Source organism: Mastigoproctus giganteus, chromosome 14 (genome assembly GCF_048544385.1).
Source record: "Mastigoproctus giganteus isolate SK-2022 chromosome 14, ASM4854438v1, whole genome shotgun sequence".
Classification (NCBI taxonomy): Eukaryota; Metazoa; Arthropoda; class Arachnida; order Uropygi; family Thelyphonidae; genus Mastigoproctus; species Mastigoproctus giganteus.
Window position 1 is genome coordinate 104,367,787 of NC_143588.1, and position 72,089 is coordinate 104,439,875.

At 36.5% G+C, this 72,089-nt stretch overlaps 4 protein-coding genes across 4 annotated transcripts; all 4 read right to left on the reverse strand.

Annotated features, from left to right (window-relative positions):
- Positions 1–23,711: 23,711 nt before the first annotated feature.
- On the reverse strand, positions 23,712–24,161 carry LOC150075474 (uncharacterized). The gene has a single exon (XM_090388498.1). The coding sequence runs from the start codon at positions 24,159–24,161 to the stop codon at positions 23,712–23,714; it is 450 nt and encodes a 149-aa protein (XP_090244624.1).
- Positions 24,162–26,189: 2,028 nt separating this feature from the next.
- On the reverse strand, positions 26,190–27,341 carry LOC150075475 (uncharacterized). Its single transcript, XM_090388499.1, has one exon. The coding sequence runs from the start codon at positions 27,339–27,341 to the stop codon at positions 26,190–26,192; it is 1,152 nt and encodes a 383-aa protein (XP_090244625.1).
- A 22,540-nt stretch (positions 27,342–49,881) lies between these two features.
- On the reverse strand, positions 49,882–51,155 carry LOC150075476 (uncharacterized). The gene has a single exon (XM_090388784.1). The coding sequence runs from the start codon at positions 50,944–50,946 to the stop codon at positions 50,155–50,157; it is 792 nt and encodes a 263-aa protein (XP_090244910.1). The 5' UTR covers positions 50,947–51,155; the 3' UTR covers positions 49,882–50,154.
- An 18,709-nt stretch (positions 51,156–69,864) lies between these two features.
- LOC150075477 (uncharacterized) lies at positions 69,865–71,221 on the reverse strand. The gene has a single exon (XM_090388798.1). It carries the CDS (start codon positions 71,091–71,093, stop codon positions 69,945–69,947), a length of 1,149 nt encoding a protein of 382 aa, XP_090244924.1. The 5' UTR covers positions 71,094–71,221; the 3' UTR covers positions 69,865–69,944.
- Positions 71,222–72,089: the final 868 nt, after the last annotated feature.

The window sequence follows — 72,089 nt, forward strand, 5'->3', positions numbered from 1 at the left end:
TTTAGTCTAGACAATGCGGTGTTTTAGTTAGGAAATGACTTCTTGGATTGCATAGCAACGTGGCACAATCACACTGTACCAGAGAATATTACCTAATGACGATATTTTTTATTAATACAGGATGATTGTAAAGTCTTCCTCTCTTTTAGCTGTTATCGTCCAACACTAACACAAAATAGCGATACATTATTATTATTATTATTATTGAGCTTGCTCAAACCAGTCATGACTTTACACACCTCAAATTACTTCGCAGGTGCCTAGTCTCCAGATGCTGCAATTTGCATCATTTAAGCCTTCCTTGCTAAGAGCGACCTTTGTTCCCGTCACCATTCTCTGTACTCATTCCAGCAGCTCTACATGAAATGACCCATTTCATGATGTCCCACGTATATTCAGTTTGGCTGAGAATGGGCTAGTTTGGTGGCTATTTGTGAAAGGTCCCTAGAATGTTTGTAGAACCAGTCTGGCTGTGTTGTTGCCATATTGCTCCTTGTAAAATATGTATTTTACGGTTGGTTTTCATTTTTCTGGAGATGAAAAACTACTGTTTCTGGGTGAGAAAAAAGAGCTGAGACCGACTCACTCAGCCACCTTGTGAAAAATGCCCATTAAATTTCTTCACTTCATTGACGGGACTCGAACTCAGGTCCTTTTTACTGGTGTGGGTAGAACGGCGGTTCTACCAACTACTGTTTAAAATTGCCTTGGTAGTCTGGGAAGAGGAGTCTGCATGGGTAGCGCAGTGGGATCGTCACCGTCCTTCCCACACTGGCTGGAAAAGGCCCGGGTTCGATCCCGTTGATGATGTGAGGAACTTTAATGGGCTTTTTTTGCTCTGTGGCTGAGTTAGTCGGTCTCAGCAGTAGATAGCAAGGGTTTTCCCCCAGAAACGGGTTTTTCGTCCAGCAAAACAGACAAATCAACCATAGAACACGCAATTAACACATAAGACACAGCATGGCAGATTAATTTAATTATTTGGGTGGCCTAAATATAATTGTTTTTTTTTTTTAGTCTGGGAAGAGGCACTAGAAGAGAATTGCAGGCAGTAGGTTACTTCCTGCTCATATGTGAGAATAATTTAGAAACTTTAATGAGGCAATTTATTTGTGAACTGTGTAAATGCAATTTATTTTTGTCTCTATTTATATTATACCAAATTAAAAGACTAGATTGAATTCTTATATACTTGATAAGAATCGCTGCAATATAATAAAGGGATTAGAGTTAAGAATAACTCATACCCATGGACCTTTGCAACACAGCTCAATGTATAAGCTTAGAGGTAAATGGGGACAAAATCGTTTCCTGGGTTGGAACAAGAACCAAAGGGAAGGAAGAAACTCATTTCCCAATAAACGGTTTGGTTCTCCCCCCTTACCATTGGTTTTAATCCTGGAAACAAAATTGCACAAAGAGAATACAATCACTGTGAAGCATTAGGAAGGACTAAGCTTATCTATTACTCCGTGTCGCACAGATCCATGGGTAAGGGCAGGGCCCGTGCTATCAGTAGGGTAACTAGGCAGTCGACTATGTTGCAGACCTCAGGGGCACAGTACTGACCTCAACCTATAGTTCCCTTGGAGTTTGGGGGGCACTGACTTCATGATTTTCCTAGGGCACCAGTCGCTGGCATCTAATCTATTGCTGGCATGGTAAGGTTCTATCATTCTGAAGTTTTTAAAGATAATATATACGGAGCGATATGGTCGAAAGAAGCTGGTCCACCTACAACAAAAAAGCATTGATGTTTGCCAATATTTTGATTAGCTCCAAAAAAGGTTCTGTTGAAAAGGACACTAGTAATTGGTCATAATGCTGCGAAGTACATTTGGGGGAATCTGACTGGCTATGAGGTACATTTGGGGGAATCTGACTGGCTATGAGGAGTTGAACAGAATTACCACTAAAGCCAGCCTTTGTTATTATCGGAGTACCGAAATTACTCATTCTCAATACTTTCTAGTACAGTATAATACAGTGCACCAAAAAAAAAAAAAAAAAAATCTGAAATGCTTTCCTTTATTTTGTGTAAACGTGTTTATTTAAATTTATACATGTTGGACGATTTTATTTCCGTTTCTTCTTTGGAAAGTGTTTCTAAAGCTTTCTGTGCATTGTAGGTCATGTGCTTTTACTTCTGATATGTCTGTATATTTTAAATTGAAGTCTACATTGTGATATTACCCCTCCATCCAGCCCCATTTCTCCTCCTGATTACCCCTCCATCCAGCCCCGTTTCTCCACCTGCCTTCAATTCTCAAGAAACATGGTTGGCTCAAGAAACCAGGAAAGATGGTTGGTTCCATGAGGCAACCTTGATTCCAGAAAACTGAAGAACATTCAACCCCTCCACCAGCCCACAATTCCAGCAGCCAGCTTAATGCCAACTGCCGATCTCTCAATTGATCAAAAGATCAACTGGCTGGACTGGGCTGGCATCTCTTTATATAGAACAGTCAACAGTTGAATATCAACAATACTACAGTTCATCATCCACACAACACAATCACTGCAGTAGCAAAAATATATAATAGTCCTTTACTCTTGATATTATGTAGTTAAAATGCACACAATGAAGAAAATAGAAATGAGTTATTATTGTTTATGCAATTGAAAAGAGTTGTTCTTTAGTATAATAGGACATCAGTCATGGCGTGTAGCACAATTGGTAGAATCGCCTTCTTCCTCACACCGTGTTTAAAAGACCTGAGTTCCAGTCACGTCGACGAGGGCAGGATTATTTACAGCCTTTTTCACAACGTGGCTGAGTTAGAACGTCTCTACGTATGCTACGACAACTATAGTAGAACCTCAAAAATTCGTCATTCGTAATCCGTAATTTTCAAAAACCCAGAAAAGTTTTGAATGGTTAACTTCCGGCAGTGGACTCAGAGAGATTCTGTTGAATGGGAAAAGTGCCAATGTGTCTCCAATACATAAGGGCGGTTCTAAGGGTGTAATGGGAAATTACTAACCGGTCAATCTAACTTCAGTAGTAGGGGAAATCATGGAGGCAATGATCAAGGGTGAAATTCACAATCATTTGGATAGATATGGAATTCTGAAGGATACGCAGCATCGTTTTGTAATGGGAAAATCATGTTTAACAAAACTGGTTAGCTATTTTGACAGGCTCACTCGAGAGGTGGATTTATCGAATAATTTCGACCTTGTTTATTTGTATTTCAGAGAAGCATTTTTTTTTTTTTTATGTAAACCCCAAACACGAGAGGTATTAGAACCTATAGTACTTAGTACCGTTCTTGAGTTGGAGGTTGAGAAGATGAAAGATGATATTTGTTGACATTGGACTTGAACTTCTGTAGATTGTAATTTTCAGGAAATACGTATGAAGGAAGGTTGTTCCAGAAAACGGCAGTTGAATGAATAAATGAGGAAGATGAAAAGTTGGTTCTGTGGGTTTGAAGTTGGACAGTAAATGGATGTTGGCTGGTGGCGGCACGTGTTCGGACTGTTTTGAAAGAGAGCACGGGAATTATAGAAGCTATTTCGGAAGAACAGTGCCCATGGAAGTATCTGTAAAAAAGGCATGCAGCAGAAACAGTACGTCTATGAGACAGTGAGTGGAGAGACTCTGTTAGAGATGAATCATTAATTAACCTAACTGCCCTCTTCTGAATGGAATCAAGAAGCCTGAGAGAGGTTTTGGGGGCACCACCCCAGATGTGGGAACAATATTCCATGGAAGGGCGGATTTGCGATTTATACAGAGTGAGCAGCTGTTTGGAAGAAAAGTAACGCCGGGAGCGAAAGAGAAAACCAAGTTTTTTAGATGCAGAGGAAGCAATATTTGTAATGTGCTTGTGCCAAGAGAGATTAGAAGTCAGGGTAATCCCCAAAAGAGATATATCATTTTGCCTAGAAATCGGAGTGTCACCAAAGATAAGCAGAAGAATCCTTTTTGCGAGATATAAGACAAGACTGAGTTTTAGAAGGGTTGAAATCAACTAAGTTGTCTTTGCCCCACTGGAGAATTACCTGAAGATCGGCGTTTAAGGAATTGGTAGCAGATTTTCGAGAAGTTGAAGCTGATTGAACAGGGCAAGGTTTCTCAAAATGGAAAGTGCAATGCAGTGTGCTATCATCAGCAAAACTATGGATAGGATTTTCAGTCAATGGAAGGAGGTCATTAATATACAAGAGGAAAAGAGTGTGGAAAGGCAGAGGCGGATTTAACGGCGGGCGCACCGGGCGGGCGCACCGGGCGCGCGCCCTGGGCCCCGACTTCTGAAGGGCCCACGCAAAACCCCAACAAATTAGTTGAACATATTAGTTCAAAACTTTGTGATTATTATTATGCTATTATTAATTATATTATACATATATTATATTCAAATTTTATTGGAAATAAAACATTAATAGTACATAATATTTTTTATTTATTTAAAAAAATGGTTAACATGTATTTTTATTTTCCCTGTCTCTCTCTTTTTTTTAAGGGGCCCAATATTTTCTTCTGCGCCCGGGGCCTCAATCGACCTTAATCCGCTCCTGTGGAAAGGAACTGTACCTTGGGGGACACCGGCATTAGTGTAGAAGTGAGAAGACAGAGAGCCATCTACCATCACCCTCAGCGAGCGATCAGAGAGAAAACTGGATAACCAATTACTAAAAACAGTTGGCAAACCATAAGATGGAAGCTTGTTTAGAAGACCTTTATGCCAAACACGATCGAGAGCAACTACTTGTGTTTCATCGAACCTTTCCATTGAATTAGTCCATAAATGGGTAACACAAGCCAGAATATCACCAGTGGATCGACACTGACGGAATCCATACTGGCGATCGTCGATCAGACGGAAGGTTTCTAGGTAGTTTAAAAGTTGGCGGTTAATTGATTTCTCCATTACTTTAGAAAGAGTAGAAGTAATTGCAATGGGACGATAATTGGATGGGAGGGATTTGTCACCCTTTTTAGGAACTGGCTGGATATGAGCAAATTTCCAAGCAGAAGGAAAAGTAACTGCTAATGTGGGACTGAGTCCCACATGAGCAGTTACTTCATAATCTGGAACAGGTTGGAATCACGGGGAAAATCCTTAGATGGATAGAAGGATGGCTTCAGAGCAGGAGGCAGAGGGTTGTCATAAATGGTTATTCCTCAGGTTGGGTTAATGTAAGAAGTGAGATCCCCCTGGGATCAATATTGAGACCACTCTTGTTTTTGATTTTCTTAAATGTCATCGATGATGGAGTGATGTATAAATATGCATATGATGTAAAGATTGGTAGAGTAGGTAATGGTCACCACCAAGGAGAACTTCCTTAGAGTGACCTAGATAGACTTCAGGAATGAGCAGAAAAATGGCAGCTATACTATCCAGCGAAGTGTATGGTATTGCAAATAGGGAACAGTAGCCCCAAAATAACTTATACACTTGGTGGAGTTGAACTAAAATCAGTAGGAGAAGGAAGGGACTTCGGACTTACGAAGTCCCTTCATCTCTGAATTTCTACTTCGTATTGTCTGAATTTCTAAATTGTCTGAATTTCTACGAGCATTGTAGACAGGAAGACCCATGGTGTCTTATCGACGATTTATCGAACGTTTGCTAATAGAGATAAGGTCTTCATAATCCCATTATATAAGGCTATTGTTAGAATACTCTGTACAGCTATTTGGAATACTGTGCTGAAGTAGATGTGCGAAAGTTTGCCTTTAGCCACCTGGTAGTTGATTGCTGTAACAGACTTCCATCTGTTGTTGTGGAAGTTGATAACTTAAATAAATTTAAGGCTGAACTAGACAAACATTTGGAGTGACCGGATGGGTGAAATGGGAATTTTTTTTTTGGCTGATGCTGTATAAGCTTGCTTTCTTGCATCATTTGCCTCAACTAATGCTAATGCTAAGTGTGAAGACTGCAACTAAAAGAAGACATCGAGCTTCTTGAAAGGGCCCAGAGACGAGTAACTCACCTGGTGAGATCGGCAAAACTTGTGAAGTGAGGATACACTTCGAATATGTGGGTTGGTAACTAAGCACCTCGGGCAACTCGATTGAGCCGTTTAAGGCTATGAGATGCAATAGTATAATGAATGAGGAGGAAATTTGCATGGTTATAAATCATTTTCCAACTAGGTGCCATAAATTTAAGTTACAGGGAAAGATATTTAGACTGGATTGCAGGAAATTTTATTTTAGCCAGTGAGTTATAAATTACTTGAAAAAGTTACCTACATGGGTGGTAGAGGCTGACAGTTTGGGGAAATTCAAAGGTCAGCTGGATAGTTACGAACGGAAAGAGGAAAATACATAGGTTGTCTATTTCCTTTTCCCTTATTATTTATGTTATTTTATTATTGTTTTTATTTTTATTTATTTTCTGGCCGGTGCAGCATTTTCTGGCTGAGGCTTATGCTGCACCAGCATAAGATGCAGCGATGATGCAGCACCTTGTGCTGCATCATCGCAAACTGCACAATTGACTCCACGTTTCCTACATGTTCTGTTAGTTTTATCGAGCAGTGTAGTATTGTCATTACAGTGCTTTGTTTTTAAGACCATTCGATTGCTGAAAGCATATCGCTGTATTTATAGTGCATATGTCAAGAAATATTTAACAATCACACCATACTGGAAGAAGTATTAGAGAAAGTGTCGTTTTTTGTTTTTTTTTTCAGTCAGTGACTAAAGTATTATTGCTCCTTGTATACTTTATGTATGTTCTCAGAGCCGAACCAAGGTATTTCGGCGCCCTCTTACTAAGGATTATACATTATATATTTCTTGCCTTATTGCGCTTCTGTTTTTGGCACCCCTTAAAGAATGGTGCCCAGGGCAAGGATCCTACTAGCCTGTGCCTTAATCCAGCATTGTGTGTTCTGAGGTCCATTTTCTGTTTTGCTGGACGAAAAACCTGAGTTTCCGGAAGGAAAAACCATCCTACTCTCACCTTAGACCATCTAACTCGACCACGTTGTGGAAAAAGGCCATCAAAATCCTTTCCTTCACGACGGGATCTTTACCATTCGGTGTGGGGTGGACGGTGATCCTTCCAACTGTGCTACTCACAAGGACATGTTCCATCTGACAGTTAATATTTCTGCTTGTCCCTGGCGATTATCGTTCTCTGAAGATTATAGTGATCAGAGCAACTGTATTATTAAATCAAAATAAAGACTGTCCCTGAATATTTAAGCTGTGCACTTAACTTTCAATAAAACCGCCATTTTAAAAAATGCAGTGCGTGTACACCGACGACTACATTTTTGATATACTACTGTAGTTTTAATTAATTATAACAAAATGAAACTGATAAACCATATAAGAATTACTGAGCTAACCCAAACATGTACTGCTAGAATCAACTGCTTCCTGCACATAACTACAAAAAAATATAATACTTAACATGCACTATGGTTTCCAGCAATGGTCAGACATGACCACTGATCGAAACCATAGTGCATGTTAAGTATTAAACATCATCGAAATGACGATGATGTTTAAGAGTGGCTGTTGAATCGGTTACCACTCTTCTGCAAGTTTCCAGCTGATTAAATGTCGACTGACAGTCCAAACGAGCTACAGTACCCCTTCCTAGAAGACTCAGATATCCATAGATAGCTTCAGGTATAACAATCCACACGGCCGATATTCTCGTGTTCCTTCCCAATATTGACTAGCTGTGCCCTAAGTGTTTGAAGGTTGTGATTCATTGAGACGAACTCTACTCCTCCAGCCTCAGCATAGGAAATCATCATGAAACGCACAATCTTATATATCACCCGTTTTACGCCAAGGATCCAGTCTTGAAGACCTGAAGGTCTGTATAAGCACAGAGGTTAATGCCACCATCCCACCTGCAATCCACTTACCAACATAGGCTGTGTTCCTGAACAAGGCTACTTTGGTAGATTTGGTAATCTGTGAAGAATTCATGACAGCGTTTCTCGTTGTTCCAATCGCGATGTTCGAGTACCAGCAATGATCTGGTCATATGATGTCGGGCAGTGTATGAAGGATACAACCATAGGACATTTTGCATAAAATCCATGTTTTTTTTTTTATTAAGCACTGACATATTTACAGAAAAAAACATTGAATAGTTTTAATATTTTTAATTATAGTTTTAATAACATTGAACTACTGATTTTTCCTCAAAATATCCTCCACGATATTTTATCACTACCTTACACAGACGTGGCATTCTGGATATTAATTTTATAACACAAAAGTGATCCACAAAAGCTCTATTGGGTTTAAGTCATTACAAAAACTTTGCCAGCAGGGAAAAACAGGTGACCTAACTATTTCTAATGTGGTGTAACCATTCTTATAGGAAATGGGTAAACCATATCAGGAAAAGGTACTGTATACACAGTTGGAAACTATTTTAGGAAGGACATTTATCTGTTGGAAAGTGTGTGAAAAAAGAGCAACTATATTAGTTGAGGGCAAAAGGATATTCTTACGAAGAAAGACTATTCTTTTATGTTCTGTAAATTTTTTCACCTCTGCAAACTAGGTATCCGCATGGCAACCTGATTCAAATGTATGACTTTAAAACAGCTAACTAAACTAAATGTTGATGACATCTTTACTCTTTCTCAGATGACACATATGAAGACGGATTTAAATTTAGAGGATAGTTGCATAATATGTATAGAAGTACACATGGAAATTTACATTCAGCCAGAGAAAGAGAGAGAGATGATTTTGGCAATAGATATTCACCTAGTGTTGGGGAAGTTGGTAGTTTGATTCAAAGGTTTGCGCAAGTTATATTGGCAGGAATGGGCAAATGAAAATGACGTGGATAACTTTTTTCTTTTGTTTTGGCTGGTGCTGTATAAGCTTTTCTTCCTTGCATAGTTGCCAATTACTATTACTATTACTAAAAGTCTGTGCGACTGGAGTCGTCACACCATAATCTGCAATACTCCCCCACCACCGGTTTTTAATTCGTGCAGTTCCTGCACAACTCTGGACATTGCATTATGTTCAAGATTATTTTTATAGCCTTTTCTTTAAAATTCCTTTAATTCTGACGATGTTACCTAGGAAACAGAAGCAACCCCAGATCATGATGGAACCACAATCATCCTTGACAGTACTAAACAACGTGGCACCGATTTTTTTTTTTGTTGATCGCCTCATTTAAACTCTACCTTTGGATCCAAAAATTTCAAAATTGGATTATCTATCCGCAATTCGTTTCTCCATTCTTTATTTATTCAATGCCCAAGTTCATGGTTTCTTTCCATTTTCGGGTTTTAATAAAGGTTTTCGGACCTCTACATGACAAAGTTCTGCTTGTTTAACACAACGTTTTACTTTACAATGAATCAATAAAGGCATCAAACGTTTTATACTTAAGAGTAACTTTCCATAGCCCTTGTGGTTAGCATAGTTGGTAGAATGACCGTCTTCCCACCCGGTAGAACAGACCTGAGTTCGAGTCCCGTCAATGACGTGAGGAATTTTTATGGGCCTTGTTCACGTGGCTGAGTTAGTCGGTTTCAGGTGAACATAGCATAGTTTTTTCTCCCCGAAACTCGGATTTTTCTTTCAGCAAACAAGAAATTCAACCTCAGAACACACGCAATTTACGGAAAATATATACGAACGATATGGCCTTAGTTGCGCTGCTCCTATTACAACTTTCCACAGAATTCACTTTTATTTCGGGTATAAACGAATAAATACAGGGATTCACATCTAATATGGGCTTGGCACATCCAAGGTTCTGAGCTGGTATCATCAATCTTCTTTCTTGGTGATTCCCTTCTACTTCTCTCTCTCAGGGCAACTCAGAATTTTTTTTTTTGGCTGGTGCAGCATAAGCCTCTGACTTTCTTGCACCATATGGCTAATAATAATCTACGTGGAATTTTCTTTTTTTTTGAAGTTTGAATAACATGGTTTTTAATACTAATCAATTGTCAAACTACATGGATTTCCCAACATGCCTCATTAATGTGAGCCAGTAAATGCTTTTTTGAGATTACACAACCACAAAAACTGCTTGCTGCATTTTTCAAAACAGAAAGGCTTCTATTGAGTGTGCAGTGGCAGGTGATCTCTGAGGCGTTTTGAAAAAGCCTTGCCAAAAATTTCACAAGAAAATGATTTTGCTCGAGTGTTGTTGTAGGGTTTTAGGAGCATCAGCGACTACACCCATATTGCTTCATGTATTAATTGCATGTTCTGTGGTGGATTTTCTGGATGGAAAACCCGAGTTTCTGGGAGAAAAAACCATACAACATGGCTGTTAGTTGATCTCGTCCGAGATCAACTAACTCAGCCATGTTGCAAAAAATTCCTCACGTTATTAATGGGATTCGAATGCAATTCTTTTCAACCTGGTGAGGTGAGGACAGACATTCAACCTTGGGTATGAACTGGTTATAATATTAGATGACATGATCATGAAAACACCTTGCATGTACTTCACATTAAAATGATCTCTCTCCATTATGAACTCATGAATGTCTTTGTGAGGCAACTGTGAAAATTCCTTGCCACATACAAGGCATGGCAACAAAATTTCCAGACTGGTGCAATGAAAATAAAACAAAGTTCAAAAATGGTTTTATTTTTATTCAAAGTAATCACCACCTGATTGAATGCACTTATTACACTCTTCAAGTTTCTGAAGTCAGCAAAGGTGTGGTTGTTTTTCTTCAGCATCCTCAAATCTTTCCTTTGAAGACATTTTCACCTTGTGAAAGAGGAAGAATCCTAGATCAGAATAGGGTGGATGAGAATAGGTGCTGAATTTGCAGGGCATTTTTCTGCAAAAAGAACCAGCTGCCTCTCTTGAAATTATGGCCTCACCTGGTAAATGTGCTTAATAGTCTTTGAAGCACCCGTACATAGAATACAGTATTCTCTCTCTCTCCTTTCAGGTATAAATTTGCTGTAAATTGCACCATTTGTCAAAAACCATGACCAGCATATTCTTCATTCTGGACCTCTGTAAAACAAAACGTTGAAATCTGCATGTACTGATGCTTCATTTCTGGATCTTAATGAAATGCCGAATCCATAGCCAATGACAGTCAAGGAAATTAGGATCGGCTTGAAAAGTCTGAATTGTCTTTGCATGACGACACTCTTCATTGATTCTGCTCATCCACGAAGCTGTGCAGCACAAATTTTGCAGACTTCCTTTCCCCAAAATCTTCATGCAAAATTTGACAAATTATTAATACCCATTTCAGGCTGATGAAATCGTTTGACCCTCATTTCTGAGGGTCAAACGATTTTTTCTGCCATAATTTCTAAAACTTTGCAGGGGAGCAAAATTTGATTTTGCTCCCTTGCAACATCATGACAAAGAATGTTAATGCTACTAACAAATCTGGCTGTTACTTGCAATCTGTCAGCATACTGAAGTCCCTACCACCATCTATTGGAGGAAGTTTGAACAAAATACTTCAGTTAATTTGACACTAATCAATTATGACTGCAACAGTGCCAGTGCAGGGAATTTTATTGCCGCACCTTGTATTTCACATGAAAAGTCTTGACATATATTTCCTTCATAAAGATGCTAAATATAGCTTACATACGTTTAACTGGAGGAATTCTTAAACGTGAATGCAGTTTTTGTGAAATGAGTTCTTTATGAAATATCTGAATGAATGAATTTCCTTACAGTATATAGAACCATTACAAAATGCCTCTAAAAGTCCCATAATTAGCTTTAAAGTTAAAATTTCTGCTAGTTTAATTGTGATATTTTACTGTTACTGCTATTTCACGAGGATTTTTTTCTGTCATACAGAAATGTCTTTTACATATATTGACTAAATGCAACACTAATATTGCTTCCATTATCTTCACCTACTTTTGCATTATATTTTAAATTGAAATAACATTTGGTCTTCCTCCTTTTTCTGAAAAAAATCTATCGAGGGATTAAATGGATGCTGAAGAGAGGAAAAAAATATTCACACATTAATCACACAAAGTTTATTTTATTATCAGATGAATGTATAGTGCATTATTTAAAATAATGTATAAATAGTTTGAGGGATATTTTTGACACTTTTTCCTTAAAAAGTGTCAAAAAATGTGTTATCAGTATTAAAAAAATAATTTCTTTTGACTTTGAATGTAAGAATGGATTAATTTTTAATTAATTACATTTTGTGAAAACCTTATCACTATTATAAAATCTATAAAGTTTAGTTTGTATAAGTACCAATCTGCAGAGAACTGAACCTCATTTTTCGACACAATTTGCCACCATCAGATACAAGGGTATTACATACTGCCACTTTTTTATAAATAATAGGAAGAAGCATTCCTGAATTTCTCTTAGTAATTATAAATCCCGTTTTTCTTTAATTAAACATCACAAGTCCCAAAAATCCAACCTTAGTTTTTTGTTTGGAAAGCAGACTCTTCTATCAATATGATCACACCTCTTGAGTTGAATGCAGATCTCAAAGGTAATTTACTTATATCACAGACATTCTGGTAGTAGTTGGTTGTTGTTTGCCAATACTGATCAGTTCAATAAGCTTTTTTTTTTGTTTTAGTTAGTTATTGGCGCATCAGCTTCTGTGGCCATAATGCACCTCCCAAGGTTTTTGCAGTACTCTGATCCAAGCCCGAGGCGGGATTCGAACCCGCGACCTTTGGGTTGCCAGGCAGGCACTTTACCCACCCGGCTAGCCCGGTCGGCGTTCAATAAGCAGTTCTTACTGCTATTCCTGTACTCCAGAAAAAAATAAAAATAAAAATAAATTGGTAGCCAATTATTATTATTATTATTATTATTAGCTATATGGTGCAAGAAAACCTGAGGCTTATGCTGCACCAGCCAGAGAGAGAGAGAGTGAGATGTGAGCCACTCATCTCAGGATCCAAACTGACAGGAGGATCAACAGTAAAAAATACATCCCCAACCATTTGTACCACTGGTTTTGTATAGTATACTATACCATAATTTTTTCTCCTGATGAGACCATACTTTTCAACCACTCAAACTCGTTAACCGCAATGCTCCATATGTTTATCGACAAGTCAATATTCCTGTTTTTTTTTGTAATGGATGCCCTACCATAAATTGATTGCTGATAATGTGATACCAAGCAATAGTGCTTCATTTACTGCATGATCTTGGCTTTGTAGAGTATACTAATACCTTTTGTTTGGTGTCAAAATTGGGGAAAAAAAGTAGCCGTAAAATTATGAATGTTATGAAAAGCAGAGAGTATACCGAGCATATCAGGCTTATTAATCGAATTTGCTTTGGTCGCATAAAACTATAAGTATTGCCTAAGAATCAAATTCTAATAAATTTATTTTTTAATTTTCAGTAAATATTTTAATATTTGTTTTTTCAAGTTTTTCAAAAACCAGAAGTAGTGTTCTTCCCAGGATCTATCGAACGGGCACACCACCCGGTGAATTTAACTGACCGCCCGGCTAAAATTTAAGCAATTCTTGTGGTACCGTATGGTACTGCTCGCTGATCATGATCAATATTAATTCGAACATACTATCCATTCGAGATCAATGCGACAGGAGTATATAATATTAAATTACGCAATTAACTTTTGCTCTGGATCGCTTAAGTCACATTTATAAATAACAGAAAATTTTATAATATTGCAAAGTATTACACTTCCCCACCCAGCTACTTCATAATGCCACCTGGCTGGCAAAATTTTCTGGGGAGAACACTACAGAAGGTATAACCTATTCACTTAAAATAATCCAGGGGGTATATGGTGTATACCCTCCATTACAGCCCTGACAATGGATTATTATAGAATTATTATACAACACTGAAAGATGCTAAAAAAGTTATACACATTTTAAAATACATATCAGGAAGTTCAATGTTATTAAATTAAAAATAAATAAATAATCAATGCCATCCAACCATCCTTAAATTTATAACAACTTCCAACTTGTGAAAGTTGGAAGTTGGTGAGTTTATTCCAACAGTCAACCAGCCTTTGACTTAAAAGAAAAATTTCAGAAATCCAATCCAATTATCCTCTCTCAATCTAAATTTATGCCACCTTATGTGTGTCATGTGACTAAGCATAAAAATTCCCTCAGAATTTAGTTTATGTAAATCGTTCAAGGCCTCAACATGTTCACTAATTCTGATGGACCTAAGCATTAAAGGGCACTACAAGTGATGTGACATTATGGATATAAGCATTCAAAGAGCACTCAAGTGCTGTTCCATAATGCATACAGAAGGTCATCCTTAAGTGGCCAATAAACAAGTGCTGTAAAAGTGAAGACACGTGAAATTAGCAACTGCTCTGCTCAGCACGGTGATTTAATTTTGGCAGCAATGCTTTGCATTTGTTTATATCTTGATATAAGTTTTGTAGCTTGGTACGAGTTTCATTTTGTTTTATTGAAGGTTAGTTGATGTACAATGAATAACGTTTGATTAAATTTTGAGGTTTTGTTTTTTCTGATTTACAGCTCAGACCAAAAGTAGACTTTTACTTTTCAACCACTATTTAAGAATTTTTGGAAAGTTGAGGATTTTGGAATGTTGTGTTTCTTAATGTTCTGAAAATTATGGCACATTGAATGTACTCTGTGAAATACAGGTGGATGTGAATGGGTTAAACACCTCAACCAGGTCACTTTGCAGATACCTGGGTTCCAAACACTGTAATCTAATCTGAAGAATGAACTATGTTTTTTCAAGAAAAAGGCAAGAAATGAATAAATAAATTACATCTTAATATAAAAATAATAATAAAAATATTGTAACTTACCTGAAATTGCTACATTCCGTAGTTCTTACTAATGAAGACAAGAAGGTTGGAAAAAATCTGCTTTGAAAACGATTCTAAACATGAGCCCATGTATATATGAACAAAATAAATCCCTGCTGGTTCCAAATAGCTTTTTTGGTTTATGCTTTCCACACATTCACATACTTTCTGCATTTTTAATGTGATTATCAGAATTCTATAGATTAAAGTTTGTTTCACAAACTATTATAGAGTGCTGGTGTATACTGTTCATTATCTAATCAATATTCATGTATGCAGCCCATCCATCAGAAATGATGCAACTTCCTCATAGAATGTTAGTGCTTTCGGTGCAGATCTCTACCAGGAAACATCCTAATTACATGCCCAATGCTGCCAAAGATTCAATGACTCTCTCATCATTGGATCTTTATGATATTTTCTATGAAAAACTTTGTCTTGTCAATTTCAATGACACTAGCCTCTCCATTCTCTCCTGAATTGTGCTCTAAATACAGTTAGCATTCTTCTTGATAAATATTTCACCTGTTATTTAGAAATGCATGAAAAAAAAAAAAAAATTGTTTCTGAAGCAAAGATGAGACATGGCTAAAAGTTAAAAGTTATGATCATATTTTTCTTTGACATTAAAATGTATCTTCATGTTGTGCCGCTCCATACAACATTTACTGGACAGTATTATTTTTCTGTATTTATAATAGTGTGAAAAGATATCCACTTGAAACAATCTCTATAGTGGTGGCTGGATGCTCCATCATGATACTGCATGTCCCTCACACCTCTTTCCTTATTATGGAGGTCTCCCATCAATCTCAAATAATAACTTGCACAAAAAGAGTGGTCTTTAATTTAATATTTTAACCACACCTCCAAGATGTGGTTAGCAAATAAACGACAAATTGCACAAGCTTTTTCTAGACCTGCATACTTCAACAAACACAGTGAAGTAATTTTATAATTTCTTTCAGTTTTAATGAAGTAATACTAGTATAATAATAGGCTTTTAGTAGATGATCCAAATATTTACAGAAATTGTTTGAATTTCCTGTCCATGTATTCTGATAGATTTGTGGCCTGAGGAAAATGTCTGTTATTGATTTTGAAACTGTTTAATGTTTAAAATCTAAATTTAAAAAAAAAATTACTGCAGTTGAAATTGGAAGAGGAGCTAGTATCAGTTTATATATATACACAAGCACACAAAACCATAAAAATTATATGAAAAGGAAAGGGAAGAGTGGGAAAAAATTTTTATGGACAAGGGCTACTGATAGCACCCAATGACCACAATTGTATAATGTATAGATCAATAATAGCTGTTGAGGAAAGAAAAAAAAAAAAAAAAAAAAGATGAGAGTTGGTAGTATACCTATTAAAAAAAAAAATACACATTTTAAACACTATACAGAAATAAATACTTGAAAATATAAGTATTTATTTATTTCTATATAGTGTTTAAATTGTGTGTGTTTTTTTTTAAATGTGCATTTTTTATACTACCTCTTCTCATCTTCCCTCCCCCCCTTTTCTTTTCTCAGCAGCTGTTATATATATATATATATATATATTGCCTTTATTGCCTAATGAAAATAAAACATACAACATACAATATTGTACTTCTAACACAACAAAACTAAGAGAGTTAGAAGGAGATCTGGCAAGTTTGTGCGGAATTCTCCAGGCGCCTCCGTAGCCAGGTGGGAAGGAGCAACAGTGCGTAGCACGCGCTTCTTGATTAGACCAGGGTTTGAGCCCGTCACCACCAAATACGGAGGATGCGGAAAGGTCAGGGAATGACCACTGCATATTCCCAGAACAATATGGCCTTAGTTGCTAATGCTCCTAAAAACCAAACAACAAGCGGAATTCTCCAAAAGACATAGTTCTGAATGACAGAAATACATACAGCCACATACTTGAGAACAATAATTTGATTTGTGACTGATTGTAGCTAAGTAACATTTGATATTCCAGGCAGTTCACAGAATAAAAAGTCTTAATTTAGACCACTTCTCATGATACTGAAGTTGTGTCAAGGTATATTAATTTAATCAGATTCATAGGACTCAGCTCAATAGGATGAACAGCAGCTAAAAGAGTAGAAAGGTACATTGATAAAGAGAATATAAACTGAATTTATGGGATTCACAGAGAGGCCAAAGGAAAGCAACATAATAAAGAAAAGGCTGATTAAATTATCAAATGTAAAAGAAGATTGATATATTTCTTCCAGAGCAAGGCAAAAGAAACAAATAAAGAAAAGAAACAAAAAGAAAAAGTTATAAACAAAGCAAAACATGTGATCGACATAAAACTAAAACTGAGGGTAGGTGCTGAAAAATGGAAATAGAATTATTTCCATTTTTCAGCACCCATCGTCAGTTTTAAGAAGAGCAAAGCTACCTTGTGAAAGATCCACCTTGTATAGATATTAATCTCATTCAGATATGTGAACTTCAAAAATCTTTTTGAAAATAAAGTGGAAAGTAGCTGAAAAAGAAATCCAGAAATAAAATTATAAAATTCAAAAAGAGACTCAAGAGGGAGATATTACCACAGAATCAAATGCAACTGTAATATCAAAAGAGAAATATTTATCATTGCAATTCTCTTGCCAAGTCTGATAAACCAAAAGGGAGCTGAAAAATTTATGGCCTGCAAACCATTGGTAAGGTACTGAAATTATGTTGTAAACAAGGATAAAAATAACAGATATTTATTTAAAGTATACCCAGTATAAAATAAAATAAAATAAAATATTTCCAGAAGCTTTCGGAACTCGTGTCCCTTTCTCAACTGACAGAATTTTTGAATACATTACAAGCAAAGTGTGGCACGTTACTCATTCGTCATTGTTGTAGCACGGACGTGTGCTGCCTTGCGCCAGTGATCATCCATCAATAAAACGGTTGTCTCCAGGATTGGATGTATACGCATGCCTTTCTGGCGATTTAATGCCTTAGGGTTGTTCATTATGTTTAGTGACTCTAGCCATAGGCGGTGGCGAAAGTGTCGCGCGTGGTCCACTATCTCAAAGTCGCGCTTGGGGTCAAGATCGTGGTTGGTAGCCCAAAAATGTTCTGCAAGCGCGGACTGGTCAGTTTCGGCAAGCCGGATTGCTCTGTCGTGTTCCGTGAGGCGATCCTGGAGACGTCTCGATGTCTCACCTACGTAGCAACTGTTACAGGCCCTACAGGTGATACGGTACACTACATTGCTGCGTAAGACAGGTGTGACAGGGGTCTTCACACTGGAGACAAGTGAACGTAGGTTCCTACCTGGTAATTGTACACATTTTATGTTGTAACTTCTCAGGATCTTCGAGATACGTCCTGACACTCCTGGATAGTACGGAATGTAGGCGGATGATATGCCGACTTGCTTCGGAGGTCTTGGGTTGGAAGTAAGTTCTTGTGCCTGTAACAAGCATCTGTTTAGTACATGGGATGGATAACCGCATCTGGTTAAGTCCGCCTTCACACGGGAGATCTCGTTACGTCTAATTGTGTCGGTGCTGGAATGGCTCCAGGCCCTGGAGAACAGGGTGCGGGCAGTGCTATTGAGATGGCTTGGAGCGTGGCCGGACCCGTAGTTGGTGAATTGACCGCACCACATGGGTTTGCGGTATACTGAGGTCTCTAGATGTGGGCCTACGCGATGCACCAGCACGTCCAGAAACGGGAGCGAACCGTCCACCTCTGATTCTACGGTAAACTTGATGAAATTGGATAGAGAGTTGAGGTATTCTAGTAGTACCGTTTCAGAACCACGTGGTATTATGGTAAAAATATCGTCGACATATCTACACCACGTTGTAATAGGTGTAGGTGGGTTCTGGTGTATCTGCTTCTCCAGATCTTCCATGGCGATGTTAGCTACTACGGAACTGACAGGGGCACCCATAGCAGTGCCATGTACTTGTTTGTAGAGTGAGTCTTCAAAGGTGAAGATGCTGCTAGAGAGGCATAGGTTGAGGGCAGTACAGATGTCACAGATGATGACATCTGTGACATTTGTGAAAAAGGTTCGCTCCCGTTTCTGGACGTGCTAGTGCATCGCGTAGGCCCACATCTAGAGACCTCAGTATACCGCAAACCCATGTGGTGCGGTCAATTCACCAACTACGGGTCCGGCCACGCTCCAAGCCATCTCAATAGCACTGCCCGCACCCTGTTCTCCAGGGCCTGGAGCCATTCCAGCACCGACACAATTAGACGTAACGAGATCTCCCGTGTGAAGGCGGACTTAACCAGATGCGGTTATCCATCCCATGTACTAAACAGATGCTTGTTACAGGCACAAGAACTTACTTCCAACCCAAGACCTCCGAAGCAAGTCGGCATATCATCCGCCTACATTCCGTACTATCCAGGAGTGTCAGGACGTATCTCGAAGATCCTGAGAAGTTACAACATAAAATGTGTACAATTACCAGGTAGGAACCTACGTTCACTTGTCTCCAGTGTGAAGACCCCTGTCACACCTGTCTTACGCAGCAATGTAGTGTACCGTATCACCTGTAGGGCCTGTAACAGTTGCTACGTAGGTGAGACATCGAGACGTCTCCAGGATCGCCTCACGGAACACGACAGAGCAATCCGGCTTGCCGAAACTGACCAGTCCGCGCTTGCAGAACATTTTTGGGCTACCAACCACGATCTTGACCCCAAGCGCGACTTTGAGATAGTGGACCACGCGCGACACTTTCGCCACCGCCTATGGCTAGAGTCACTAAACATAATGAACAACCCTAAGGCATTAAATCGCCAGAAAGGCATGCGTATACATCCAATCCTGGAGACAACCGTTTTATTGATGGATGATCACTGGCGCAAGGCAGCACACGTCCGTGCTACAACAATGACGAATGAGTAACGTGCCACACTTTGCTTGTAATGTATTCAAAAATTCTGTCAGTTGAGAAAGGGACACGAGTTCCGAAAGCTTCTGGAAATATTTTATTTTATTTTATTTTATACTGGGTATACTTTAAATAAATATCTGTTAAACTATGGACCCCAGTACTCCAGGCCCATTTGTCACTAAGGATAAAAATCATTGCTGTAGTGTCATTTTCCACTTTAATTGACTAGAAACAAAAATTTCAATATGAAATATTCTTAATGCAGCCTCTAAACTTCAGGCTACAAAAATCACCTCGTATCGCTTAGTTTAATTTTTTATTTTAAATATATGCTATTATCAATATTCTTTTTACAAGTAATTATAGCACTAATGACCAGTAAAAAATAACAGAAATATTTATCCTCCATTAAGCTCCTAAATATCAGGGGACAAAAACATTTAGGCACAACAACGTACAGGTAACAAATTTTTTAGAACACCAACAATCATTCATCTGTGAATACATTTTATTTTTTAGACTGTTTATAGTATTACTGAAGAGGAAAATAGAATCAGAAATACACATAAGCAACACTGTTATAAGCTTCTATGAGTATGAAAATTACCAAAAGTGATCAATTAAATTAATTTTTTTTTGTATACAAATAATTGCCATTATCAAATGAATTTTTAATTTTACAATATCTACAGTACTGAGGGGAAAAAATGAAAAATTAATCATAAATAGTCATGTATATATAATCAGGACTGGGGATAATAGGCTGATTGCCCCTTGCAAAATTCTCACTTTTGGATTAAAAATATCTTTTATGTTGTTAAAAAAAATATATTAAATAATAACGTGAATTTCTATAGAAAAGGGAATTTCTTAAAAAGTCCAAACAGCCAATTTATTTCAAAACTTGAAGAGATATACAAAAATAAATAAATAAAACAGAGCATTCAAAATTTATATCAATATTTATTTCATTAAATCAAATTAAAATATTAGACATACAACAAATAAAAGTATTTCCAGCTGGAAGGGGCTCTGAACTATTAATTACAAATGTGTGTGTTAAGAAATTTCATGATACAAAATTACTTCTAAGCAATTGTGAGACGAGAAGAAAATAAAACAGGCATATCCCGAGATTATCCAAATTGGTAAATGGCTTGTGATGTATATCACAAAAGTAAGTTTCTCTGCAGTGGAACCTAATAATTCTCTTTTTTAGATGGCCAAGTTTGAAAGGTTGGCTTCTCTTGGATATGAACCAGGACTGTTTTAAATGGCTTAAGTATGAAAAACCTCTCCACCATTATAAACTAATTGACAACTTCACAGATAGGTTTCGACTAAAAATGCTTTGTCAAAAATCACAAAAGAATAGGTCTGACTTTATTATGAGTAAATACAGGTGCTTCAAGCCTGCTTCACATGAAAAATATTTGACATCTCTTGAAAGAAAATGGTTGTTGTTTACTATGAATCAATAAAGGCATTTTTTCAATTCATTTGATCTTAACCCATCAGTGGTGCTGCTTGGTCTGGCAGACCCCCCCCCCCCCACGAGTAAAATATCCATTAGTGTGAAGGAGCAACTTCATCTATCTTCCTTGCTAATTATGCATATTTACTTCAGTAATTTTAGATGTTATACATTGTTTATCCAGAATTATGGGTAAAAAGGGTCTGACAGTTGTTGTTATTTGGTTTTTAGGAGCATTAGGAACTAAGGCCATATTGCTCCGGGGATAGGCGGTGGTCATTTCCTGACCTTTCCGCATCCTCCGTATTTGGTGGTCATGGGCTCGAATCCCGGTCTGATGTTCCTGCCCACCTGGCTACGGAGGTGCTGGGTCTGACAGAGCACGTGACAATTTTTGTCATCAGCTTTATATAAACAATACAGTTCTTTTTCTTGGATGACTGATGCTATTGCTACAAAAAGTTGGATTAAGTTTGGATTATTAAATAACATGTTTATATTATTAAATTTTGTAAATTAAAAGTATTTATATTTTTTATTTTATAAAACAAATAATACAGATAACATCTCCAATCACAGTGCATGAATACATGTTGGAAAGCAGTAAGAAATAAAGTAAATGAGATAATGCAAGAAAGTTAAAATATTGGTAACAATAAATATGCATCAATCATATTTTAGATTAAATGTGAAATTATGTTTTGAAGCCTACATTTATCATCCATAAATCAGAATACCATCAACTAGTTTTATAGTAAAACGTTGACAATCAATATTACTAAAACTCAATACAAAATTGTAAAACAACATGCAATACAAAAATCTACATACCCTAAATAATGTAGGATAATGAAATTTTTTAAAAGTAAATTTAAAACTAATCTAATTACTGTCTTTATACATTGATAGGCATTTCATCCAGGAACCAACATTCACCAATAAATAAATAATAAGTAATCAGCTTAACCCTGCAGCAATGGTGCTAGACCTGTGAGGTCTAACTCGAAAATAACGAGCCTGTGTTAACTTAAGTGAAGATAAAAGCTGACTTACTGTACCCTCTAAAATATAGACAAATTTTTACTTCTTGTGGTTTTTGAAAATTTTTTTTATTGTTTTCTCAGAGATACAGTGTAAAAAGACATCAGATCTAACGCTACAATGTTTGTTACAAGTTATTTCACAATAGCATGGAAACTGCATTATTCACTACAAAATATTCCTTGCGTGTTTGTTGCTAGCTGTTTCAATTCCTTTCCATCTAGTTTGAGAAATATTTGGCCTTGAAATGATACATTACTGTATATGCAAAATAATAAAACATATGATTTACTCTGGGGGGGGGGGGGAGATTGTTTGTGAAAAAGTTTTTTATAACTATTCTTATAAATACAAATGAGCCTGTTGTAATGGATTCCATTGTGTATGGAGATTAATGATACTGTATACATCTAGTAATAAATTTAATGACAAATGACAAGAATGTAACTTTCAGGGTAAAATGGACCCCTTCATCAGCAATAACAAAATGACATTACAGACAAAATTTAATAGATAAAGAGTTGTGTGCGCTGTGATGTGTGCATGGCCGCGAGATTGAATATTCAACTACTAGACTGGCACTCATTTTTGGTGCACGAACTTCTGTGGGTTTGCTGCCAGAGTTTATCCAGCTTCAAGACAGTTGTTTCCAAGATAGGGTGTAGCCTTGTGCCCTTGCAGTGATTCATGGTTCTTGAATTGCACGATTTGTTGAGTGCCTCCAGTCAGAGGCGGAAGTACTGGGATTGGTTGATCACTTTGTAATCACGTTTAGGGTTAAGGTCATGGTGGGTCGACCAGAAATGTTCCACGATTGCAGTGATCAGTGTCACCAAGGCGAATTGATCTGTCATGCTCCACTAAGGCAGTCTTGAAGGCGTCTCGAGCTCTCTCCTATGCAGCAACTGCCACAATATTTGAAAGTTACGCAATATACCACTCCGCTATGCAAAAGAGGGGAGATCGGAGTTTTCGTGTTAGAAACCAGGGACCGTAAACTCCTACCAAGTAGGTACACATTTTATGCGATATTCTCAGAGGGCTTTTGAAATCTGGTTCAACATGCCCGGATGGTAGAGAATATAGGCAGTAGACATATTGTCATGTGGTAATGATGGTCTTGGACGGATTGCGAGCTCTTGCGCTTGTAGCAAGCACTTGTCTAATATGTGGGTTGGATAACCACAAATCACCCGGTTAGAAATCTTGGTGTGCCTAGCTTCCTCTGAGCTGGAATGGCTCCAAGCATAGGAGAACAGAGTGCGGGTGGTGCTGTTGAGATGGCTAGGCATGTGGCCCAATCTGTAGTTGGTAAACTGCCCGCACCACATTGGCTTACAGTATACTGAGGTCTCCAGGTGTGGGCCTACATGCTTTACCAGAACATTTAAGAATGGAAGGGACCTGTCTAATTCAAATTCTAAAGTGAACTGGATAAATACCGATAAAGAATTGAGGTACTTCAGTAGCGTTGCCTCCGAACCACGTGGGATGACGGTGAAGATGTCATCGACATATCTGCACCAAACTGTAATAGGTACAGGCAGGCTCAGGAATATCTGTTCCTCCATGGCGATGTTGGTCACAACGGAGCTAACAGGGGGCAATGACAGCAGTACCATGCACCTGCTTGTACAGGGAATCCTCAAAGGTAATGATGCTGCCGACAATCATAGGTTGAGGGCAGTACAGATTTCCTCTGTGGATAGCGATGTTCTGCTCGGTAGACCTGAGTCGTTTTCCAGAAGTCACTTGGTGCAGTTTACGGTCTTGTTGGACTGGAATTGATGTAAACGGGGACATGACATCGAATGACGGCATAATCTCGCTGTCGTAGACTGAAAGTTTTTTAATTAGGTGAATGAACTTGCTGCTGTTAGTGACAGTGTGGGCCGTATTTCCCACTAGAGGTGTAAGGAATCGTGCAATGTACTTAGACAGCTCATATGTAGGCACAGTGCAGCAGGACACAATGGGCTGGAGAGGAACACCTGGCTTGTGAATCTTAGGTAGGCCATAAAGCTGTGGTAGTTGGCAGCCCATGGCACGCAGTAGCCACCGAGTCGATGCCAAAATTTTCCCAGATTTGAACCATGTGGAAACTAGTTTGTTGATGTTTGACTCTACGCATCCCAAGACTTTGATGGGTGGCACACTGAAACAACAATAACTATTCTTATTTCAGTGTGCAGTGAATGTTCATTTCTATTTAGATGGTTGGATATTTTTCTCCACTAAGTTAGGTAGGCCATAAAACTGTGGTAGTTGGCAGTTAGATACTGTGTTTTCTTCTCCCCTTTATTATTATTAATTTATTTATATATTTGACCAAAGATGTATTATTGTTGGATAATCTCTTCAACCCTGGTGTATGAACGCATACTGGAGAATGGGAAGAATAAAGGAAATAAGATAATGCAAGAAGTTACATATTATAAAACATAAGTTTATAAGCAACACGCATGCGTGTATAAACTGTTTAAAATAAACTGTCAAAAAATATACCTCACAATGTCCAGGATGCATACAATGATTTTTTTCATGCACTACAAAAAAAAAAACAAAGGGTGATATTCACTTGGTACAGAGAGTTAGCAACATTCAAATTTGGCATGCTGGGAAGTGTACAAAATTTTACATAAATTTAAAAAAAAAATTTTTTTACATGGACATTAATAATAGTATCTACATTTTTAAAACTATTTAGGCATATAACAAGCAGAAATATATGGGAATGCACAAGTTTGAAATTTCAGATGTTTAACAGATTTTTAAACTGGAAAATGGAAGATACTAAGTTTATCTTGATGCTATAATTATTTTTGCTATTTTTTAATTTTCAAAAGAATTAATTTTTTTTTGTATCTTTGAAAATATAAGATGTAAAATCACTACATTTTTTAAATAATTAATTTTTTTTATTAAAAACTAAAAAAAAGACAAACAAGAAATAATACAATCAAGAAAAGATGAAATATTTGCACTCAAGTGGAAGTTTAAAAAAAAAAATTTTTTTTTCCCAGAAATTAAAAATAAAGTTTAGACCTCTCAGGGCATGCACTACCATTTTTGTTACAACTAAGGGCACTGTAAGGTTAATTTAACTCCCTCTATTCCCGTGCACCTTATATCAGTATTACAAACACCTGATAATGAAAGCTTCAAAAATAGTTGCATTTGCATGGAAATATATAAAATATAATTTTCTAAATAATTATTGCACACAATGGAAAATTTCTGTAGGCTTAATAATTTTATACTGTAAGATGGAAATATGATTAAAAGTTTCATTTTCATATTGTATATGTATGAGTTTAAGGATTGATAAAAATTTTGTTTCATTGATAAGAGGAATAAAAAAAATTTAACATTTTGAATTATTCATTAAATTATAAGTACCATTTAATAAATGATGCAATTGATTAATAAAAAGACAAGCATTTATATACACAAAGCAGAACACAAAAAAAAAAATTTTTTCAGAAATAAAAGACAAAATTTGGTCTGCCAGACAATACCCCACTAATATTGTAATAACGAGATGGCACCACCACTGCTGGGTTAAAAATACTTTCCCATATTCCTTACAAGTGAAGAGTTTCTCTTGAATACAAACCAATAATGTGATTTAGACTGCCAAATACTGAAAATATATTGTCCAATCTTTCCCAGTTGGTTTCTACACATGGCATAGTATGTGTGCATGCGTAGGTGTTTAATTAAATATGACAAATGTTTTCTCATTTTTAATGAGAAAACACCAGCCATATATTTCATAATTGGATGTGTCGTCTTAGAATGAACCAAGATGCATTTTTTAAAATTAAATTATTGTGAAAAAGCCTTGCAACACATTTCATGAGAGAATGGTTTCAATTATGTAGAATGTGTAAATCCCTTGTCACACATTTCATAATAAAAGGATTTCTTTCGAATGTCAACTAATAATGCATGATTTTTGAAATTATCTGAATATGAAAATACCTTACCACATGTTTCCTTACCAAGAGCCTCTCTCTTCAGTGAGAACCAATGTTTCTTGTGAATACTTGAATACGAAAAATGACTGTCTCAATTTTCACAAGAGGGTGATTTTTCTTCATTATGAACTGACAAGAGGTTTCTCAGAATGGAGGATTCTGAAGAGGATTCTGAAAGAGCTTTGCCAGAAGAGATGGCTCTTCCTCGAGTATGAACTCGGAAGTGTGTTTTCAAGCTGCTCGACTGCGAAAATGCTCTGCCACATAATTCACACGAAAAGGGTTTCTCTCGAGTATGAACTCGTAAGTGCACTTTTACACTGCCTGATTCTGAAAATGATTTGCCACATACTTCACAAGAAAAGGGTTTCTCTCCAGTATGAACTCGTAAGTGTATATTTAGATGATCTAATCGTGAAAATAGCTTTCCACATATTTCACAACAAAAGGGTTTATTTTGATTACGAACTGATGAGTTTGTTTTTAAATCAGAAGACTCAGAAAAATTCTTGCCACATGGTTCCCAAGAGGGAATTTTCTTTTCAGTATGAACTGATAATACATTATTTTTTATACTACTTGAATCTGAAAATTCCTTGCCAGAAGTTTCCAAACACAAGAGTTTCTCCTTAGTGTGAAGAAGTAAGTGTTTTTTGAGATTGCATGACTGTGAAAACTGCTTGCCACACTTTTCACAAGAGAAGGGCTTCTCTTGGGTATGAACTCTTTTGTGATTTTTGACACCAGTTTGTCCTGAAAAAGCTTTGCCACAAATTTCACAAGAGAAGGGTTTCTCTTGAGTATGAACTCTTATATGTACATTTAGATTACCTGCATTTGAAAATGTCTTGCCACATAGTTCACAGGCAAAAGGTTTCTCCTGAGTATGAACTCGTAAATGTGATTGTAGATGAGTTGATCGGGAAAACGCCTTGCCACACAGTTCACATGGAAAAGGTTTCTCTTGAGTATGAATTTGTAAATGTGATTGCAGATGAGTTGATCGTGTAAATGCCTTTCCACACAGTTCACATGAAAATGGTCTCTCTTGAGTGTGAACTCGAACATGTGTTTTTAGATGAGATGACCATGAAAATGCTTTGCCACATAATTCACATGAAAAAGGTTTCTTCCGAGAATGAGACAAACGGTGTCGTCTCAGTTCATATGAATGTGAAAAACACTTGCCACATATTTCACAAGAAAAAAATTTCTGTTCAGTATCAGGTAAACAAACATCCATTTTGATTAGTTATGCTGAAAATGGCTTCCACATTTCACTGAAGGTGTTCTCCCGAGTATGAAAAATAGTATGTTACTAATTAACATCTAAATGAAAATGTCCTACATATTTGTGACTGTGAATTTTTTTTTTTTTTTTTTTACGATTTATTATATTCACCCACTGAAAAATGTCTGTAGAAGTTTTAATATTTGCACTGTAGTTAAAATTCAGTCTTGATATAAAATTTGCTGCTTCTGTTATCCTATATAAGAAAATTTTTCATTAAAGAAATTTTTCAGGTTAATGTGTCATAAACTTTTTATGCTGCAAGATTCTGTAATGAAATTGTTCAAAGTTCACTTTGTTAATATTTTTCAGATAGAAATACCTTTCTGGAACATAAATTGCTTAAATGCAACACAACAGCACCTTCATCTGTTTCTGTCTCTGTGAGTTCAAATAATATTTGGTCTTCTTGCTCTTCTTTTTCCTGAAAGACCAATTAAAAATTAGATTGATGCAGAATAGAGAAAAAATAAGTACATTAATTACAGAATGTACATTTTTATTATCAAATGAGATATTTATTATAATAAATTGAGGAAACAGTATGGGGATATTCCATGATAATTCCTTAAGTATTTGACTGGATATCAGTATTAAAACTTCTCTGACTTCACATGTAAGACTGAACAAACTTTTGATTAGATTATATTCTAAAATAACCTTATAAATTTAGGCATAATCCGTTTACACAGTTTGTCTAAGTATCAATGTGCAGAGAATGGTACTTTTAATGAAATGTTGAGTGGATATGATATTTGCAGACAAAATGTAATTTTAACATAATTAATCAATGTTCCATTTTGATTATATTAAAATAAGACAAAGAATGATTTATGTGCCATTATATAAATGTATAATGTTTTTTTTGTTTTCTGGCTCAATAATATTGAACATCAGTTATTCTTTAATGTCTTATGTTATTTAATACCTCTTATCTGAAAACCCCTGGCCTTTTGGCTGTAAAAGTGCAACACTATTTAACCTTGTAACCAGCTACGATCAAATGTTGTTGCAATAAAGATTCTCTCTCTCTCTCTTTCTAGGAACATAATTAAATTGTCACATATCATTTTGCTTGCCTTTCTTTTTACAGTTCTAATCCGTTTTGTGCATTACTTTATAAATTAATGCAACTAATATAAAATTTTTAAATTAAATCTAAATGTGAATAAAATATAAGGTAACTGATAGTATATAAAATCATTATCCATTTTATAGTACATTTTCCATCTTTAAAATAAAATATGTACACTTTACTATACTCTATTTCAACCATGGGGATCTTTCTGCTCCTACTGATGACCTGTTATTTGACTTTAACCAGTTTCTACAGAATGCAAATTTGCTTTGAAACGAACTGCAATTTTTTGTGCCTTAATGCACATATGCATCCATTCAATTGTGGTCGATGAATGAGCACTGTAAAAGGAAAGGCACATGAAATGAATAGCTGATGGATATCAACACACCAATTGGAAGAGGGGCTATTTGCATTATGTCTGGGATTTTGCTTAGCATCAATCGCACTTTATAGAGAGTGCTATAAAAGCTGTATACTTGGTTCACAGTTTCATATGTTCTTTGCTTGTGTTGAAGTTATTTTATCTAGTTTTGTATTTTACACAAGAAGAAAAAGTAAATTTTTTGAAGATTATTGAATTTTAACTCTTTAGTTTGTGAAAAAGAAAACTTCATCCTTAGTGTGTGTTTACTAATAAAATTTTGTGTAAAAAGTATTTTCCGATAAAATTTTACTCCAAACAGTTGTTATAATCCACAGCCTGAGACATAGGGACTAAAAAGGAACAGGGATGGACAGTATGTTGAAGCGCATAACATCAAATCAGCAACAATAATATGTCATCTGATACTGAAATTAAATGTTATTCAAGTGATGTGGAATCTGAATCTCGGTTCAAATGCATCTGTCTATGTTAGAAATCTACATACAACAGATGCCGATGTTACATGGAGTGATGATTCTTCACAGACGAAATTGCTTCCATTTACAAAAAAGCAGTGTCTACTTGTCCTGCACCCCAAAGAAATAATCCAATCAGTTATTTTTGAGCTGCTTGCAACTGATGAATTTTTTCAGTTGTTTGTGAACGAAACCAATGCTTACACAGCCGCCAAAATATGTGAAGCAGGTGTGAATACAGGCACTCCCCGGCTTACGTAATACTCGACTTACAGAAATTCAACTTTACGTAAGTTTTTGCTGGCTGGTGCAAACTTAACCTAACCTAAAAAATCGTCGAAACGTAATTTGAATCCCGTAACAATAAATGGAGGTATCATGAAAATAGCGTAATGAACTCAATAACATTGTTTTTTTTTTGGTAATTCATTCCATGACCTTGGAAGTTGAAATTTTCACTATATAACTGAGATATTCATCTCTCTAAAAGGCCATTTTTATAATGGAAATTGCACTACACTTTCATCGTTATCATATGTTCCGTTATAAGAATCAATTTTGAACACCTTTGTGATATTTTTCTAAAACACATTTCTGGAGGTCACTACCATAAAACAATAAAAACAACTTGCACTTTCTGTTAGCACAATCTATTATAAAAGGGTAGTAAACTCGATCTTATTGCATTTGCAATAATACTGATAACTTAATTCTGTGGGTTTTTACATTATTACGGTGAAATGTGTTTCCCCTTTCATGAAATTTTCAATCATATAAAAAACTTAAATAAATTTTCAGAATCTTCTCTTCATTCCTAATTACTTATTACAATGATGAAGGGAAAGCGACTGACAGAAGGTGCAAGTGGTGGCAGTGCTAGGAAATGAAACAAAATTGATTTAGAAATGAAGATGAAATGATTAAGAAGTACAAAGCAGAACAAAGTTTGTCATCTATTGCACGGGAATTAAATCTCGCTGCTTCAACAGCGAATACTATTTTAAGGGACAATGCACGTATAAAAGAACATGTTAAAGGATCGATGAAATTAAGATCAACAGTGATCACAAAACAGCGTTCAGGTGCTATATCAAAGATGGAAAAGCTATTAATAAAATGGATGGAAAATCAGATTCAGAAACAAGTGCCTTTGAGTCTAATGGCCATTCAAGCAAAAGAAACAAGTATTTATGAAGATATTAAGGATAAGTATGGCAAACCCCAAGCCAAGTTCGTAGCAAGTAACGGGTGGTTTAATAGGTTCAAGCATTGCACTGGCTTCCAAAACATTAAAGTATGCGGTGAAGTTGTCAGTATCGATTCCGCAGCTGCAGAGAAGTTTTGTAATGTGTTGACAAAAACCCCTTCTAAATCTCCACAGCAGCGTGCTCATCAGCTGGAGATTTAATTCTGGCAACAATGCTCAAAAGATAAAACTTGCTGGCAATTATGCCTGTCTCCTCTCTCTTTTTGTAATTTTATAATTTTGAAATTTTTGTAATTTTGTACACTTTTGTAATTTTTCCTGCACGTGAGATAAAAAAATTTAATAAATAATTCTATTTACATGTTCATCGAACATCTCTTTTTTGCTTCAATCAAATTCAGTGCGCATAGTTGCGAGTGCTGCACAAACATTTAGGGAAATTCCGACTTACGTAAAATTCAACTTATGTAAGAGTTCCACGGAACATAACCCTTCCATAAGTCGGGGAGTAGCTGTATTGGCTCACAAATAAATGCATGGAAAGATGTTAGCATGGAAGAGATGAAAATTTTCTTGGGATTAGTTCTTCACAGAGGGACAATTCATGAAACAAAAATCCAAGATTACTGAAAACATTCCACTATTTGTAAAGAAGTGATTTTCACCATTCATGAGGAGAAACAGATTTTTAGTAATAATGAGATGGCTGCACTTTGCACAAAATGTCAAACTGCCTACAGATCATCTTTATAAAATCTGGCCTTCATTGGACAGCAACAACGCTATGCTAAAAAAATTTTATCTGGGAAAACAGCTGTCACTGGAGGAATCCATGATCCTCTGGAGAGGCCATCTACTTTTTAGACAATACATGCAAAGTAAAGAAAAGAATGGCATAAAATTGTACATGCTGATGAGCCAAATGGGCTAGTACTGAAATGTTTAGTATACAGAGGGGCATCAGGTGAATTGGGAGGAAAAGGGCAGGCTGCAAATGTAGTTCTGAAACTTACGGAAGCAAAACTGTACATTGCAGATTCTTTGCATATGGTAGTTTTAACAACTCCTATGCTCTTCCAATACAATTACTTGAGGCCAACATGTACTGTACTGGTACATATGTGCTGATAGAAAAAAGAAAAAAAAAAAATCCAAAGAATATCTCAACAGAAAAGATAAAAACGGACGAAAGTATATGCATGTATGCGTGGCTGTTTCGAAATGGAAAGACGAGAGATATTCTAATAATTTCTACTGAGTTCAAGCATGAAATGATAGAAGCCGGAAACATGAGAGGCCAAACAAAAATGAAGCAAAGTTAGCATTAGCATTAGTAGAGGCATATGATGCAAGAAAGCAAGCTTATGCAGCATCAGCCAAAAAAAAAAAAAAAAAAAAAAAACACTTCCACTTCACCTCTCCATTCGTTCGAAATACCTGTCCAGCTGAGCCTTAAATTTATTTAGGCTATCAACTTCCACAACAGGGGATGGAAGTCTGTTCCACCAACCAACTACCCGCTGGCTAAAGGCAAATTTCCGCACATCTATCCTACATCTGTCTTTCCTCAATTTGAATTTATGCCCTCTCAGGTAATTATTCTGAGCAAGAGGAAGAATCCCATCAGCATTGAGCATGCTCAAACCATTCAAGGCTTTATACACCTCTATCAGATCACCTCGCAGGTACCTAGTCTCCAGACACTGTAATTTGAAAACTTAAGCCTTTCTTCATAAGAGCAACCCTTTGTTCCATTCACTAATCTTGTTGCCCTTCTCTGTACTCGTTCCAGCAGCTCTACATCCTTCTTGAAATGAGGCCTCCAGACCTATATACAGTACTCAAGGTGTGGCCTGACCATTGCCTTATACAAGGGAATAATCACCTCCTGATCCCTGCTAGAAAAATTCCTGTATATCATTGACAAGACACCATGAGCTACTCTTGCAGCCCTGCTCTGCACTGCTCAGAGAACTTCATATCTGCCTGCACAATTACCCCCAGGTCCTTTTCATTCTCTACCACTGTTAGTGTAGTACTAGAGTTGATACGTTGCTCTGGGGTTGCTGTTTCCCACATATAGTACTTTACATTTGTCAATGTTAAACTTTATTTGCCACCTCTCAACCCATCTGCTCAACCTTTCCAGATCCTGTTGCAGCAGCATAGTGTCAGTAGTGTCCTTAACAACTCTGCAAACCTTTGTATCGTCTGCAAACTTGGACATTAAGCTTGATATACCATCATCAATATTATTTATAAACACAGAAAACAATAATGGACCCAACACTGAACCCTGAGGGACTCCACTAATAACATTAGTCCACGATGAGCAGTGTCCATTGATTACCACTCTCTGTCTTCTCCCCCTCAACCACCCCTTTATCCATAGCAGCAATTTGCCTCCAATGCCACACTGCTCCAATTTGTGCAGCAGTCTTTCATGTGCAACAGTATCAAAAGCCTTTCTAAGGTCCAAGTATATAATATCAAAGTTATTTCCTGCATCCAGTTCTTTTGTGACTGCATCATAGTATCCAATCAAATTGGTCCGGCAAGACATTATTACTGAATATAACAAATATATGTCTGAAGTAGATCATGAAGACCAAATGATGGCTTGCTATCCATGTGAAAGAAGGGTGGGTCATTAGTACAAAAAACTGGTAATTCATATTTTTCACCTCTTCAATAAATCATGAAGAAAAATTAATTTATGACTTTTGCCTTGCTGTCATAAGAGAGCTTTTCTCAGGTCACGGCGTAATTGTGCAGTGAGATATGAAGTTTTCTGAGCAATACAGACAAGCTGCCAGGGCAGGTCATGGGGTTTTGTCATTGATATATAGGAATTTTGCTAGCAGGGAAAAGGAGGTGATTGTCCCTCTGTATAAGGCAATAGTCAGGCCACGCCTCGAGTACTGCGAACAGGTCTGGAGACATCATTTTAGGATGGATGTAGATTTGCTTGAGCGTGTACAGAGAAGGGCAACAAGATTGGTGAGAGGAATGAAGCGATCCTCTTACCAAGAGAGGCTTAAGTTCTGCAAATTGCAGCAGCTGGAAACTAGGCACCTGCAAAGTGATCTGATTGAGGTGTGTAAGGCCTTGAATGGGTTGAGCATGCTGAATTCTGATGGGATTCTTCAACTTTTCAGATTACAAACCTAAGGGGGCATAAATTCAAATTGAGGAAAGACAGATGTAGAACAGATGTGCAAAAATTTGCCTTTAGCCAGTGGGTGGTTAACTGCTGGAACAAACATCCATCTGTCGTTGTGGAAGTTGATAGGAAAAAAAAAATTTAAGGAGGAACTGGACAAATATTTAGAGGGAATTGTTTTGTAAATTTTTTTTTTTTTTTTTGGCTGATGCTGCATAAGATCATACACTTCCTTTCTTGCATCACATGCCACTACTACTACTACTTCTGCTGATACTGCATCTCTCTACATCCAGAATTGGCAGGAAATGTTCTGACTCCCACAGACAGTGTCAAAATTCTTGACACTGTAATTCTTGATGCCAACCTCACCTATAAACAACAAATCCAAACTCAGTATTCCAAAGCCCTGAGAGCCTTCTGGGAAATGAAAATAGAGCTGTGCAAAATGCACAATAAGCAAATAATCAGAAAATACCTTGCAACTTACTTTTGTGGTGTGCTCTCCTATACCGTGGAAGCTTGGTGTGCAGCACCACCCATCAGCCTCAGGAACCTATGGGGCCTTGAATTCTGGGTGCTGAAGTGGGCCAACTTGTGGTCACACCAGATCTACATGACACATTCCTTCATCTGTGTTCAGCTAAGCATGATTACATCAACATCTGGAACACAGTTGGTTGAAGTTTGCCAGGCAGACATCTCCACAGTACCCCCTCCTTGTGCTCAAGGCTCCAGAGGTTACAGAATTTCAAGAGACATTTCCCAAATGTGACTCTGGACACTCTTAACTTGCTCAACATCGACCTGTGCTCTATCGACAAAGCATATTGCGATAGCATCTTGGCCTATCTTTCTGTTTGTAAAGGACAATTATGTAAGCTAGTTAGCTGATGTCATTTCATGTTATGCACAACTTGTAGTCCTTTTTCGTTTTAATTACTATTTCATTATTACATTTTGATTATTATTTTCTGTTTTTATTTATTATTATTTTTATTTTTTCTAATAAAAAAAACCCTTGCATAAACAATGTATTGTAAGACTCCTCTGGCTTTCTGTGTAAGAAATCACTATTGTATACAATTTATGTTAATAAAGAATCTTATTATTATTATTAAAAGAAGTGTGGGGTTTTAATAGACTTTCATTTTTGGCTAGTGAAAAGAGGTTAGGTTAGGTTATGACACTAATTCAGGGCAGATTCATGAAGGCTAGTGATAGTCTGGAATGCACACCCTATTCTAAATTTAAACAAGCAAAAATATAAAAACATTTATGAATTAATTAAACCATGCAGAAAACAGCATAAATTAATTTCTCTTTCTTCAACCAGATAGCTTTCAGTTACTAAAGGTAAGTTTCTTGATCAAGTGATTAAACTTGAAAATTGTTGTAAGTTTATCATCACCACCAAGAATCTTAAATGAGATGTTTACTTACAAAAGTAACAGCAATTTTATATATTAATATGAATTTCAAAAAGAAAATTACAATCAAAGCATAATTTTAAATGATCTAAGATCCTTCATCCCGTGTTTAGTTCAAAGAATAGTTATGTAAATTAACTCCTGACTTGTAAAGAGATTAACTGATAAAGGGCTGGTATGCTGGCATGTACTAAACGTTCATATATATATATTGGAATTGTGTCAAAAGACATTTAGGTTTAAATATTAAATGGCGTAAGTATTGTAAATATTGGCTCCAGCGTTAATACTATTGTCTGTAGACAATTAGACATTACACATGCATGGTTTGTATATGTACTTAACTTTTTTATATATTTATGTTTTCTAATTGTTGTACTACTTGGGAGTTATGGCTATTGATAACAGGGCTAGGTTTAAATATAACTAGCGGGTTGGTTGGGGTCACTACAAACCTTATGCTCCCAAGTAGTACAATTAGAAAACATAAATGTATAAAAAAGTTAAGTAAATATATATATAAAGGTTCTTAAAAATGATAGTTGATATTAATTTAAAAGATATACTTGTGTTGAATTTTGAATATAAATTGAAATTAGTCAATAAAAATATAAATGCTAATTAACGTTTTGACACTTTGGGGCTGGCTGCTTTCATACTGCTAATGGGCGTTTTTTCTTCAATCAAAATTCGCAGGTCAGGGCCAGAGTATAGGCACTTTTAACTCCACCCTATATGCAGCCGAAACAGAGTGACAAAATCAATAAGAAAAATAACTAAAACATATAGTTTTCAAAATTGGGTTTTGTACCATAACACAATCGATTTAAGTACACTGGGGAATTTTATATCCCAAAGTTATTACTGCAAATAAATAAACAAGCAATAACATGATCAGCAACATAGGAAAGTGACCATGATGGACCACTAAAAGATCCATCTAATACTGACTTACTTTGCCTTGATATCTTATTTATCAACAAAAATAAACTTCATGGGGTAGCAAATTCAGCAGTGTACCTTTCTATGGTAAAATCAGGGTACCTTCTTTCTGCATCGGGGAAACACCAAATACTGTATATCAGCTGAGCAATTTTTTTACACTAATCTCTTATCATCCAAGTATCATGCGTAGCAGGTTATTGCTCTTGATACATTATTATTATTTTTTATTTCATTTTGGAAGAGAAATAAAATTATTTTTCGGTCTCCCTTCATCATTTCATGGAGAGTATGAGTATCAATCAAAATGAAAGTACCAAAACTGAACTCACTAAACAAAAATCAGAAAAACAAACAAGAACAACGACACTAAACAATAATAAAGACGTAGCCCGACATGCTCCTCAACACGGTTGCCAACTCTTCTGACTAGTAGCAGACAGTAGTTAAAAAAAAAAAGAACACCCCACAAATATTCGAATAAAAAAAAACATACTGTATAAAAATAAACAAATAAACACACAAACCATTTCTACTCCACTTCTGTTTCTCTTCATTGCAATGATACAATTGATTAGGTGTGCAATTTAAATATATCGCAAAAAAGTCTTGAGTTAGGGTTAAATTTGAAGGTGTCTGCATTTCTGCCCAGACAAGATAGAAGGGAGTACATGATGACAGCCTTGCCAATCAATTCGGCGCTGGAGGGAATGTACAAGGCTCAAAGGGTAGAATTTTTTTCAGCCTGGTCTGTGCTTGTTAACAAGAAGACTGCTTCTACATGGATGGCATACACTTAAATAGAAAGGGTGCAAGAATATGTCCTAATGCTATCGAGGCAGTGTTAGGTGGGTCGGAAAACTGCTAGCTCTGGGGAATTCACAGACTAAAAGGTTGAAAGTAGCCGCAGGCAGAGGTGAAGGTGATTCTTGCACTACTTCTATTAGAATAAGCAGCGGCCTGGAGCGAGGGGTGTTGGGGGTTTCAAGGACTGATGGCAGTCATTGTGAAACAGATGGGTATATGGGATGTGTTTCAGTAACTAAGAATAATAATATGTGCATGTATACCAATGCTAGAAGTATAATCAATAAATTTGATGAATTTGAAGTGTTGGTCAAGACATCAAAGGCGGATATTGTTGGGATATCAGAGACGTTGTGTCACCCAGATATTTGAAATGCAGAATTGGAATTTGGGGAGTACAATGTGTACAGAAAGGATAGACAGGATAGGAAGGGAGGAGGTATTATGCTGTTAATTAAGAAAAAACATAAAATCAAAAGAACTGCATCTAATTGATATAGATAAACAGTGCACTGTTGAGTCAGTTTGGTGTGACATAAGCATTGCGAAAGCAAATATAAGAGTAGGAGTGTGTTATAGGCCGAATGAGTACAGTGAACAATTTTACAGAGAAATAGAGTGGGCTAGTAAATCAGCATGTCTTATAATGGGGGATTTTAACTTCCCAGATATTTATTGGAACTTGTGGGTTGGTCACTCACACACTAGTAAGAGTTTTGTGGATTTGTTGGATGATTGTTTCTGCAGCAGCATGCTCGAGAGGCAACCAGAGAGGGTAATACTCTTGATATGATAAAGTTATCAGCAGTGATCATTCGTATATTAAGAATTTGCAGGAAAAGGAACCACTAGGTGGCAGTGATCACAGTGTACTGATGTGGGATTTACTTAAAGATATAATTACTATCAGGGGTAAAGGAAAGAGTTTTTTCTCCTTTAAAGGTGACTCCAGTGGTCTCAGTCAGTTTTTAAATTCTGTACAGTGGAATCAACTGATGATGTTACCAATAGCAAATTCTAAGTGGGAAGCATTCAAGGAATTAATCGTAGACGCTACTAATAGTTTAATACCTATTAAGAAATTTTGTTCAAGGTTTAGGCCTAAATGGTTATCAAATGAACTAATGAGACTCGTGACAGAGAAGTAAAATGCATGGGATGCATATAAATTATCAGGCGACACAGAAGCCTATGGTAGCTAGCCTGTACTCAAGTCACAAAGGTGGTTAGGCAGGAGAAAGCAGATTACGAGAAATCTTTGGCAAAGGATGCTAAGAAAAGCAGCAAAGAGTTCTTTACTTATATAAACTCTAAAAGGAAGGGGATGAATCTGATTGGTCCACTTGAGATCGATGGTTCGACTGTTGATGATCCTGCTCAGATAGCAAACAAACTGAATGAGTATTTTGCATCTACATTCACACATGAGTGGTTATTAAGGTTTGAAAATGCTTGAAGGTTATCAAATTGTAGCAGGGTGCTTAATGATTTAATAATAACTGAGAGCAAAGTGGAGGAGAAATTGTTGAAGTTAAACATAAGAAAGGCACCTGGGGTGGATGGAATCGATCCAGTTATATTAAATGATGCAGCAAAGCAACTAAGCAAACCCTTAGCCATAATTATGAGAGCATCCTTGGACTCAGGGAGGTCCCCACGGACTGGAGATGTGCAAATGTATCCCCAGCGCACAAAGGGGGATCGAAGAGTAACACGAGTAATTACAGAACAGTAAATTCAACTTCTGTTCCGGGTAAAATAATGGAGTCACCGGTTAAAGGTGCATTGCAGGATCATCTAGACAAGACTGCAGAAATAATTCAGACACAGCATGGATTCGTTAAGGGAAAGACTCGTCTGACAAACTTGATTGGATACTATGATGTGGTTACAAAGGAACTGGATGCAAAAAATAATTTTGATATCATATACTTGAATTTCAGAAAAGCCTTTGACACTGTTACGCATGGAAGACTATTGCACAAATTGGATCAGAATGGTATTAAGGGTAAGTTGCTACAATGGATAAAAGGATGGTTGAGTGGGAGAAGAGAGAGGGTGGTAATTAATGGGTGCTGCTCTTCGTGGAATGTTATTAGTGGAGTCCCACAGTGGTCGGTATTGTGTCCACTGTTGTTTGTTTATTTATCAATGATATTGATGAAGGTATATTAAGCTTAGTGTCGAAGATTTATGATGATACAAAGGTCAGCAGGGTTGTTAATGACAGTAATGGTAGTGGGCTGAGAGGTGGCAAATGAAGTTTAACCTTGACAAATGTAAAGTAATACATATGGGAAGCAGTAACCCCAGAGTAACATCTCAACTCTGTGGTACTACACTGACAGTGGTAGAGAATGAAAAGGACCTGGGGGTAATTGTGCAGGCAGATATGAAATTTTCTTAGCAGTGCAGACGTCTGCAAGAGTAGCTCATGGTGTCTTGTCAATGATATACAGGAATGTTTCTAGCAGGGACAAGCAGGTGATTATCCCCTTGTATAAGGCAATGGTCAGGCCACACCTTGAGTACCGTATACAGGTCTCAGGTCTCATTTTAGGAAGGATGTAGAGCTGCTGGAACGAGTACAGAGAAGGGCAACAAGATTAGTGAATGGAACAAAGGGTTATTCTTAAGAAGAAAGGCTTACGTTTTGCAAATTACAGTGTCTGGAGACTTGATAGTGATCTGATTGAAGTGTATAAGGCCTTGAATGGTTTGAGCATACTCAATGCTGATGGGATACTTCCTGTTGCTCAGATTAATCACATGATGGGACATAAATTCAAATTGAGGAAAAAGACAGCTGTAGAATAGATGTGTGGAAGTTTTCCTTTAGCCAGCAGATGGTTAATTCCTGGAACAAACTTCCATCTGTCGTGTGGAAGTTGATAGGTAAAATAAATTTAAGGAGGAACTGAACAAACATTTAGACGGAATTGTTTTGTATTTTTTTTTTTTTTATGGCTGATGCTGCATAAGCTCATACATTTTCTTTCGTGCATCACATGCCACTACTAATACTACTACTACTTCTACTACTATAAGTCATCAACTTTTGCCCGTGGGAGACATAACTTGGTCCTGTTCCATCTATCCTTTTTTACACAATATATTCCCCGTCTCCCTGACAATAGAGTCACCAACAATAACTTACTCCTGTGGGATCAGCGCATTTTCCCTTGGAGATTGCCGCTGTGTTGCCTGATGCCCAGGAGTGAGCTCTGGCGTTGAGTTGGGTAGCTGAGAGCTTGATGGGACCCTCATAATAATTTCTTCAAGGGCATCTACCCTACACCTCAAGCTCTCATAGACGCCCATTAGAGCGCTGAGTTGACGCCTAAGTTCTAGACACTCTGTGCACCTGGCACACACAAAGACATCCTCCTTGCTAGATCATGGTCTGTTCCAGAGATCTCGGCAAACGTTTCACAAGTTACACATTTTTTAGGCTGAGATGCGTTGTAGAATCGTCCCCTTCAGTTCTTCCTCAAGTCACAGCACTCCTGCCACTTTGTGCCCCTTGCTTTGCTGCTCTAGTCTGGGGCATGATATTTTAAATTAATAAGATCAATAAATTTAATTAATTAATTGTTAATACTGCATTATCTAATAGAATCCTAAATGCTCAGTGATGCGTATTACACTATATATTTTTACGTTAGAGCTACCGAGTTACCACAATTAAAAATTTGAATTCCCTACCACTCTATACAAAAAGAATGGCTGCAAGATTCGAACGAAACAACGGTTTTACGTATATTAAGTAGAAATGTACAAAAACTCTTATCTAAATTAAAAAGAAAAATAACCAGCTTAACTAGAACTATAAGGCTGCTTATCAAGTACAATATAAAATAACAATTAGGTAAATAAAATAGCAAACACTTATCGCTCTTTCGGAGCCTGCAATTCACAACTGTAATTTTTAAAGAGAGTCAGCGCCTTCTTTTAAGGAGCATATAAAATTTAAAGCAGTGCAACCCGTTGATATGGGTAACCAATGAAATATTAGTTGACATCACTGGGAAACCAAAAATGAGGGGTGTGTTCTACAGACTTAATGAGTGACGATTTAAACAAACAACTATATAGAGAAATAGAGTGGGCGAGTAAATCAGAATGTCTTGTAATGGGGGATTTTAACTTTCCAGATATTGACTGGAACTTGTTGGTTGGTCACTTGCACGCTAGCAAGATTTTTGTGGATTTATTGGAGGGTTGTTTTCTACTGCAACATATTCGAAGGGCAACCAGAGGGAGTAATACTCTTGATCTGGTTATCAGTAGTGATTATTCATGCATTAAGAATTTGCAGATAAAGGAACCACTAGGTGACAATGATCACAGTGGACTGATGTGGGATTTACTTAAAGATGTAACTACCATGAAGGGTAAAGAGAAGGGTTATTGATTCTGTAAAGGTGACTACAGTGGTCTCAGATAGTTTTTACATTGTATACAGTGGGAACAACTAATGATGTTACCACCAGAAAATTCTAAATGGGAAGCATTGAAGGAAATAATCATAGAAGCTACTAGGATTTTCATACCAATTAAGAAATACTGTTCAAGACATCTAAACGGATGTCAGATTGTATAATGAGACTCGTGGCAGAGAAGAAAAATGCATGGAATGCATATAAATTATTGGGTGATATTTTAAGCCTGTGGTAGATATAAATTAATCTGTAACCATGTCACAAAGGTAGGCAAGCCAAGGCAGCTTAAGCAGTCTCTGGCAAAGAGTGTCAAGAAAAGCAGCAAAAACTTCTTTACTCATACTGTATTAAGTAGAAGGAAAGGATTGAATCACATTAGTAAACTTTATGTCCTGGTTTTACTGTTGACGATCCTGCTCACGTTGTTGACAAACTGAATAGGTATTTTGCATCTATATTCATGCGTGTGTTGTTCTTAAAGGGAGAGAATGCCAGTTCATAAAAATCTAATAGGGAGCTAACTGAATTTTTCATAACTGAACAGAAAGTGGAAGAGAAATAGTTAAAGCTTAATCCAAGTGAGTCTAGTACCATCTCTGTGGTACTACACTCATGGTAGTGGATAATGCAAAAGACCTGAAAGTAATTGTGCAATTGGGTATGAAGTTCTCTAAGCAGTGCTGGCAGGCTGCGACAGCTTATGGAGTGTTGTTAATATATAGGAACTTCGCTAGTAGGGATAAGGTGATTATCCCATTGTCAAGGCAATGGCTAGGCCCCATCTTGAATACTGCCTACAGGCTTGGAGGCCTCATTTTAAGAAGGATGTAGGTCTGCCGGAACAGGTACAGTGAAGGGAAATGAGATTGGCGAAGAGAAAACAAAATGTGTTCTTACCAAGAAAGGCTTCATTTCTGCAAACTGCAGCTTCTGGAGACTAAGCATCTGTGATGTGATCTGATTGAAGTGTTCAAGACTTTGAATGGTTTAACCAAGTTCAGTGCTGATCATATTGTTTGTCTTGCTCAGACTACACATGAAGGTGTATAAGGTCAAATTGAGGATGGTTGCAATATAGATGTGAAGAGGTTTGGCTTCAAGCTGGTTAGTAGTTGATCATTGGAACAAATTTTCATAAGTTGTTGAAATGGGTAGTTTGAATAAATTCAAGGAAGGACTGCACAAATTATTGGACCAGATAGACAAGTGATGTGGGAGTTTTATTTATTCATTTTTTTTTCGGCTGATGATTTATAAGGTTACTGTTTTGCATCATACGCCACTACAATTACTACAGTACTAATAAAAGGTAATCTCGTTGAAAACACTAACAACTATTTCATAGTTTCAAACAACTGTTATTGGAAACAGTGCAATACTGCTTTGAAATTCCTGTAATTCCTGTAGTTGTTATTCATGGCTACTGCTGTTCAAGGACTAATGTTGTTATTGGAATCCATTAGGCTTTGATACTGAGCCATTACTGTTTTCAACATTCCATAAGCAGCTTGGCCTCTCTAAATCTTATCTGTGGTACTATTATAAATCAATTTGTAGCTGTTGTAGGCTTCAGTACTTTTCATCACTCTGTCCCATGCTATCTTTTTCTGCTCTATTTGCCATCCAGCTTCGCATTCATCCATTTTTGCTTCCTCGTCCTGCAATATTTTCTTAATGGTATGTATACAATCATGGCTTCAGTGATTTTTGATTTAAAGGAATTCCATAATTCAAGTGTATTTGCCTCTGAAATCCACCCAATTAATAGATGCCATATAGCATCTTAAACTATCCAAGTCCCCTATTCTGAAACTTATGCCTTTATCTTTAACTACTGCAATGTCTTTTTTCATCATTCGTCATTTTAGTATGAAAAAATGTTTTTTCTAGAATTGCCAATCTTAACTCTTCAATGGTGGTGGTTTGTCTGGCAGAATATGACTCCCACGGAAAGCACAATTTCCATTGCACGTGAATCAGTGATTCAAGACTGGTGGCAGCAACTCTATCTATCTTCCTAACATACAGATTTATTTGAATAGTGAAGTGGCACTACTGTTTTGTTCAAAATTATGGACAAAAAGAATCTGACAGGGCTCATGTCACTTTCTTTGCCACGTTTACATTAGACATTGGTATAAACAATTCAAACGTAGAAAAACTTAAAAAAAAAAAAGAACTATTATTTTTAGGCCACCCGAATAATAAAATTCATCTGCCGTACTGTGTCTGTTAATTGCGTGTGTTCTATGGTCGATTTGTCTGGACGAAAAACCCCAGATTATGGGGAAAAACCTTGCTATCTAAGCCTGAGACCGACTAACTCAGCCATGGAGTAAAAAATCCCATTAAAGTTCCTCGCGTCATCGACGGGATTCGAACCGGGGCATTTTTCACCCGGTGTGGGGAGGACAGTGACGATAACCTGTGCTACCCGCGCAGACGTGGAAGAACTTCGGTGAGATGGAGAAATCTCAGGATGCCCAGAAACTGCTATAACAGAAGAGGGTTGCAAAAATGAGGCATTAATCCTGGAAAATCGCCGTATTAGTGCCAAACAACTAGCTGTAGAACTCTGAATTAGTGTAGGGGTCTACAAACAACATCATCCATCAACAGTTACCTATGAATTAAGTGTCTAAGTGTCTGTTAGATGGGTTTCCAGACTTATGACCCTTACTAGAAGAAGGAAAAGACACAATGTGCACATAAGTTGTTGATGTGCCAAGAAAAGCAAGGAGTTTTTTTCAAGGCTAGTCACCATGGATGAAACTTGAATCTATCACTATGATCCCAAAACTAAAAAAATTTCAAAATATTGGAAGCATGCGGAATTACTACTCCTTCACAAAATGCAAAGGCATGATACTAACAGATTACCTTCAAAAGGGCTTTACAGTCAGTCCTTGTGTAACGTGTTTTGCAATACGTGAATTCGATTATACATGATTTATAAATAGGGGAACGATGTCGTAAATAAACGAATAAACGTAAATAAAATAAACGAATTCGCTGATGCACGATTCGCCTTTGTGTTTACAAGAAATGGCAGTCGAACGTAAGAATCATTCCAACTGAACGCAAGACAATAGTAATGAAGAGAAGATTCTGAAAATGTATGCTTTTTATTTTGATTGAAGATTTCAGTGAAGGGGAAACACATTTCACCATAATAACTTAAAACCCACAATCACCAGCTATCGCAAATGGAATTAGATCAAGTTTAATACCCGTTTATTCGTGGAATACTTCTGGACGATCCACCATAAGCGCAATTACGAAGTGATTGACCAATCCCGACACTTTCGCCACCGCCTCTGGCAAGAGTCGCTTAACATTTCGTGCTATTCAAGAACTATGAATCGCTGCAAGGGCATGAGGCTCCACCGTATCTTGGAGGTAACTATCTTGAAATTGAATAAAAGCAGGCAGCAAATCCACACGTCAGTGCAACAATCTAGTAGTTGAATGTTTCATCACGTGTCCATGCAAGCATCACTGCTCGTACAACTCTGTATCTGTTAAATTTTGTCTCTAACATCTTTATCCCGTTAGAATTTGCTAATGAAGGGGCCCATTTAATTCTGAAAGCTTCCTGTCATTTATTATTAAAACTTTTCTGGATTATACAGAATTCATCTATTCTTAAACTATGGAATCCAGAACGACAGGCTCATTTATTTTCATACGTTCTGTTTATGGCCAAAACGCATACAGTACTTGCGTTCAGTTACAGAAGTCCTTCATTTCGGTAGCTCGTGATAGACATTTGCACTTTGCGCATAGGTGCAAATCGAACCGCATCATTCCAAAAGGCTTCCACTATAAGGCCCCATTAACAACACTTACGTGGATCGGCATGTTTCAACTTCAGCCTGCAAACTGAAATTGTGGATTACCCATCTTCACAGCAAAATAAAGAGAGCCGATTACAACAAATCTAGACTCTTACAAGAACTAAGAGGTAGTATCTCAGAACAGATATTTCTGAACCCGCCTGCGTGTTATTACATGGTGCAGATACGTTGATGTTATCTTCACCATCACACGTGGTACTGAAGCAACATTACTGGAGTACATCAATTCATTATCAGTGTTCATCCAATTCACTTTAGAGTTAAAAGTGGACAGGTCCCTTCCATTCTTAGATATCCTGGTAAAACGTGTGGGTCCACATGTGGAAAGCTCAGTATAACGTAAGACTATGTGGTGAGGGCAGTTTACCAATTACAGATCGGGCCACGCCCCTAGCCATCTCAACAGCACTCCCCACACCCTATTCCCCCATGCTGGGAGCCATTCCAGCTCAGATGAAGCTAGGCACACCGAGATTTCCAGATTGAGAACAAACCTGGCCAATTGTGGTTATTCAACCCACATATTAGACAAGTGCTTATTGCAAGCGCAAGAGCTCACAATTCACCGGAGACCATCGTCGATGCATGACATGTCTACCGCCTACATTCCCTACTATCTGGGCATTTCGGGCCAGATTTCAAAAATCCTCCGGGAATACCGCATAAAATGCATGCAACTACCTGGTAGGAGCTTGTGTTCTCTGGTTTGTAACGTGAAGATTCTGGTTGCCCCCCTTTTGTACAGCGGTGTGGTATACCGTGTAACTTGCAAAGATTGTGGCAGCTGCCACATAGGAGAGAGCTCGAGACGCTTCCAAGACCACGACAGGTCAATTCATGTTGGTGAGTTGACCAATCTGCAATCCTCGAACAATTCTAGGCAACCCACCACAACCTTAACCCCAAGAGCGATTACTGACCAATCCTGACACTTTCGCCGCCTCTGGCTAGTCGCTTAACATTTTGTGCAATTCAAGAACTATGAATCGCAGCAAGGGCATGAGGCTACACCCTATCTTGGAGGCAACTATCTTGAAACTGGATAAATGCTGGCAGCAAATCTACACGTCCGTGCAATGAGCAGAAATCTAGTAGTTGAATATTTAATCACGTGTCCATGCACACATCACTGTAAGCACAACTCTGTATCTTAAATTTTGTCTCTAGTCTTTATCCCATTAGAATTTGCTGATGAATGGGTCCATTTAATCCTGAAAGCTGCATGTCACTTATTATTGAAACTTTTCTGGATTATACAGAATTCATCTATCCATTTATAACAGATTCCACTAGAAGGAATGCAACTGGCAATTCTTTTTAGTTTTATGGTAGTAACCTGCAGAAATGTGAGCTCGCATGAGGTGATATAGTGTGTTTCTACCATTATGTTGTTTATTCAGTTGCTACAGGCATGCAGCTTTATGCGTATCAAGCGTGCCTCCTCATTTTTGTCCTTTTTATACTGTAATTGTGGTTTATTCACTATAAACGAGTAAAATACTTGAAAAAATTGTGAAAAGGAAGTGTCCTGGTGAAGATACTAGAGGTTCAGAGAAAAAAAGAAAAGCAATATCGATAGACAAGAGGACTGGGTCAAAAATTCTTACTAGGGAAAACTTGTAGTGGCCTCACACTAGTGTTTATGGCCATATTGTTTATGGCAAAAATCGCACCAGCCTCCGGCCCACCAGAGTTTCCCCAATAAAGCTTATGGCCAGTCTGCCTTTTTTTTTTTTTTTTTTTTTATGAAAACCCCAAACACGAAAGGTATCAAAACCTATAGTACTCAGTACCGTGCATGGGTTGAAGGATAGGTATGGGGGGAGGGGGATGCCGGAAACTTTGCTCTAGAGACTAAACATGGGTTTCACCACTTCAAGCCTCCAATAAGCAAAGTGGTGGTATTTCACCGGTTGATGAAAGTCATCTACCACCTAGAAAGTCATCTACCACCTGTGGATAGAAGAAAAATGCAAATTTGTGAAATGCTTTGAGTAAAATGAAAGAACATGTGATATTGTGTGTGCTACAGGCCTAAATGAGGCAACACCGAGAACAATTAGAAAGAATGCAGAGAAAATAAAAGCAACTTTCATGGTAGGAACAACTCAAAGTGTAATATAATCCATCTGATCAAGACACAAAGAATTGGAAGAGATGGAACGTCTGTCATGTTTCCATAAATCAAACAAAGAACAAGTTTGCTTACGATAGAAGCAAAAGCATTAGCAATATTTTATTACATAATTGTAACAAAATACCTATTTTATTACGATTATTTATTGTTTGGTAATGTTTTGGCTAAAAATGTGTGTGCAATCTTGGGTGGTAGTAACCTAACCCTATTTTTTCCACAAGGCCTGTTATTTATATTGCATGATTTTGCATTGCACAAGGGTTTCTAGGAACACAACTATCATGTTATACGAGGACTGACTGTATTATTCTAACCTCCTCATAAAGATATGTGCTGCTATAAAAGAAAAAAGATGGGGAAAGAGGTCAAAAGGTGTGCATCTGCTCCACAATAATGTCCTGTGCATTCCTCGCATGCAGCAGTGAGATGTACCCACAAATGTGAGTTTGAAATATTGGCACATCCTGCTTATTCCCCCAGCCTTGCACCCTCAGATTTCTTCCTCTTCCCAGCACTGAAGTCCTTTCTTCATGGAAAACATTTTGATGCTGATGATGCAATTTTTGCTGCCGAGTTGTGGTTTGAAAGACAGTCAGAGAACTTCTGCAAAACTGGCCTGTGGATGTGTATTGAGAGGCGGCAAAAATGTGTCATTTTGTTTGGCAACTATGTTGAAAAAGTGCAATGCATGGTGTTTGTTTGAACTTTCTATGACAATTGCTTCTGAGTGAATACAAATCTTTTTTAACTCCCCCTCCTGTAAATGTGATAATGCAAGAAGTTAGACATAAAATACATACCAAGTATATCTTAATGTAAATGTTAAATTACATTTTAAAAACCTACATTTATCATCCATAAATCGGAATGGGTCCAGCTAGTTTTCTAGTAAAATGTTGATAGTTGATATTAGATAGTATAACTCAACACAAATGTAAGCAATGCAATTCAGAAATCTATGTGCTTCAAATATGATAACACAAGAATTATTTTTTTAAGCTAAATTTAAAACTGATGCTAACTGCTGTCTTTTACACATCGATGGTCACTTTCTCTGGTGAATAACAATTAATGCCTAAATAAGAAGTAATTAACTTAATTACCATCTGTCTGCATGCACCTTATACCAGTATTTAGGTCGGATGTTGAAAGCTTCAAAATTAGCTATATTTGGGTGGAAATATGTTAAATATACTTTTATTATCACATTTACACACACACACACATATACATATATATATATTTGCAAACATATCAGTATAATAATTTGTCATAAAATCTTCATAAATAGGAAGATTTTATGACAAATTATTATACTGATATATTTGCAAAGATGTAATGCCATTGTTTAATTAAACATTACGTGATCGCAATATACTTTATCAAAGCATGAAATAAAACTAAATAAATAAGTACTAATTACTGCCTATATACATTGATAGGCACTCAATGGACACCAACACCCATCAATATACAAGTAATGCACAAGTACAAGTGTGGTATATTCCTCCCTCTTCTTTCGATGCTATCCATTACACTTTACCATAATGTAAAACTGGTATGAGGTTCATAGAAACAGATAGTAGTGTTGCAAATTGCTTTTTTCTTGTACACTGATGGGTGTTAATTCTCGTTGAGCATCTATCAATGTATACAGGCAGTAATTAGTACTTATTTAATTTCATGCTTTTATTTATTTAATGCCTTTAGCCTCATAACTTGGCCTAATTAAAATCAATTTACAGCTCACTTTTACACAGTATGGCATTAGATATTGGTTGATGATACCTGGGTGTACAAAAATAGGGGCAAAACAGCTGCAGTGGTTTAAGAGCATTCTAATAAAATTGCAAAAATATATAAAAAGTGGAAATATGTGCCTATGCAAAATGCAACAATTATGTGAACTTAATATTTTTATACTTCAAGGTAAAAGAGACAAAGTTTCATATTCAAATATATAAAATAAAAGATTCTTAAATTTTCGAATTATTTATTAAATTAAATAATGCAATCCATTAATAAAAATTAAACCATTCTTGTACACCAAAAAGAATACAATGGAAAATTTATTTTTTTTAGAAATAAAGCATTTCTAATTTCAAATTTGGGGCTTGGCAGAATCTGCCCCATTGGTGTCACACCAGTTGCTACTTTTAATCCACTGCTGGGTTAAAAGTAGTGATGGGCATAATCGAAAGTCAATCAAAATAATCAATTATGGCCAGTAATTGAATGATGAAGAAATCCCACAACACGCAGACGAAATAATTGTTGGTATGCAAATTAGTTGATTATGAAAGTGACATAAACATTGGGGATAAAAGAGAGAGAGAGAGAGAGAGAGAGAGAGAGAGAGAGAGAGAGAGAGAGAACACTCTCTCTTTAGTTTTAATAACTCGGGATCAAAACCCTCCACTTTCATTCCTAATTATTTGCACATAATTGATTATTTTGAATATTGAAATAATCAGTTTAATCATTTATTTATGAAATCATTCAATAATGCCCATCATTGGTTAAAAGTACTTCACCACATTGTGCACACTGCAAGCACATTTTTTTTTTTAATTACAAAAATGAGAAAGCACTTGACATATATCTTTCTTAGAATGAACCAGGATACGTTTTTTAAGGTTAGTTGATTGTGAAAAAGTCTTACAATATATTTCACAAGTGAATGGCTTCTATCATGAATGAACTCATAACTGTGGTTTAAGAGTAGAATGTGATGTGTGAACTAATACATGATTTTTGAAATTTTCCAAAATGAAAATACTTTTGCCATATGCTGCCAAACCAAGGGCCTCAGTGTGAACCAATAAATGTTTCTTGACAATGTGAAAACTGATTGCTGCCTCACTTTTCACAAGAGAGCGATTTCTCTTCGGTACAAACCGACAAGAGATTTTTGAGAATAGAGGGTTCTGAAAAATCCTTGCCACAAAATTCAGAAGAGTTGGGTTTATTATGAGTATGAACCCGTAAATGTGCTTTTAAATTACTCGACTGTGAAAATGTTCTGCTGCATAATTCACACGAATAGGGTTTCTCTTGAGTATGAACTCGTAAGTGTGCTTTTAGAGTACATGATTGTGAAAATGCTTTACCACATATTTCACACACAAAGGGTTTCTCTCCAGTATGAACACGTAAGTGCACATTTCGATGTTCTAACCGTGAAAATACCTTGCCACATATTTCACAACAGAAAGGCTTCTCATTACTGGTATCTGAAAATTCCTTCTCAGTGGTTTCCAAATCCAAGTGTTTCTCCTTATTGTGAATTAGTAAATGTTTTTTTAGATCACATGACTGTGAAAACTGGTTGCCACACTTTTCGCAAGAGAAGGGGTTTTCTAGGGTAGGTTTCTCTTGGGTATGAATTTTTAAATGTGACTGCAGATGAGTTGATCGTGTAAATGCCTTTCCACAAAGTTCACATGAAAATGGTCTCTCTTGAGTATGAACCCTTATATGTACTTTTAGATGAGACAACCACGAAAATGTCCTGCCACATAAATCACACGTAAAAGGTTTCTTCCGAGAATGATCCAAACAGTGTCTTTTCAGTTCATATGAATGTGAAAAACTCTTGCCACATATTTCACAAAGAAATTTTTGTTCAGTATCAAGTAAAGAAATCTCCATTTTTATTAATTATGCTGAATATGCCTTCCACATTTCACTGAAGGTGTTTCTCCTGAGTATGAAAAAATGTTGCTAGATGACTTCTAAACGAAAACTTCCTTTCATATATTTCACATATTCATGATTGTGAATTTTTTACAGCTTTATTTTATTCAATCACTGGAAAATGCCTCTGGAAGTTCTAATATTACCTTTACAGTTAAACTTTTTGTTATGTAACACAAAATTCTCATGTTTCTTCTCTCCTATATATGAGAATTTTTGCATTAAAGAAATTTCTTCTGTTAGGTATATTGCTTAAATGCAACACAGCATCGCCTCCATCTGCTTCTGTCACTATGGGTTCACATAACATTCAGTCTTTCTTCTTTTCCTGAAAGCACATTAACAGATTAGAATATGTAGAGCAGAAAAAAAAAAGTATGATAATTACAAACTGCAAGTATATTTTATTATTAGAAGAGATATCTATATTATTAAAATAAGAAAACAGCACGAGGGCATTCGATAATATTTCCCTAAGTATTTGAACAAATATAAGTATTTAAAATAAACTTCTAACTTCACATGAAACACCAATTTTTTTTTAAAAAATAGATTGTATTCTACAACAACCTCATATGTCATTATGAGGTTGTTGTAATTTATGCATGACCTGTTTGCACAATTTGTATAGGTATAAATGTGTAGATGCTATAGTATGTGGAAGCTGAAAGCTCTTGAAAACAAATAAGTTTTTGGAAAATTCTGCCTACTTTTTTTTTTATTTAATAACATACTAAATTGCATTTTAGGAAATAGTTTTAATTGTTCTAATTGCGTGTTTTAGCTTATTTTTGAATTTAGCTATGGATTTAAGTTACAACTGAATCGCCTTTGTGATCGCCTTTGTTATCGTAATTTTGATGCAAACATCATATCTCATAACTATTTGATTTGTTATTTTTTGTTTGTTATTTGATTTTTAGGAGCATTAGCAACTAAGGTCATATTGCTCTGGGGGATATGCAGTGGTCATTTCCTGACCTTTCCGCATCCTCCATATTTGGTGGTCACGGGCTCGAACCCCGGTCTGATCAAGAAGCGTGTGCTACGCACTGCTGCTCCTGCCCACCTGGCTACGGAGGCGCCATTCATTGTTAACATAGGATTTTATGAATTTTTGCATTGTGGCTCAGATATTTTCAACTGACAACAGTTGGCAACACTGATGCTGATTTGATCACCATTCTAGTTCAAGGCGTCACGCAGTTTGGTCGTGCATAATGTTTACTTCAAAGTAATTCAGACTTTAGCTGTGCATCTGTGTCCGCCAGTCACATTATGTTTGAGTGTCATATTTGTTTTGTGCACAAACAAGGCATAAAATGGTGCCTCCCCCTATTGCAAATGGTGCCACTCCTGTCATTTTTTCTGGATTCACCACTGGATGCCTTTATGTGCTTTTGATGTACAGAGTGTGGGGCTTAAGTGATAATTCAGGCTTCTAATGGGCTTATATGAGGGCTTGAGGAACATGGTTTATGCTCTTCAGGAAATTAAAAAGGAAATGTAGGGATATTGGAGACAGTGCCACTAGTATATAAGGGATGTGGAATTTGAATATGGTGATTACAATGTATACAGAAAGGCCAGGAAGGGGGGTAGAAGTTATGCTCTTAGTTAAGGAGCACACGAACTCTAAGCCAGTGCAATGTTGAGTCCGTTTAGTGTGACAAACACTGGGAAAACAAAAATGACAGGAGTGTGTTATAGGCCAATAAACTGTGGTAACATAAAGAATATAACAAATGCTATAAACACAGATTGAGTGGGCTAGTAAATGAGCATGTCTTATAATGACGGATTTTAACTTTGCGAATACTAACTTGTGGATTGGTCACTCACAGACCAAGCCTTACCTGGATATATCAGATATTTATCACAGAGCATTCTTAACTTCAGAGGAGATCCCTATGGACTGGAGATGTGCAGATGTCTGCCAATTCACAAGGGGGAGGGGAGTCAAAAGGAATATCCATATATAGGAGCTGTAATGGCGTATTGATGTGGGATTTGCTCAAAGATATAACTTTATATCTCCCCTTAAAGATATAACTTTAAGTTATATCTTTAAGGGGAGAGATTTTGCTTTCATAAAGGTGACTAGTTTCAGACAGGTTTCAGATTCTATTCAATGGGACCAACTTATGATATTACCAACTGATTTTAAAAGGGAAACATTTAGGGAAGTAATCGAAGAAACCTATTCTACCTTTTTATATCAACTAAGCAATGCTGTTCAGGATTTAGCACAAACAGAGGTCAGATTAACTGATGAGACTAGTGGCGGAGCAGAAAACTGCATGGGATGATTATAAAAAAGAGGTACATAGAAACCTAGAGTAGGTATATACTAGACTAATCAAGTCACAAAGTGAGCTAGGCAAGCTAAAGCAGATTAAGGTAAATCTCTGGCAAAGAAAAGTAGCAAAGACTTCTTTAATTACATTAACACATTTATTGACACCATTCACATCTGGTAGCCAATGTGGCCACCATCACATTGGCCATCAGACATGAATGGTGTAACTGCTCATGATACTGTGCAGGCTACTGACAAACTGAATACATATTTTCCTTCTACATTCACATGACAGGAAATTTTTGGAAAGAGGATGATAGAAATATCTCAAATTCTAAAAGGGAGCTAAATGATTTTGTGATAACTTAAAGTAGAAGAGGAATTGTTGGAGATAAAAGTAAATAAGGCACCTGGTGCAGATAAGATTTATCCAATTATATTAAGTGAGGCAGCAAAAGAGGTAAGCAAACCTCTAGCCATATTTATCACAGAGCATTCTTAACTTCAGAGGAGATCCCTATGGACTGGAGATGTGCAGATGTCTGCCAATTCACAAGGGGGAGGGGAGTCAAAAGGTGAAGTGAGTAATTACAGACCTATAAGCTTGACTTTTGTTCCACAGAAAATAGAATTCCTGGTTAAAAAAGTAATAGAGGACCATCTGGGCAGGAATGCAGTACAGCAATCATATCATGGATTTTTTAAGGGGTGATCTTGTCTAACCATTCTGATTGTGTACTATGACGTAATAACATGATATCAGACATCGGCAATGTGGAATTTAAATATAGTGTACACAGAAAGGAGAGGGGAGGGGAGGGGAGAAATATGCTCCTGGTTAAAAGTACATAGAAGCTAATAAGCTTTTTACACTAACTAAAAGATACTATTCACGCCTAAATGAGTGTCAGATGAGTTGTGAGGCTAATGGCAAAAAGAATAAAAATATATGGGATGATTATAAATTATTCAGCAACTAAATCTTGTCAAATGAGGGGTGGGGCAGCCTAATGCCGCAATGTGTTCAGCTCAAATGAAAAGAAAAGTAAAAATAATTGTTTCTTTATGTTACCTCTAATAGGAAAGGAATGAACCACATTAGTATTAGTAAGGGCAAATGATGAAAGAAAGCAAGCTCATACAGCATAAGCAAAAAAAGAAGCCACCTGTATATCCCCCTGAAACAATTATTCTAAATATTCCATAAATTTATTCAAATTACCCACTTTCACAAAACCAGATAAAAGTCTGTTCCAACAATCTTGCTGGCTGAAAGCAACGTTTTGCACATCTATCCTGAAACCATTCTCTTTTGACTTAAATTATATCCGCTTATGTGTGTTGTCCATCAGCATTCAGGTTAGTCAATTGAATTAAAAACTTAAATGATTCAATAAGGTCTACTCATGGGTGCCTTGTTTCCAAGTGTGGCAATTTGCATAACTGAAATCTTTCTTGGTAAGAGTACCCTTTTGTGTTCCAGAATAATCTTGTTCTTCTTTGCAGCCATTCCAAGATCCACGTGCTTCTTAAAATGAATCTTCCATACTAAATGCAGTACTCCAGGTATGCCCTAACCAATGCCTTATAAAATGGGATAACCGCCTCTCTGTCTGTACTAGCAAAATTACTGTATATCGACAGAACCCCAATGAATTTATTAGTAGCCTATCTGGATCTCTCTAAGAACTTCACATTGAATCAACACAGATCATTTTTTGTTCTCTATCATCTTGAGTATGGTCTCATACCAGCCAAATCCAAACATGTTATCCTGGAATTACTGCCACCCACATATACCTTGCATGTATCAATGTTACACCTCGACTGTGACTTCTCGGTCCATCTGCCTAAATTCTCTTAATTTGTTCCAGCACCATACCCTCATTCTGTCATTAACCATTCTACCCACCTTTAGGGGCATATTCAGGGGTGGGAAGAGGGGGTATATGCCCCTCCTTAACTAAAAATTTTAAATTAAAGAAAAAGAATGCAGGAGGCATTCTAAAAAAAAAAAAAAAAAAAAAAACTGAAAAGCGTGGTTGCCATGCCCCCCCCCCCCCCTTGATACCTGGATACGCCACTGCCCACCTTTGTAACCTCTGTAAACTAAGACATTAAGCTTGATATTCCTTCATTAATAAATACTGAAAAGAGTCATGGGCCAGGCACTGAACCCCAAAGGATTCCATTAAGAACGTTAGTCTAAGATGAGCAGTCACAATAATAACCACCGTCTCTGCCACTCAACAATCCTCTTATCCACAGCAGTAATTTGTCCCTAATGCCACACTGCTTCAGTTTGTACAGTAGTTATTTGGAACAGTATCAAACCTTTACTGAAATCTATGATGTCAAAATCTGTCTTTACTGTATATACAATGTCAAAATTATTTTTTTTCATCTGCTTCCTCTGTTTCTGCTTCACAGTAGTTAATCAGGTTGGTCAAGCAAGATCTCCCACTTAACAAATCCATGCTGTCATTGACATATAACTGCACTCCTGTCAAGATAGCCCTGCAAAAACTTCATACCCACTGATTCCATTATTTTTCCTAGAGGTCAATAATTACTCACTCCTCCCTTTAATTCCCTATTATAAATACAAGAGATATTTGAATATTTCCAATCTGTAGGGGATTTCCCCCAAATCCAAGAATGCATTCATATATATAGCCAAGGAATTGCTTACCTCTTTTGCTTCTTTTAATATAATTGGGCAGATTCCAACAGGGCCAGGTGCCTTATTTACTTTTACCTTCAACAATTTTTCTACCACTTTCCTTTTAATTATCTAAAAATCCCTAATACAACTTCAACTTACAACTACAACTTCAAGTTGTAACTTGGTGGATTTCTGGTATCCCCATTGGTAAAAGCTTGATGTGTGAATGGTGATGCAAAATTTGTCTATTTCGAAGAACTAGAAAAATTATTGGAAAGTATGGAAAAGTGTTGCCCAAGGTTTTTTTTTTTTTTTTTTTTTTTCATCATATGCCACTTCTACTGATGGGCAGCTTCAGCAAGTGCTCATGGACCACTAAAAGACGACATTGACATTTGGCGTAATTTCTTAATTATCATCAAAAATAAACTTCATTGAGTAGAAAATTCACCAGCGTACCTTAAAAGGGTAAAACAGGGTACCTTTTTTCATCATCGAGGAAACAGCAAATATATCAGCTGAGTAAATTTTATACTGATCCACAATTATCCAATATCGTTCATAGCAGGTTTTATTATTTTTATTTTGGAAGATAAATAAAATTATCTTTCGGTGTTTCTTCAGTATTTTAAATGAACTTAAGATTATCAATCCAAATGAAAGTACTAAAATTAACTAAACTAAAATCAGTAAAACAAACTAAAACAATGATAAGAAGTAAACAAACATTATACTGTACTTAAGAAAGATGGCGACCCCTGTGAACTGGCAGAAAACAATATTTAAAAAAAAAAACACCTGAAATCCCCAGATTTTTAAAAAAAAAGTATATAAAATTAATAATAAATAAACAATCAAACAAAACTTTTCTTTCACAGCTTCGTCTCTCCTCATTGCAGTAATATGTATGTAATATATCCCTATTTTAGTACTAATTAAAGATGATACTTCTAATCTACCCTCGTGGGTAGCACAATTGGTATGATCACTATCCACACCGGGCGGAAAAGGTTTGAGTTTGAATCCCGTCAATGACGCGAGGAATTTTTAAGGGACTTTTCCTCAACGTGACCGAGTTAGTTTGAGATGTCTCAGGCACGGATGGCATGGTATTTTCTCCTGGAAACTCGGTTTTTTTTTTGGTTTTTTTTTGAAAATAGAAAATAGCAAATCGACCACAGAACATATGCAATTTATTATTATTATTATTATTATTAGCTATATGGTGCAAGGAAGCCTGAGGCTTATGCAGCACCAGCCAAAAAAAAAAAAATTACCAAATTACCCCAAAAGAGAGAGAGAGAGAGAGAGAGAGAGAGAGAGTCAAAAGAGAATCACCAAGAAAAAGAAGAATGATGATATCCAGCTCAGGACCCTGGGTGTGCCAAGCCCATACTCACCAGATGTGAGCCCCCGGGGTGAGTTTACAGATATATTATACACTGTGCAATACAGCCTAAGTTGCTAATGCTTCTAAAACCTTATAACAACCAACCAAACAAACAACTTACAATCTACACTGGCCTACTACTGATATCCAGACTCTTCCATTGATAGTTGGTCAAAATTTCTCCAGTGGCTCACATCTGGTGAGTATGGGCTTGGCACACCGGGTTCTGAGCTGGATATCATCATTCTTCTCTTTCTTGGTGATTCATCTCTAGGCATACACGGCATCTTTCACAATCGTATTACTGTCTCAAGGAGACAGTCACAATCGTGTTACTGTCTCAAGGAGACAGTAACACGATTGTGAAAGATGCCGCGATCTACGGAGTCAACATATTTCCAGTGCGCAATGATTATAGGGTGCCAAGTAAGTAATCTGTCTGTACGTTTTCTGTACGTGGATCTTCAGTGACATTTCGATGCCACTGAAGATCCATAGGCATACAGTTGGTGATTGTGACTGCAAATAGAAGCGGATTGGTGCTGAAACCTGCACGGAAAACCTACTCAGCTGACGGAACGTGAGAGGAGAGCTCTACTGTTGTTGTAGGCACATCAGCAACTTAGGCCGTGTTACACCGTATATAATATTCCTGCTGATTGCATATATTCTGTGGTCGATTTGTTGTTTGCTGACGAAAAACCAAGTTTCGGCAGAAAAAAACCAGGAGAAAATTTCCTAGTTTTTATCTCGCGGAAAAATTCAAGCCTGAGACCGACTAATTCAGTCACGTTTTCAAAAAGACCATAAACATTTCTCGTTTCAATGAGAGGATTCAAACACGGATCTTTTCCACCCGGTGTTGGGAGAAGTGATTATACTAACTGTACTAGCCAAGAGGAAAGAGAACGACAAAGAGTGCGCGGGACGTTGCTGATATGGATTACAATGGTCATGCCGCCTCCCATAAGCCATTAATCAGCGCAAGAAATCAGATACCATCCAGCTTGGTGTAAATCTCGCCGTTATTGGACCTTATACTAATGAAAAGCTGGGTGCTTCGGAGTGACTAGTCACGGTACGTTTTATCAGTCTCACGGTCATGACTGGATATTGCGGATGTCACAAGAAAATTACTTTCCGAAATATATCATCCCAACGATGAAGTTGGGATGATCCGTTGGTCACAGCAGAGGCAGTTGGTGGTTTGGGAATGTTATTTATGGTGTGAGATGGGACTATTGGTTGTTTTGGACAAAACAATGAATGCCGATGTCTATTTAGACTTTCTGAACAATGATCCGAATAATCTGTGACCTATTTTTGGACACCACGTCGGGGAAGGCTTACACTTGTATCAATAGGGCATTTCCATGTCATACGCGTCATTGACTGTTAGAACACACATCACAAACATTTTTCTCTTGTTGAAGTGGGTAGTTTGAATAAATTCAAGAAAGAACTATACAAATTATTGGAGGGTTTTGTTCTAGTAGCAGGGCTTTAGGAGCGTCAGCGATTAAGGCTATATTGCTCTTCATATACTGTCTATAAATTGCGTGTGTCCCAAGGTCATCTTTCTGTTTTGTGGATGAAAAACCCTAGTTTCCGGGATAAAAAACATGCTTTCATCCCCTCGACCAACTAACCCAGTCACGTTGTTGTTGTTGTTTTGGTTTTTAGGAGCATTAGCAAATAAGGCCATATTGCTCCGGGGATATGCGGTGGTCATTCCCTGACCTTGCCGCATCCTCCGTATTTGGTGGTGACGGGCTCGAATCCCGGTCTAATCAAGAAGCGTGTGCTCCGCACTGTTGCTCCTTCCCACCTGGCTACGGAGGCGCCTATTCACGTTGTGAAAAGGCCCACAAATATTCCTCACGTTATCGTTGCTATCCGAACTTCGGTCTTTTCCACCAGTGTGGGGAAGACGGCGATTCTACTAACTATGCTATCCAAAAGACAGAATAATCTAAGTCTTTCTTGGTAAGATTTCCGGACCTGTATGCGGCACCCAAGATTCAGCTTAGCCATTACCTTATACAATGGGACAATCACCTCCTTATTCCTGGTAGCAAAATTTTCTGCATTTAATGCTTCCTTGCATTTAATTCATTTTCACTCATTACCTGCGACCATTTTAGGATCCCGCAAGGTAGTTCTTAAAAATCTCTTAGCTCATCGCTGGTTCACACAAAAGAAAGATTGTCATTAACCTGGGGGCTCACATCTGGTGAGTATGGGCTTGGCACACCCAGGGTCCTGAGCTGGATATCATCATTCTTCTTTCTTGGTGATTCTCTTCTACTTTTGACTCTCTCTCTCTCTCTCTCTCTCTCTCAGGGTTACTCGGGAACTTTTTTTTTTTTTCCTGGTGCAGCATAAGCCTCAGGCTTCCTTGCATCATATGGATATTAATAATAATAATAATAATAATAATAATAATAATATCAGGGTGTTTTGCTAAAAAAAAAACTGGATTCTTGAACCAAAAACTTGCTATCCTCAATGAATAATTAGCCAAGGAGTTAAAAAATAAACATAGAAATACCTCACCTCATTGATCAGAACTCCGTCACGGATTACAACTCAGGACTTTATCAATCAGTGCAGCGAGGGTGATGAATATATCTACTCTGCTACCCGCGAAAACACTGCTTACCATACGTAGTGTACATAGTGTTTAGGGTGAAATGCACCAGTGGTTTACAAAAACTCTGCCATCAGTTCTCTTGTATTGAATACAGTACCCTGTAGACCACATATTACTAAAGTAATATCTGGTCTATGTAGTGTAATGTTGTTCATCTGGCCTCTTAACTTAGGGCCCATGGAACACTACCGATCCCTAGTTACCATACCAGGCGCAAAGACAGAGGTCAGGTAGTAGGGAACAAATTCTATGGCTGAGAAAACCCTGGCATTTGCTGAATTTACTAGTGAGGGTCCTTAAAAAATCAGAAATCTGTTGGCAAGAAGCACGAGAGAGATCGGGTACGTGATGTAGTATAGGTGAAAGTAAAGGCGATGGATGATAGGAAGACTTCCACCAGGAATTCAGGAGTTAAGGGGACAGAAGCACTCCTGTAGAGGCAACCCACCCTGTACAGGGAATGACCGTTAAGAGCAGTAAAAGTATTAGGGTGGTAGGGCCTACCAGACAAAAAGTTTGGAATGGAAGATGGAAAAAAGGTTGGGCAAGTTCAAGGTATTAGTGAAGGTATAATCATACAGTGGCAGACAAAAAAAACTACATCACCTTAAAAAAATATATATTTGTAGTGAAACGTATAAGATATTCAACACACATTGAAAAATGTTGTTTATAAATTTTAAAATTAAATACAATTCAGAATTCTTATTTAAATTCAGGTAGTCTTTTTATTGGATTTCATTCACAGAGATATACACTGTGCTGCCACTTTATTAGGTATACCCCTGCTGTGCACACAAATGGTTTTTCCCACAACACTGCAAGTCGCATGACCACAGTTGTGGATATAAATGCAACAGAACAATCTTTCTAGTATCAGTTAAGCGTACAAACCATAGCAAGAATGGGGGAAAGGAGTGATCTAACGGACTTTGAACGTGGCATGGTAGTAGGTACAAGACATGCTGGACAAAGAATCTCTGAAATTTTAATGCACCACAGTTTCAAGGGTATATCGAGAATGGTGCAACGAACAGAAAACATCCTCTCAACATCACTCCTGTGGAAGAAAATCGCTTGTTGGTGAGAGGGGTCAGAGAAGGATGGCTAGAATTGTGCAAGCAAACAGACGGGCCATAATGTTGCACATCACACCAGAATACAACCTTGGTGCACAGAACAAAATATCGCAACGGACCAATAGTCACACTGTCGCGAATGGGCTACAATAGCCGACAGCCACATCATGTACCTTGGTTATCAATGAAGAACAAGAGAGCATGCCTCCTGTGGGCACAGCAACATCAGCATTGGACTATCGAGGATTGGAAAAGTTGCCTGTTCTGATGAGTTGAAGTTCCTGATGCATCATGTTGATGATGCATCAGTTGATGATGCTCAGAATTTGCCGAAAACATGAATCCATGGACCTGTCATGTCTGTCGACTACTGTGCAAGATGGTGTGTTGAATGTTTTTTCATCACGATGGGTCCATTGATACCCATAGATTCACGTCTGAATGCCACATCGTACCTAAATATCGTTGCTGACCAAGTGCATCCATTCATGTTAACATTTATCCTCAGTCAGATGGTTACTTCCAGCAGGATAATGTGCCGGTGCACAAAGCCCAAATCACTATGGAATGGTTCCAGGAACATGACTGACTTTTCTTTGCTGCAGTAGCCCACTCAGTCCCTGGATCTCAGTCCTATTGAACACCTTTGGGATGAGCTGGAAAGGGCTGTTCGCTGCAGCCCTACACCTCCGTCGAATCTCAAGGAACTGCAAGATACACTCATGTCTACATGGTACTCCATTCCTGCATGTTTTCAGCATCTTGTTGAATCCATGCCTAGACGAATTCAGGCTGTTTTGAAGACTAAAGGAGGTTCAACATGCTACTAGGTAGGTGTACCTAATAAAGTGGCAGCGAAGTGTATATCCCATTTAACAAATGCATTTTGAACATTTCTGCAACTCAGAATGCAGCACAAAACACATTATTTGCAAAATTCACAAGTGATGCGGTTTTTTGTCTGCCACTGTATCACCAACCCGCCATATAGGTCAAAGAGCCCGATATGGAGGGTGGGTGATTGCTATCAGGGCTATTCATACATTGAAAATCCCACACTGGCCAGGCCAGCTGAAGCCAGTGTCAGAAATCTGCCATGTTGTCAAACGGGAACAGCACAGTGTCAGCAAGGTGGGGGGGGCCTGGTAGGTTATTCTGCTGCAGTCAAGTTGAGGGATCTGTCAGTGAACAAAGCATTCCACTTTTACTCAGTCACACATCTATCAACACCTACACATTTTTTTGCCCATATATTCCCTGAATATGTGCAAAAAATTCATCCTGCACACAGATCAGAAGTACCCCCAGATTTAACATCTACAACACATTTAAAAAAAAACATCAAATCTTTTATTTTTGAAAAGATCATAAGCATTGATTTGGTCACTATACAGTTTACATACATAAACAACTATGCACATAATTTTATTTCCTAACCTGCAATCAATTAAATTGATTTTTTGAGACAGGTTTTTTAATATTGAGTGGTTGCATAGTAACCTATGTTGCACTATAATTGCCCCTGCCCTTTTGGGCAACACTCGGAATATAGACTATGCACTTTTTTTTGTTCTTGGGTTTTAGGAGCATCAGCAACTAAGGCCATGTTGCTCCGTGCAGTCTGTAAATTGCGTGTTCCAATGTCAATTCTGTCTTCTGGATGAAAAACCTGAGTTTCTGGGAGAAAAACCATATCATCACCTGAGACCAACTAACTCAGCCACGCCGTGAGAAAGGCCTATAAAAGCTCCTCCTGTCATTGATGCGATTCAACCTAGTCTTTTCAAATCCTGTGTGGAGAACACGGCGATCCTATCAACTGTGCTACCCGTGAGGGCACTTTTTAAAATTTTTTTTTTGTACAATTTAAGTTGATGCAGTGTGGAACTGTGTTCAACCCAATGTGGGGAGGATGGTGCTTATATACATCATGCTATTCACGAGAGCAGGAGTAATTATAGTGCAATGTCAGTTACCATACAACCACTTAATACTAAAAAGCCAATTTTGTTCCAATTTACTTTGACTTTAGGTAGTGTGATTGTTCAGATTACTCCTCATGTATGCACAACAGAGAAAGGTCATGTCGAAAACGCTAATCTAACACCTATCCAGTAGTTATAAAGCCAGATTTTTTTTTTTTTTGATTTGGTAGTTGTTGGCGTATCGGCTTCTGTGGCCATATTGCACCTCCCAAGGTTTTTGCAGTACTTTGATCCAAGCCCGAGGCGGGAATCGAACCCGCGACCTTTGGGTTGCCGGGCAGGTACTTTACCCACTCGGCTAGCCCGGTCGGCCTATAAAGCCAGAGAATGGTTATTTGTGGCTACTGCTCCTCTCATGGAATAATGTTATTATTTGAATCCCTTAGGGTTCAATGTTGGGCTGTTATCGTTTTCAATATTAGCAATGATAAATGTGTACAAAGGCATGTCCAATTTAAAATTTAAGTTTTCTGATGATGCATAATAAGAGATTTGAACTGGGATTTTCTATCCAGTGTGGGTAGGATGGTGCCTATATGCCTTATGCCATCCATGAAGGCAGGAGTAATTGTGCAACATGGGATTCTCTAAATGCAGACAGGCAGTAAAGACGGATCTTGGGGTCTCTCAATCATATACAGGATTGCTTTACAAAATGAAATATATTACCTTATAAAATGAAATATATTATTTGCCATATCTTACAAAAATATTCAAACAATCCTTCCAAAGAGAGTTGCAAACGAGAGGTATACAAATCAAGACAGGTTTAAGAATGTGCAAGGTTTTTTGGATATGATATTATCCCTATGCATATGACATGCGCATGCTAAGTGTAAATTAAGCACTCAAGCAATAAGGCTATGAAGAATCACTTAATTATGATTGTAATTGAGTGTTCATCCGTCATTGATGTTGAGTGTTCAACGTCAGTTTGCTGAGTTCAGTGCATGTCAGCAGAGGCCAATTCTTCAGTTTGAATTTATTCTTTTAATCACTTATTGTAATGCAATTTCTGAAGTTTTCTTTTTTAAATTTAATGCCGCTTAAAATCTAAAATAACTTCAGAAATATCATACTACTGACAGCTGTCTTAATGGTGAAATCTGCACTGTTCAAAGATGACAGATCACAAATTGTAACAAACAATTTGCCATAGTTTTCAAATTTACTGGCATATAGAATTATCTTTACTAACACATGCACAAATATGCCACCTTGCACAGTAATCTGCTGAGCATGCATTTACTGTGGCAGTGGCTTGGTCATTTTTGTATTTATTAAAGAGAAAAATTAACAAAAACTGACATTAAACAATAACAAACCACACATTCCAGCTATCTATGTGCTTCTTCAGCGATTTTAACACAAAAACAGCTCTTAAATTAACTATTAAATTAGTCTAGCAGCGAGGTTGAACTGCCAATTCTCTGTTTTATGTCTGTATCGTGTAAGGACTGACATGACCTTTGACAAACATACACCACAATGGACTTTTTGTATAGAAGTAAACCTGATATGATTGGTTGGTCTGCTATTCTTTGTCACATTCCTTCCACTAACAAGATTCATTCCATAAAAATAATACTGTAATGAATCTTATTAGATGAAGGAATGTAACAAAGAATAGCAGACCAACCAATCATAACAGATTTCTCTTAGGACAGCATGAAAATTAATGTTATCTGGAAGCCATTCCATAATTACATTACTTTCTTATTCAACATCAAAACACCAAAGTTTATCCTTTTTTTTAAGTGAAAAAAAGAAGATTCGAAAGTTGTTCACAAAAACATTACGCTGTGCATCTTTTGTAACTTGGTTTGCAAGATGGTCCTAAAATCTTTTCTTTTTTTCTTTTTTTGTTAGTTGTTGGCGCATCGGCTTCTGTGGCCATATTGCACCTCCCAAAGTATTTGCGTTTTACTCTGATCCAAGCCCGAGGCGGGATTTGAACCCGCGACCTTTGTTTGCCAGGCAGGCACTTTACCCACCCAGCTAGCCCGGTCGGCGGTCCTAAAATATGGTTATGGAATGATACATGTGGTTTCTATCCATTAAGAAAAATAATTAGTTATATACTGTTCATCTATTTATTGTTATATATATATGATAATGATAGTATTCAGAATCCTGAAATGTCACCTGTTAATAATTTAGGGTAGATATTGTCCTTTAATTTGATATGAGTAATAAACAATACGTAATTTTTCTCATTCCAATAGGTCAAAAAAGTTATTTATATATATATTTATTCATAAGTAACATAATACTGGTCTGAAATGAATCCTAAGATTCTGATTTATCATCAGACAGTCCAATACCATAATGGATATATGCTACTTTGGGGAGTAGGCATATTGTGAATTTGATGTAACAAGCAAGGCAAAGACCAGAAAATTAGAAATTATTATTATTATTAGCCATATGGTGCAAGGAAACCTAAGGCTTATGCTGCACCAGCCAAAAAAAATTTCCCAAGTTACCCTGAGAGAGAGAGAGAGAGAAGTAGAAAGGAATCGCCAAGAAAGAGAAGAATGATGATATCCAGCTCTCAGGACCCTGGGTGTGCCACGCCCATACTCACCAGATGTGAGTATGATCGCCAAGAAAGAGAAGAATGATGATATCCAGCTCTCAGGACCCTGGGTGTGCCATGCCCTTACTCACCAGATGTGAGCCCCCCCCGGGGTTAATACTTGTATGGAACAGAGTTATAAGCTTCTATAAGCAAGAGTGCAAATTTTTTTTGAACATAAATAATTACTGTCATTACCAAATGAACTTTAAAATCAAAAGCATATAGATTATTGATAAAAAATTAAAATTTAATCATAAATGGTCACGTATAAATAGTTCAGGTTCAGAGGTTTTGAACATAATTCACTGAGTGCCATTTCCCCTCATTAAAAATGGCAAATTCTTGTTTAAAAAATGTTTTTATTAATAAAAAAAAAAAATTGTATTGAAAAGGGAATTTCACTGATGACATATCAAAAAATAAATAAACAAACAAATAATAATAAAAAATCACTTGGCACTCAAAGGTTATATCAATATTCATTTCATTAAATCTCTTTCTCTCTCATGAATTAAAACTCTTTGAAGTTGTTAAAAAAAATGGAAATGTTTATAGAAATGGAAACTTCCTAAAAACCCTAAACAGCCAATCTATTTGTGAAAACTTGGTGATAAATAAAAACTTGATGCTCACAGGTTATAAAAATATTCATTTAAAAAAAAACAAATTAAAACACTAGACCTACAAAGAGTATTTTCAGCTGGAAGGAAGGGGATCTGGACTGTTAACTACAAATGTGTGTTAAGAAATTCTATGATACTTAAAATTACTTCAAGGCAATTGCAAATAAAGGCTTTAAATTTTTTAAACTTGAAAGTAAATTTTCCACAGATTTCACAAGGAAATGTGGGAAAGGATCAATGCTGTTTTAGATTATCTGCATGTGAAAATGCTTTTCTATTTGCTTAACAATGAAATGGCTTCTTTTTAGTATGGACAAATGTTTTTCCAAATCTTTCAATCTTAACTCTTCAATGGTGCTTGGTGTGGGAGAACATGACCCACCCCTGAAAATATGTTTTGCACGTATGCGAATCAGTGATTCAAGAAATGGTAATGGCAAAATCTATCTACCTTCCTAAATTATAATTAATAAAACAGAGTTGTAAAGCATAAAAGATAGAACGATTTTTTAATACAGTATGTAATTTCTGTATGGGCCTTGCCCATACAGAAATTACATACTGTATGGGCAAGGCCCATACAGAAATATTTCTTTATACAAGAAATATTTCTTTATTTCTTTATACAAGAAATAAAGTATTTCTTGATGTTACTGTTATTAGCTGGTGTAGTTTCTTGTAACCTGTATTTTGCTTGAATTTTGATTCGATTTAAGAGGATAACCTCTAAATTTTGAATCTGTTGGTTAATATCTGTATTTCAGAGTTTAAAGATAACTCAGAAGCCAAATATTTGTAATCATTAAGAAATTGGTTAAAAATAATTGACCTTTAGTAGGTGAACGGATGATAACTATTATAATGAAGGAACATACCTGTGTTAGTAGGTTTTCGATAGACCTTAAATTGAATACTATTCATACATGGGTGAGTGTAGAGTTTAGGAAATTTAGCGATTTTGTTTCAGTTTTTTCTATTTCTAATGTAAATTTCAGTCTGGGATGAATATTATTAAATACATGTAAAATATCCTTTCTTCAATTTAGACACAGATTAACAACCTGGTATACAACATTTCTTGCAGTAATTGTGATCCATCTTACCAAGGCTCGACACACTGTAATATGGATCTGAGGGTGAAACAACACGAGTCCTCAGTTCACATGTCTCGAGCAGGTGCATTGTAATTGCCGTTTCATGCCATTAATGAAAACCACTCTTTTTTATTTAATGAAGCAAAAATACTTTGCATTCAACAAAACTTTATAAATTGTAAAGGCTTTGTATACTTTGTATTTTTATGTTGAATACAAAGTATTCAACATAAAATTATAAATTGCAGAAACTCTGGAAATTAATTTACATGAAAATTCTACTAACGTTCACTGTCCATATCTTATTTCTGATTCAGTCATTTACATGCATGCACCAAGATATCAAATAATCTCCATATATATTTCAAATTTCTGATACACACACTTCATGTTACTTCTATTTTGTGATCAAGACGTACTGTTAAAAAGCTCACCTGCTTAAGGAAGGAAAATCAGTTTTTAAATTGCTTTATTCATCATACACCATAATTATTCTTAGATTTATGTTATTATACATAATGTCTTCTTTCACTCAGGGCTGTGTACTGGTGGTTTGATGTATTTTGGGGCCAGGTTGAGGGGAACCTTGACTAATGATTCAGGATACGTTGAATCATTGGTATGTTTGGGTGAGAGATGGCATTAGAAGTTTTAAGTTCATTTAAATGCAAGAGAGTGTCACATTGAAGTTCTATGCAAAATATTGAGGTAAATTTCTCTAAATTTTTATAGCTTCCTAATTTATGGATTTACCTGATTAGTTTTTAGAAGTGACATTACTGTTCACACAGAATTATGGACAAAAAGTATCTAATGGGGCTCATTCCACCTTCTTTGTCACAAGTTTTGCTTTTGACTTTGTCTAAACAATACAGTTCTCTTTGCTCAACAAGTTATACTATTGCTACAGAAAGTTCGATTAATATTCATTTTAAATTTGAATTATTACATAAAATGATTTCATGTATATTATTATTTATTTTACAAAACACGTTATAGATGACACCTCAAATCAGAGTGTATGAATACATACTGGAAAACAGTAATGAATAAGGAAGCAAATGTGATAAATGCAAATTAGACAAAATACAGCTAACAATAAATAAATATCAGGTATATCTTATATTTTGTTAAAGTAAATGCGAAATTACATTTTGAACCTTATATTTATCTTCCACAAATCAGAATAGTACCAGCTAGCTTTGCAATAAAAGATCAATATTCAATAGTAATATTCAACACAAGCATAAACAACAACATGAAATTCAAAAGTCTATGTACTCTAAACATGCTACAATACAACAAGAAGTATTATTTTTTTTAAAACTAAATTTAAAACTGATGCTAATTATTGCCTTTACACATTGGTGGTCACTACTTATGGCTAATAACAACCATCAATGTCTAAATATTAAAAAATTAGCTTAATTACCATCTGTTCCAGTGTACCTTATACCAGTATTATTTAGGACTGATGATGAAAAGCTTCAAAATCGGCTATATTTGGTTGGAAATATATGAAATATAATTTTATTATCACATTTACATATATAATAATATTTACATATAGTAAGTGGAAATATGTGTTTATGCAAAATGCAACAGATTTATGGGCTTAATAATTTCATAATTGAAGATGGATGAGAAGAACAGTTGATTTATTAAAATAAATCAACAGTTCCACTTAATAAATAATGCAATCCATTAATAAAAATTAAACTATTCTCATAAACCAAAAAAGAAAACAACTAAGAATCTATTTTTTCAGAAATAAAGGACAACATTTGGGACCTAGCAGACTCTGTCCCACTATTATTGTCACAACTAGTGCCACCAGTTGCGAAAATAACAGTTGCTACTTTTAATACACTGATGGGTTAAAAGTAGCAAGGGGCATAATCAAGCGTAGTAATTGAAATAATTGATTATGAAAGTGAAAAAAACATTAGGGAGAAAGAACACTAGTTTCAGTTACGATAACATTGGATCGAAATCTTCCAGTGTCACTTATTTTCTCTTGTTTGTTCATTTCATATTCAATTAATTTTTGATTATTGAAATATTCGGCTATTAATCATTCATATGTGAAAAATCATTCAATTATGCCCATCGCTGGTTAAAATTCTTTAACACAGTGTTCACAAGTGCAGAATGAATAAATATGGGTATCAACTAATATATGTAGTTTAAGATTACTCGTACATGATTTTTTTTGTTAATTACAAAAATAAGAAAAAAATTGACATATATTTCACAATGGCATATTTCTTTCTTAGAATGAACCAAGATGTTTTTTTAAGATTATATGACTGAAAAAGTCTTGCAATATATTTCTCAACAGAATGGTTTCTATCATATATAAACTCATAATTGTGGTTTAAGAGTAGAAAGTGAAAATGCCTTGCCACACATTTCATATATATATATATATATATATTTTTTTAAGTGTGCACTAATAATGCACGATTTTTGAAATTTCCCAAAATGAAAATGCTTTTGCCACATATTTCCCAACTAAGGACTTCTCTTCAGTGTGAACCAATAGATGTATCTTAATAATGCCTGAACGAGAAAACTGATTGCCTCACTTTTCACAAGAGAGTGATTTCTCTTCGGTACGAACTGACAACAGATTTCTGAGAATAGAAGATTCTGAAAAGTCTTTGCCACAAATTTCAGGAGAGATGGGTTTATTCTGAGTATGAACCCGTAAGTGTGTTTTTAGACTGCTTGACTGAGAAAATGTTCTGCCACATAATTCACAAGAATAGGGCTTCTCTCGAGTATGAACTCGTAAATGCACTTTTAGACTATATGACTGAGAAAATGCTTTACCACATACTTCACATTCAAAGGGTTTCTCTCCGGTATGAACACGTAAGTGTACATTTAGATGATCTAACCGTGAAAATACCTTGCCACATATTTCACAACAGAAAGGTTTCTCTTGATTATGAATTGACTTATTTCTTTTCATATGAGAAGATTCATAAAAACTCTTGCCGTATAATTTATAGGAGGGAAGTTTTTTTACAGTATGGACTGATAATACATGCTTTTTTATATTATTGGTATCTGAAAATTCCTTCTCAGTGGCTTCCAAATCCAAGGGTTTCTCCTTAGTGTGAATTAGTAAATGTTTTTTGAGATTGCATGACTGTGAAAACTGCTTGCCACACTTTTCACAAGAGAAGGGCTTTTCTTGAGTATGAACTCTTAGGTGATTTTTGACACCAGTTTGTCCTGAAAAAGCTTTTCCACAAATGTCACAGGAAAAAGGTTTTTCTTGAGTATGAACTCGTAAATGTGATTGTAGACAAGATGACTGGGAAAATGCCTTGCCACACAGTTCACAGGTAAAGGGTTTCTCTCGAGTATGAACTCTTAAATGTGATTGTAGATGAGTTGATCGTGAAAATGCTTTGCCACATATTTCACATGAAAAAGGTTTCTCTTGGGTATGTATTTTTAAATGTGACTGCAGATGAGTTGATCGTGTAAATGCCTTTCCACAAAGTTCACACGAAAATGGTCTCTCCTGAGTGTGAACCCGTATATGTGCTTTTAGGTGAGATGACCATGAAAATGCCTTGCCGCACAAATCACAAGAAAAAGGTTTCTTACGAGAATGAGACAAACGGTGTCTTCTCAGTTCATAAGAATGTGAAAAACACTTGCCACATATTTCACAAGAAAAAAATTTCTGTTCAGTATCAGGTAAACAAATCTCCATTTTGATTAGTTCTGATGAAAATGTCCTCCATGTTTTACTGAAAGTGTTCCTGAGTATGAAAAATAGTGCTGCTTGATAACTTTTACATGAAAATTTCCTTCCATATATTTCGCATACATGATTGGGAATTTTCTTTTTTACATCTTTTATTATATTCGGTGACTCGAAAATGCCTCTAGAAGTTCTAATATTAGCTTTATAGTTAAAACTTTCTCTTATGTAACATAAAATTATGCTGTTTTTTGCTCTCCTATATGTAAGAATTTTTGCATTAAAGAAATTTTCCAGGTTAATATACCATAAACGTTTTCATACTACAAGGATCTGCAATGAAATTGCTCAGAGTTCACCTTGACAGTTTTTTCAGATAGAAATATCTTTCTCTTAGATATATTGCTTGAATGCAATGCAACATCACCTTCATCTGCTGCCACTATGGATTCACATAATGTTTGGTCTTTCTTCTTTTCCTGAAAGATGAATTAAGAGATTAGACATGTAGAATAGAGGAGAAAAAAAAGTATGTTAACTATAGAATGCAAGTATATTTTATTACTAGAAGAGGTATCTATAATATCAAAGATAATATTAATAGTAAAGAAAGTATAATATTAAAGCACAAGGATATTCCATAATATTTCTTCATGTATTTGAATGGATATCAGTATTTAAAAAAAAATGTGCTTCTCAAGGATTCATTCTACAACAACCTTGTGTAATTATTACAGATTTACATATAACCTGTTTACACAGTTTGTATAGGTATTAAAGGACATGGCAGCTGAAATTTGAAACACTTGAAACAAATAAGTTTTTGGAAAATTGTGCCTTTTTTTTAAATTTAACATACTAATTTGTTTAGGTTTTAGTTTTAATTGTCTTAATCACATGCATTAGCTTATTTTCGAATTCAGATAAGAATTTAAGTTACAACTTAATATGCAAAGTCCATTTGTTATCAGTAATTTTGGTGAAAACATATCCCATAAACTATAA

Bases quoted from the DNA above. Each gene is read 5' to 3' on its own strand.
- LOC150075475 (XM_090388499.1), bottom strand. From the start codon at position 27,341: ATGGATGTTTGTTTACCTGATACTGAACAGAAATTTTTTTCTTGTGAA.
- LOC150075476 (XM_090388784.1), bottom strand. From the start codon at position 50,946: ATGGAGATTTCTTTACTTGATACTGAACAAAAATTTCTTTGTGAAATA.
- LOC150075474 (XM_090388498.1), bottom strand. From the start codon at position 24,161: ATGGGCTGCCAACTACCACAGCTTTATGGCCTACCTAAGATTCACAAG.
- LOC150075477 (XM_090388798.1), bottom strand. From the start codon at position 71,093: ATGGAGATTTGTTTACCTGATACTGAACAGAAATTTTTTTCTTGTGAA.